At 41.0% G+C, this 72,089-nt stretch overlaps 1 long non-coding RNA gene across 1 annotated transcript; it reads left to right on the top strand.

Annotated features, from left to right (window-relative positions):
* Positions 1 to 23,457: 23,457 nt before the first annotated feature.
* On the top strand, positions 23,458 to 37,388 carry LOC142081778 (uncharacterized). Its single transcript, XR_012673477.1, has 4 exons — positions 23,458 to 23,584; positions 31,916 to 32,031; positions 33,896 to 34,063; positions 36,645 to 37,388. It is a non-coding gene; the product is annotated as an uncharacterized LOC142081778 (long non-coding RNA).
* Positions 37,389 to 72,089: the final 34,701 nt, after the last annotated feature.

A 72,089-nucleotide genomic window follows, 5' to 3' on the forward strand; every position in this document is an offset into this window, starting at 1 on the left:
GTCAAGGGAGGTGATCCTTCTCCTCTTACTCAGCATTAGTAAGGACGCAGCTGGAGTTCTGTGTCCAGTTCTGGGCTCCCCAGTACAAGAGAGACATGGTCATACTGGAGACAGTCGAGCACATGGCCACAAATATAATGAAGGGAAGGGCATCTCTCCTCTGAGGAAAGGCTGAGGTGGGACTGTTCAGCCTAGAGAAAAGATGGCTTGTGGAGGATCTTAAAAATGTGTACAAATCCCTGATGGGAGCGTGCACAGAAGACAGATCAGGCTCTTTTCTGTGGTGCCCGTGACAAGACAAGAGGTAATTGGCACAAACTGAAACACAGGAGGTTCTGTCTGAACATCAGGAAACACTTTTTTACTGTGAGGGTGACTAAGCACTGGCACAGGTTGCCCAGATTGTTTGTGGAGTCTCCCTTCTTGGAGATATTCAAAAGACACCTGGACATGGTCCTGAGCCATTGATTCCTCTAGGTGACCCTGCTTGAGCATGGGGGTTGGACCAGATGACCTCCAGAGGTCCCTTCCAACCTCAACCATTCTGTGATTCTGTGAAATGTAAATGCTTCCTCAGACTGACGCTTACTGGCCTCAGACAACATGTTTGCATGTTAATATCCTGCCTTAAACTCCAAAGTACAGTGGCTACACACAACTTAACTATTGAAATTGTCCCTGGACTGTTTTGTCTGGTACCCCACGCTGAAGAACTGAGCAGGACGAGTGCAAATTGAAATTGGCCAAAATCATGCTACAGAAGTTTCTAAAGAGTGATCAAGAGTGTTCCTTGACATGATGATATTGCTTGATGATATAGTAATATCATCATGCCAAGAAACACTCTTGGTCACTCTTTGATTTATTCATATGGATGCAGCCTACTTGTTCTGGGATTCTCTCCCCGCCTAAGCTCTTAAGGTTCTAGAGCACAGTAGCAATTACCATTTTTTTGTGGCATATATACATATTTAGGGTCCTAGGCAGCCTGCTCTAGGTGACCCAGCGTGAACAAGGGGAAGACAAGATGTCCTCAAGAGGTCCTTTCTACCTCAGCCATTCTGTGTTTCTTAGATATTGAGATTCGGTTAATACCAAGATATACTAGTGAACATAAGAAAAAAATACTTATTCAGATGGCTTCAGAAGCAGAAGTATTGTTATCATAATAATAAAATAATGAAAATAGAGAAAAAAAAGAACCAAAATTATTAATCAATCTACATGTGCTTAAATGAAAAAATAACAATAATAATGTATTCAATAAAGGAAGCCAGGAGAAACCATATTGGGTTTTAGAAGCTTTATAGGACCAAGCCATACTATTTTTTTTTTTTAATTCCCTGAATTATCATTATTCCACTAGTCAAGATGAAAGTTCTTCTGGAAAAGAATTAGAATTTAAAAAATTAAAAATAAAAAAAAATTAAAACCAAAAATCCCCTCAAAATACATGAGAATGGAATTAGAAATAACATGGAAAGGAAAATTTATAGCTATTATCACACATGCATAGAAAACACTTTCTTGGGAGACTGTGTTACTGTTATGGGTGGTGGTGCTTTCTATTGTATGTGCCTGCCTATTTCTACTCACTTCTACAACCTCCAAGTTATTTCTTTGAAAACAGACTCTGTAAAACAACACTACTTTGCTTTCTCTGCAGATTCTTTAAGAATCTGAGGTTTAGCTAATCCAAATTTTAAGATAAAAAAATTGATGACTCACAGATGAAAGCATTAGAATATTAGAATATTAAAATGTACTATCTGGTTAACATAAAAAATATAGTGACAAAAATATCTGAGGATGATTATAAATGTTTCAGGTCATATTTATCTTTTTTTTTCCTCCTAGTTGTGACACTAGAGATAAATATTGTAACTGAAGATGAACCAGAAATCTCTGTAGGTAGGGTCCATCCATTTACAATTAGTAGTTGTACACACTGTTACAGCTTGAGGGTTGTCATTCATCATGTTATTTTATAGTTAATTATTTCTTCTGTCCTTTTGTATTTGTGTGTTGGATCCATTCATTATTATTGAATGGCTTTTGTGTAAAACTAATTTAATTTTAAGGCTTCTTTTTTATTCCTTCCTTCTAGTGTCAAATATTTGGACTTACATGCTTCAAAGGTCTTGATTTATTTTCCTTATGAATTTTTTTGAATAAAATATAAGCTTTAAAATTTAATTGAATGGCAGTTCTTCATGTTTTCACACCTCACTTTCAAAAAACAAAGGAGGAAAGCTTTCTTCAGGAACTGATGTGATTCACTGCCAAAGCAGCACCTGAATACTCAGAAGTCAAGCAGAACACATTTTTAAGTTTGGTATGGGTTCATTGCATGCCAGACAGATTAAAGGATTAGGAAAAGAGGACTTCTCCAGGAATTTTTTCAATGTAGGTAGGAATATTGCTCAGTGTGATTCTACCTAATGTATTATGCCCCTGTTTCTCTTCCCATAGGCTGCTGTAATAGCCCGTGAAATGTTACCTGCTCTGCTTCTCAACTCTTGCTCCTTTATGGTCAAGATCTTGCTCATAGACTGAAACACACTTCATTGAGGAGTGTAGTCGATTAGTTTCTCATTTAGTATTTATCTGCACAACATTTACAGTAATGTGGTGCTATGTAGACCAACCCAGACTAGATCTAAACAACCTCTGTTAGCTGCAAGTAGAATCTAATCTCAGATACACAGCTCTTAGTGCAGGCTCATTTACTTTTATTCTTGCTGACATCTAATGCCAGTATTAGTTAGGTATCCGTGCCTGAGATAACTCACGTACTTCTTCATTGTCAGGCAGTACTGTTGTGACATGTACATTCTTTCTAAAGTGGTACATATCCAGATTAGCATTAGCAAAACAATCAAGGCACTTCTGGGGATTTAGTGTGTACTACATATTCTTTAATACTTTACGGAACTCATAAGAATATGATCATTATACGTTGTAAATTGTAGTCACTCCTAAAAGAGCTGTTTGTAATTCTTTCATTGATGAAATTCTATTACCTCTAAAACAATGGTCAGAGCTACCAGTTCGCTCATAGCCTGGGGGCTTTTTTGCCTGTTCACCACTAAATAACCATAGTATTTCAAAAAAATTTCAAATAATTGAGAACAATATATAATTTTCCGAATTATAGCTGCAATCTCTACGAGAATGATTTATAACTGGAATACTTACAGAATGTCTAGTCCTTCCTTTTCTGTCCTTCAATTCTCCTGCTGCATTCTGCACTAACAAAATAGTCCTTGGCTGGTGTTTTAGATGTGATCAAACACAATTACTAAAGAAATACCTTGTGCACAGTTTCAAGCTCTGACAATGAAGAAATTTTTACAAGGTCACTCTTTCTTACTGGAGAAAAAAATGCTGCCAGTGTTGCCAAAATAGTACATATGTGGAAATTTTTTACCCTAGTATGAAAATGAATTTATTCTGCTGTCTCTTTACTATCCTTAATATGGTTAGATTGGCTGCCTTAAACAAGAAGCTACTGCTAGTGATAGGAAAAAAAATACGATATGACCTTTTCATTCTGTTAGGCAGTATTTTTTCTCTTTCTCCTACTTTCTAAGAAAGAATTGTACAATGAGAAGTCATGCTTCTTTCAAAAATAAGGCTTGGTTTTGTAAATCTTTGTTTTCATCTTGTTTCTTTTGGCTATGCATAAGCCAAGAGATGTATACCTTGATGTTTCATTGTGCTTATCTTCACAACATTTCTGTAAAACAATACTCTCTCTGCTACACAAATGCACAGAAAGACAAAGGGCAACCTGCGTAGGAGACCTGGGGAGCCTAAAAAATCATAGAATCATAGAATGATTTGGGTTGGATGTGACCTTCAAAGATCATCTAGTCCAGCCCCCCCCCGCCAAGGGCAGGGACATCTTTCACTAGATCAGGTTGCTCAAAGCCCCGTCCAACTTGACCTTGAACACTTCCAGGGATGGAGCATCCACAACTTCTCTGGGCAACCTGTTCCAGTGTCTCACCAACCCTATCATAAAAAATTTCTTCCTTATATCCAATCTAAACCTACCCTTTTTCAGTTTAAAACTGTTGCCCCTTATCCTGTCACTACAGGCCATGATTAAGAGCCTTTCTCAGTCTTTCTTACAAGCCCCCTTTAAGTATTAAAAGGCCACAACAAGGTCTCCCTGGAGCTTTCTCTCCTCCAGGCTGAACAATCCCAACTCTTTCAGCCATTCTTCATAGCATAGGTGTTCCTGCCCTCCTCTGGACCCACTCCAACAGATCCATGTCTTTCTTGTGCTGGGTGTCCCAGAGCTGGATGCAGTACTCTAGGTGGGGTTTCACGAGAGTGAAGTAGAGGGGGAGAGTCACCTCCCTTGACCTGCTGGACACATGGTTTTTTATGCCATTTTTGCTCAATATTTTTCAATAATCTGGATGAGGGGATCAAGTGCACCCTCACTAAGTTTGCAGATGACACCAGGTGGGTGGGAGTGTTGATCTGCTCGAGGATGGAAAGGCTCTACAGAGGGATCTGGATAAGCTGGATTGATGGGCTGAGGTCAACTCTATGAGATTCAACAAGGCCAAGTGCTGGGTCCTGCACTTCGGCCACAACAACCTCATGCAACACAACAGGCTTGGGGAAGAGTGACTGGAAAGCAGCCTGGCAGAAAAGGACCTGGTGGTGCTGATTGACAGCCGGCTGAACATGAGCCGGCAGTGTGCTCAGGTGGCCAAGAAGGCCAATGGCATCCTGGCCTGTATCAGAAATACTGTGGCCAGCAGGAGCAGGGAGGTGATCGTGCCCCTGTACTCGGCACTGGTGGAGCCGCACCTCGAATACTGTGTTCAGTTTTGGGCCCCTCACTACAAGAAGGACATTGAGGTGCTGGAGTGTCCAGAGAACGGCAATGAAGCTGGTGAAGGGCCTGGAGCAGAAGTCTTACGAGGAGCAGCTGAGGGAACTGGGGTTGTTTAGTCTGGAGAAGAGGAGGCTGAGGGGACACCTGAAAGGAGATTGTAACGAGGTGGGTGTCAGTCTCTTTTCCCAAGTAACAAGTGATAGGACGAGAGGAAACAGCCTGAAATTGCACCAGGGAAGGTTTAGATTGGATATTAGGAAAAAATTCTTCACTGAAAGGCTTATCAAGCATTGGAACAGGCTGCCCAGGGAAGTGGTTGAGTCACCAATCCTGGAGACATTCAAAAGATGTGTAGATGTGGTGTTTAGGGACATGGTTTAGTGGTGGACTTGGCAGCGTTAGGTTAATGGTTAAACTCGATGACCTCAAGGGTCTTTTCCAACCTAAATGATTCTATGATTTTGTGCAGCCCAGGGTACGATTAGCTTTCTGGGCTGCAAGTGTATATTGCCGGCTCATCTCCAAACTCCCTGCAGTTTTAAATAATTTTCAAACAATGTCTAAGGATCTAAAACCTAAGAATCGATAGGTTCCTAACAAATATCCTTAAATGTCTAATTTTTTTTTAGATGTGTGTGTCCATAGGTAGCACCAACAAAATCAAAGTGATATTATTTTTTCTGTCAGTTTAATATTTGATGTGTTTTGAATTCCTGTAACTGTTTCCTATAATTCTGCAATATACAAAAGTATATTGATAATAAATGCTTAGTTAGTTGTTTGCAGTTGTTGTTACATTTTCATTTTCTATTAAGATATTTGACCTCTGATAGCAAATCAAATTTTTTGTGGTTTTTTTTTTGTTGGGTTTGGTTTGATTTGATGTTTTGGGGTTTTGTTGTTTTTTTTTTCTTTATGGTTATATACCTGGATGGATGTAGAAAGAGAGAAACTTTCCTAAGACCTGTTACTGGCAAATTAAAATCAATAGCCCTCTGCCTATTGCTGGCAAACCCTTAGGTAATTCATGTCAAGGAATCAGAGAGTCTTATCAGTGTATTGTTGGGCCTGAACTACTAAGTCCTGTAAGACATATTGTTTACTTGCTTGTTTCATGTGCTATATTAGCATGTTTTCTAAGCTTCCATATGTCTGAGCAGCTTGATGAATGAAATGGAAAAGATGAGATTTGTCTACAACGACCTCAGCTGAATGTCTCTGCAGACAGATACTAATTGACCTTTTTTAAAAGATAACTAGAAAAGAACACAACTTTGAATAATTAATTCAGCCCCTCATAGTCTTCTAACATTACTTCATTTTCGTGAAAATTTCTGCTGAGATGTGTACGTGCCTCTAATTAAACATATAAGTTAACAGTTTAAATCTTTGTGCCTACAGTAAGGTTACACATCTATGCACAAAAATTGTAGTGATTCAGTTTTCAGTTTTTTCAACATCTACACACCTACTGAACTCAAAGAAACTTTCAGGAGTTTAGCAATATTGTAAATAAATATCGTTGTACTTTTGTCTTTGTGTAGGGATTTAGGATCATATATTTTGGTATAAAGAACTCTAGTGTAGTTCAACTGTATCTTTGGATACCATTGTAAATTATTTTATCCCTTTTAGGGGAATAATATTTACATTCACTAGTTTAAAAGAACCTGAAGAGTTAATTTTCTGCCTTTGGAATGTATCAGTGTTTAAAAATGCTGAAGAAGAATGCGTTTCCTGAGAGAATATTCCTGTGGTCACTTTAACCATCCAGTTATCTCAGGTATTTATTACTTTATATTTCAGAGCAGACAAATGATATCTGTATGAGTAATCTCTATGACAGAAACTGTAACCCAGGTGACTGTTTCCTTCCTTTTTTATCTCTAAATAATGTAATTGTGTTAGAGCTTTTTGTTGCAAAGCTTAGTTTTTTTAGTTGAAACAGTAAAGATCTTTTACTTTAGCACATGTGATCCTGGCACTATCTCTGAAATTAAATTACATAACAAAGGATTGTAACTGTTCAATTAACATTAACTAGACTGTATAACAGCAAGCAAATATTAACAGTAGTTTTTTAATACTTTGGAAAATCAATTTTCATGAGTCAGTTCTGCTAAACATTAATAAAAACCTGCTTTATATTTGATAAATAATTTTATACAATGTATCTATTATCACTTCAGGTAGAGTACTTTTCATTTTCGAGGTTTTTACCTGATATGGTAACCAATTCTTAGATACATAGAAAAAACTATTTTTATATTGCAGTCCTTATACAAGTATCAGTGGATGCCTTATACAAAGAGAGAAGCACAGACATTTGCAGGCATGGAGTAATTTCAGATAAGTTAAATCCATACAGCAGTCAGAAGCAGTTTAACCTGTTATCAACTTTGAACTTAACAAGTAAAAGAAAATAATTACCTGTATATTTCTGAAAAAAAATATATAACCAGGCAGAAGCTATGATGTCCAGAAGCAATTAGAATCTAGCTTATGTTAACCATCGTGTCCGTCCCCTCAACTTTCTGACATAGAAATCAAAGACAAAAAAATACATCTAAGGGCAAAGGACTAAAAGAAATCATTGTTCCCAGAAAAAAAAAAGTCAGAATTGCATGTTTTAGGATCAATTTTTAAAATAAATGTAAAATTAAAATAATATTTTAAAATATATTCTATCTTCATTCTGTTCAGACCCTGATTGTGAACCAAGTTACTTGTGCATATATATTTTACACCACACACAGTGTGAATTATTGTTGTGGATATTTGCTTTGCATTATTCATTGTTCATACTGTCCATACAGGGCAGGATGTCCTAAACTTACCACTAAGAAGAAAGGTAATCAGCCTTAAAACCTAGTTCTATTTTAGTTCTAATATTAGAATCGTAGAATCGTAGAATAGCTTGAATTGAAAAGGACCTTCAAGATCTTCAAGTTCCAATCCCCCTACCGTGGGCAGGGATACCTTCCACTAGATCAGGTTGTTCAAAGCCCCATCCAACCTGGCCTTGAACACTTCCAGGGAGGGGGTATCTCTGGGCAACCTGTCCCAGTGTCTCACCACCCTCTCTCACAGTAAAGAATTTCTTCCTAATATCTCATCTAAATCTACCCTTTTTCAGTTTAAAACCATTCCTCCTGGTCCTATCACTACACTTCGTGATAAAGGGTCCCTCCCCATCAACCACACCACTCAGCTTGATGTCATCTGCAAACTTGCTGAAGGTGCACTCAATCCCATTGTCCGTGTCCCTGACAAAGGTGTTAAATAATACTGGTCCCAATATGGACGCCTGAGGGACCACTCATCACTGGTCTCCACCCAGACATCGAGCCGTTGACCGCAACTCCTTGAGTGTGACCAATTCCTTATCCACCGAATTGTCCATCCATCAAATCCATGTCTCTCCAATATAGAGACAAGGATGTTGTACAGGACAGTATCAAATGCTTTGCACAAGTCCAGGTAAATGACGTCAGTCGCTCTTCCCTTATCCACCAACGTTATAACCCCGTCGTAGAAGGCCACGAAATTTGTCAGGCAAGATTTGCCCTTAGTGAAGCCATGGTGGCTGTCACCAATTAGCTCTCTGTTTTCCATGTGTCTTAGCATAGTTTCCAGGAGGATCTATGTCTTGCTGGGCACAGAGATGAGACTGACTGGCCTGTGGTTCCCTGGGTCTTCCTTTTTTCCCTTTTTAAAAATGGGAGTTATGTTTCCAACATGGCTATTTGCTTGAAGAGTTCCTCTAGCTGGGCATACTTGCACCCATGACATCCACCTCTGCCTTCGGACCCTAAGGGGACTTCCAGGTTCTGGAGTTCCGTGCAACTTTGTGTCTGAGCAGCTCTTTCAGTTCTTGGGAGGTCAGTCAGGATGTAGATGTCCAGATGGGGAGATTTTATCACTTCTGCATGGGTTTCAGCCACAGCTATGCAGTTGTCGCAGGTGGACAACATTTTGTTTCAGCAGGCACCTGCCTCCGTTTGGCTCCTAGAAGAAAACAGCCCACTTTCCAAAGGCCTCTCTGCATGCCCTGCCGCACAAACTGCTGTGCCACATCCTGGCTGCTGTGCCATGGCCTGCTCGCTAGCACTCCCAAGGGTGCAAGTGTTAGCCATGGCTGGTCCTGGCTGTGCCCAAGCCTCATCAGCTGCTCTCCTGACAGCTACTGGCTCCTGGCGGCTCTCTCCGTGACCCTTGCAGAGGTTTCCCCGGTTCAGGAAACCTCCCCGTACACTGCCATCCTCCTCTCCGCTACGGAGTGTGCCAGCACTGAGCTGATGGCCTCCGCAAGTGACTGCTAATGGCAGTTACGCTGTGTTTAAATCTCCTGTTTAAATCTCTAAAATTCTTTAAGTTGTCTTGATACTGCTTATTTAAATTAACTCTCATAGATTTTGGTAGTATTGTAGTTATAGCTGTAGCAATTGTGAAAGAGATTGGCTAGAACTGGTCAATACAGCAATTTAAGAAAGGCTAACATTGCTTGGGCAGGACACTGTGTTAAAGACCATACAAGAGTTTGAAAGATAGCTTAAAATAATCAGAGTCCTCTTAGTGTTCCTTGTTAGATAATCAAAATTCTACACAGAAAAATACTTGCTGGGTAGGAGATTATGTACAAAGATTTGAAATAGTTTGACTTATGTCTTCTGAAAAAAATAATTAAGCAAATTTTGAAAATGCTTCCAAAAGTAATTTCTGAAATAAATTATATTTCCAAAATAATTTATGAAATAAATTTCTTCTCATGAATATTTATCTTACACATGATTCTATTTGAATTTGTCCTTTATTTTAGTTATGGATAAACAGGCAAAGTTTCAAAAGCAAACCTCAAAGTTAACCAATGTTATTCACATAAACTTTAAATTTTTTTTCTTGCATTATCTCAGCTCTGTTCTTGAGCACTCATTTATGAAGAACTGTACTTTCTGAAGTGATGGTCTTCTGGTTGTATTTGTTGCTGTTCCTAATGTTTCTTTTGAAGTAATGCATGAATCTCCTCCCTTCACTCTCTGTGTAAAATTAGGATATTAATAATAATATTTCCACATAGACATGAATTCTTCGAGGCTGCATTCACTTTTGTTGGTGAAGTGGTTTAAGATACTTGGAAAAACTAATTTGCTTATTCCAAATAACGTGAAAATTAGTAAGTATGGTGTATGTAATACTTTGTTATTTCAGCATTGGAATTATAGAAAAGTTTTGAAAAAAAAAATTAGTTGCATGCCCTTCATCTTTAGGTGGGGAAGAGAAATAACTGTTGTCTATTTAAACCTTGCTATATAGTAGTTAATCTCTCACACAACCTGACGACATGAATGTGATGGGTTTATGATGATCAAATCTAAATATTTCAAAATATTTATCTTCTAGAACAATATTATAATGTTGGTTGTGTTAAGCTGTTTAATTTTTCAAATGAAGTTATTCAAGCAAGATAATCAAGGGGAGATAATCAAAAGAGCAAAACCAAGAAAAACTCACAGGTCAAGGTAAAGACAGTTTAATAAGTGAAGGGAAAAAGAAGAGTAATAAATCAAGTAGTGGCCAGCCAGTCTCCAAACAATAGCTACCTTTGAAAGACTACCTCCGCAGTTTTGTTGCTGAGCATGATGTTATGTGGCATGGAATGGCATGGAACGGTCAATTTGGTCAATTTGCGTCAGCTGTCCTGGCTGTATCCCTGCCCAAATTCTTGCCCATCCCCAGCCTACTCACTGTGGGGGCAGAGTGAGAAACAGAAAAGTTCTTGATGCTGTGCAAGCACTGCTCAGCAACAGATAAAACATTGGTGTGTTATCAATACAGTTTTAGTCATAAATCGAAAACATAGTACCATATGAGATTCTGTGAAGAAAATTAACTCCATCCCAGCAAGACCCAGTACACTTTTAAAAAGTGTTAAATCTTCATAAGTTCTGTCAACAGTGAAAATTGCTTTAAAGCTACCCCATGGTTTCACATATATGAAATTCAGATTTCATTTCCAAAATACTGATTTCAACATCTCAATCCAAAAGGAATATCAATGTTTAACAAGAATGTTGCAGGGGAGGGAGCAGGGGGAATAAAATAAGAATGATTTTAAGAAAACCATGACGGAGGTAGGATATGGAAGGTTTCAGCCTTAATGACAAATTGCATGGACAGACGTGCATGTGGAAGGTAGGAACAAGAAATGGAAGAATTATTTATTGTCTTCCTTGGCATCTTGTTAAGAGCCAAAAAGGCCACACTTCAGCCTTCCTAATTCTGTCAGCTGCTTCTACTTGCAGTACATTGCCGATTTCAATGGTTGGGTAAAGGAGGGAGAAGAAGTTATTGATACTATTATACCAGGTGCTGTAGTGTGTTGCTGTATAAATGTGAATTACACTTAGAAAATCCCAGCTTCATTGCATAATCGAGGTTAAATATTTCTTGGTTCCAAAGCCAAAATTACATTATCAGTGTGAATGTTCATCAAAAAGATCCTCTTTAAATTTCAAGGACCCAATATTTACAAGTAGAAAATTGATGGTTGGCTGATCAGTTATTCTTTGATCACTGCTGACTTCTTCCAGCCACAGATGCTGCTGTGGTCTGGTAATCCTCACCACAAATAGCCAGAGTGAGGCCAGGGCAGAAGCAGTAGCAGTCACGTACTCAAACATATTTACAATTGTTTGGTCTGTACACATAAACCAAGATTCCCCTCTCATTACATCCATCTGCAGTTCTCTCAGTTCTGCTATGCCATTTCTAGATTTTCTGTCTTAGTCAGAGAAGAGTGTGAGCACAACTACTAAGCTTTAAGATTACCGCTCTCCACTGCATGAAAAGCAGTAACTCGCTTTGAATATTAATATATAGAGGAAGAAAAATGAAAGGCAGTAATATAATACTCTAGCTTCCATCTTTTAAGCCTCCCTGATTAAAATTTCACTAAGTGGGAAAGAATTATGTTCCACAAAGAGAAGGCTTTGAGGAAGATTGTACAATGTATGAATTCTACAATTTTTAAATCTGCCTTTCTAAAAAGCCGGATACAACCCTTGATCCCCTGACTAGTATTTTGAACTCCCTGCTGTGACTGTATCTACTAATTCCAGTGCATGTAACAGTTCTGCATGATGCTGGCTGAAGACTATGATCATACTACTGATGTGGCAAGAGATATGAAATTTAAGTTATAATTTATAATTTAGGATGACGGTTTGCCCTGTAGTTACAGTTTTGATGTAGCTGGGTACCAGTGCAGTGCATGTGAGCACCCAGCACACCTAGTCATTAATTCCCTCATGGTCCAGGAATTCCCCAAAAGATTTCTGCATAGATGAAACAATGGACTCGTTTGAGATAATAGATTAACTTGAGAGGTGACAGAGTGAACTTATAGCCAGCTTCACCACAAAGCATTTGACTAACTGTTGCAGGAGCATTTAAGACAGTCCAGGAGATTTCCCACAGGCAGCCCCGACTGTACCAATTCATTGCTACCATTTGTATGCTTAAGTGTGTGGATTAATAAACTGCTTGGAGAATCTGTCCATCCCAGTGATTGTCCCAGGCAATTCTCACTGCAGAACTGACTAAACAGTACATCAGTAACATGCCCATAAATAGTCAGAAAATGTTCCTGCAGATGCAGAACTGGTCACCTAGGACAGTCTTTTTGTACATAGTTAGGAGGTGTTTTTTTTTATGTAGTTAAAGACAATCAATGCTAATGGATCACGCATGTGCTGGGGTGGCCACGTAGGAGCATTGGTCAGGTGACTAAGAATTCAGCAGAACAACAGCTCAAGGAGTTTCATCCAATCCAGTTAATGATGTAGTTGTAAGGACCTTTGCAACACAGACTCATGTCACCACCCAGACAGCCACTAACACTCCTGTTTGATTCCTCATGTGAGCATCAACTTATGAAAAAGATCCAAATAAATCAGTTGCTTTAACAAATATCTTGTGAATATCTGTGTAACACTTGACATGAGGTGCTGATCAGCCAGTAATGCAATTATTTTTAGCTTATTCTCTGATCTGAAAACTTTTGTATGCATCTTTCATTTTAGAGGATGAGAGATTCTGTTCAAAATATATGAACTTGGTGAATATTTGTGATCATGAAAGAGATTCCGAGAGGGATAATGTGTTATTGGAAAGCAAATAACAACATTCTTACAAAAAGTAAATATATAGAACCACACTGTCAGCAGGTAGATATTAACATCAAATGAAGTTACGTGATACTTTACACTAGCTTAAGGTATAATATGTTGAACATAAGAACAAAGTTTTTAGCATTTAAAATAATTACTTTTCATTAATTTAATTTTTAATTTAATTATTACTTTTAAAATAATTTCCCAGCAGATATGAAGTAATTCTGGAAGCATATTGTTTTAAAAGGAATGTAAATTTGATGTAAACAGGATACGGGTGTTGTCAATTAATAATGCTACTTTTATATATAAAAATATTTATATTTTCTATGACTGTAGGGAGCCAGTCTCACTGGTTTTGTATTCAAAGATGATTATTTTTGAGGTTTGTAACACTGTTTTTGGATTTTCCCTATTGGCTTGTATAGGTGTAATTTTACATTCCTCAACTTAAAATTTGAGTGTATGAAATTTTGGATTTAAAAAAAAAAGGAAGACAGAAAATATTCCAATTCAAATGTAAGGCTAAAGTAGAATATCTTGTTCAAAAAGGTCATACACTTCTAACATTAATGCAAAATGCCAAGTCAAAGTAGAATCAGTAATGGAATCATTCTGTAATACACAGAATGATGCTTTGATGTGAAATACATAAAAATAGTGTATAGTAATATAAGTATATATTCTTGCCTTTTTTCCTTCTTCTACAAGGGTAGAACAACTGCAACTAAGGAAACTTTGAAAAACTCTGTTCTTAATAACACTTGAAGTTTGAGCTTGAGGTTCCTATAAATTCTCCTTTTGAAAAACAGTAACCCTGCCTTTCTGAGAAGATGCACTATTCCACACCATATCTTAAACTTATTAATTTATTAAAAAGAATTAAATAGAATGGCATGAGGGATGCTGATATACTGTATAAGTCAAAGGTCTAACATTCAGAATATCAGCATTCTAACCTAGACTTTTACAGGACTTAATCCTGTTGTAGGTTTCTCAGTTTCTACAGACGTAAAATGAAAGTAACTCACAGGAATCTCATAAATTCATGTTTGGGAGATATTCAAATACCATGCTATCTGGGGGCATTGATGCTTACTTATATGGAAATGAAGGAAGTATTTCTTAAAGTGAACGGTCATAAGAAAGAAAAGAAGAAAAAAAAGGCTTTAACTCATCAAATGGCCTTGATGCTATCATTCTTGGCTCTTTAATATCTGAAAGTAAGTCCTCTGCCTCTAAGATTTGAATTCCTCATTTCGTAAAATTTGTCAAAAGACAAACCCATACAATCTGTGACCTGTCTAGACTAATATAAAAAAGTAAGAAAATTTAGTGTGATAAAGTGTATCTTAAATTTTTGCTCTCTTCTAGAGATTGAGTCTAAGAGCTAAAATATTGTTTGAATTTCAGTATCTAACTAATTCTTTCTGAATCATAATGTTTCTCTTTCACTGCAGGACAATGTTCTGATAATAATGAAGGAAAGGAAGGAAACAAGGAAAGGAAAAATATAAATAAAAAGAAGCTAAAAGAGAGAATGGCTGAGTTTAGCAGGGATTTTATTGGATACATATTTGCAGCACCTAACTACTTCCTATTACAGTTTATAAATGTAGAGTTTAATTCTCAACTCTCCTCACTAAATGGTAGAGGACTGAAAATTCCCAGAGAAATATATATCTCAGTTTTGCTTATAAAATACCTATTACTTTATCTCTCCTTTTAAATAACCTACAGTTAATAGGAATATGTGTTTCCTTAGAGCACTGGAAAGTAAATTCATGGTTGGTTTTTGTCAGTTGCTTTAAAGGAAGAATACAGATGAACACAGAAATAATGTACTTCAAAATGCAGGTTAAATGAGATATTCAAATTTTTTCCTTGTTGACCTCTTTCTGCCTCTTTAATTGAAATCAACTGCAGTAGCTCTGATCAATGACAAAGGTATTTTCAAAATACTGTTTTCAAAGTTATATGTGAAATATTCTTGTTTGTACAGGAAAGAATATAGTGCAACTTTACACTACGGTTGGGAATCTTAGGTGTCATTGGAAAAGCAAGGTGCTTTTATTGTATTATATTATTGAAACATAATCCCAGAACTAATCGTACTCCTACTGTTAAAACTGAGTAACATGGAATTCACTTTTCTGATTCTTCCCTGAATTAAATCACGCAATTTGTAACCAGTGCAGTTCCACTTTGCAATCACTACTAGAATCTATGAAATGTGGCACCGCAATCCCAAATTGAAGACAATGCAGAAGGAAAGGCAAAAGTAAAAAAAAAAAAGAAGAAAAAGTGTAGTACCAGAAAAAAAACCACAGTAAATCAGTAGCTACTCGTGTCCCAGAATCAGCAGGAAAAAAGAGTTGCCTTGAGATTCCAGAGGATGCCAAGATGCCTGCCTCTGAGCTGTGGGGCTGCAGCCTGTTTCCTTCCACTCTGAATATGGGTTTCCTTCTTGGGTAACATGTCCGCCTTCACTTCCATTTACATGTATGTCCCAATCTTTCTCCTATGGTGAAAGTTTTCAGGAATTTTTGGGCAGGGAGTGAGAGAAAGGAATTTCTTTTCATTTTAATGAGGACATCTTGTAACAGTGTAAGAATGCAAGATTTGCCATGAGGGGTTAGATTTCTTGCTGCCAACCCCAGAATCCTTTCTCTTCCACTAGACAGAATCAGACGCTTCAGAGGAGTCATCCATAGCAGAAAATAATGTATTCAAGAAGACTGAGTATAAAGGCAAAAAAAATACAGCTAGAAATATACTAGTAAGATAACACAGCACAGGGCCTCAAAATTTATTTCTACTTTATAATTAAATAAATCTTTCTACTTTATCTGTTAAATTTCATAGGGAGGAACAAAGAAGGAAGGAGCAAAAAGACTAACTTCCAGAAGAGTAAGGGAGAGCATGGTATTAGTAAATTTCTTTTTTACTAGATATTAACTTACTGTTACACCATTACTAACTTACTGTAATACTGTTTTTTTTTCACGAGTTGTGCTCAATGACAAACTTTTAAGCCAAAGTTTTAGCAGTAACTTTATATTCTCTTACTATTTATTAAATGCTTCAGTGATGTACTCTGATAACTTTGTGAGTCAAAACATTTTTTCTTTAGAAAGGTTTTATTTTGTTACCATAACATAAAGTGGATATTCTGATCTGGATATAATATCAAGAAAGTTTTTTTTTTCTTTTTTCCTTTTTTTCCCCCCAAAACCACAAAATCCCAAAAAGAAACTACTACTTCTCTCCTTCTTTCTTCACAAATAATTAAAAAAAAAACCAAAAACAAAAAAACAACAACCAAAATGCAATAAAACAAAACAAAACAAAACAAAAAGTATGCTGGAGAACTTCTAAAGAAGAAAGAAAAAATAAATCTGCTTTAGAAGTCTATTATGTCTAGGAATTGCTTGGTATTTGCATATGTTGGGCACATGCTCCTCCTGGGCTGAGTTAGCCGAGAAGTATAAAAGATAGAGGAAAAAATAACAAAAAAAAAGATAGAGAGTATAGGAAAATCTCCAGTGTTGCCTTAAGTATATGCTAAAAGGCAACTGATATCATCAGATATAGTGGCAGTGAAAGCTGTGTAATCTTGTTTTATTTTTAAACTAAGGACATATTGCTGCCACAGTTGTCCTATGCTGAGAACTGAAACCCAGCTATATCATTCTGGCAGTAAAATTCACTTTGACACAGATTAAAAAGGCAGATGTGTAGGGATTGATTCTATTTTAATTTAACTTACTGGATTTTTGCAAGACAGGTATCTACTGAAACGAACAGGACATTCTGAGTTTAAGAAACATTTGAAAAGAAATACAATTTTGTGAAGGCTAATTATAATGAAATATGGTTATGAAAATTGTATCCAAAGCAATGGTCACTGAGGAAGAAAATAATATCATTCAAAATAATATATCTTGTGAAGTAGAATTTTCAGGCCCTTGTAAGAACTTAATTCACACAAAGAAAGCAAAGTGAAAAAGTTATAGAAGAAAATGAAAAGTAAAAAAAAAATAAAAAGGAGTGTTTTAACATCTTTGAACGTGCCCCAAATAGGCAGTAGAATTGACCCTAGAAGTTGTACGAATGGTTTGACAGCAAATATTCTCATGGGAGTCAGAGATGGAAAAAATGTCTTTCAGTGACAAAGAATAGGAAAAGCGTCTGCAACAAAACAAACAGAAATATGCCCTACCCTGCAGGGTTGTGGTTGCCTCTCAGTGAACAGGTTAAGCTAAGTTCACTAAAGTAAGTTTTCTTTGGTATCCCAGAAGGAAAACACCCAGCTTCATGACTCAGTTTCAATAGAAGGGATGGCAGGTATTTGTGCTTAAGGTATATGTCAAGACTGCGGGTTTGTTTTTCATGGTGATTATGACCCAGAGGTATATGGTGGAACTACAGGAATAGGTTAGGTCTGATGTCCTTAGTTCTGTTGCATTAGGCTCCCATTCTTGGGAACGGGTAAATATTCTGATCTCAAGTAAAGGAAGCATCAAGAATATACAATTGTTTTTTTTATATTTTAAATGAAAGAAGAAGAAAGTTACTAGAGGATACTATTAATAAGGGGTTTTTTTTGAAAATATAGAGAGGAAAGAACATAAATTATACAAACTGATTCTCTCTCTATTCCCTTGAGAGAAAATTAAGGGAAGTATTTTTAGCTGAGTAAATACCACTATTTTTCTTTTCTAAGGTCAAGCATTTAAAATGGAGGTTCATCTAAATTAGAATGACTGGATTCTAGCCATGCATAAAAATGACTTTACCCTTCCAGCACAGTTTGTAAGAATAATAAAGATGTATTTGATCTTCAGTTGTTTACAGATTCCTTGCATTATTCCTTATTAAAGTGTGTAAGTGACAATTAGGTATGATTACTCCTAAAATTAAACTAGAAAACATGCTTTATTTGTTACATTGAGTAAAACCTGTTATTTTTTGTGGGTCTGTATCAGCACTGAAAGATTTGTGGGTTTATCAGATCTGTAAGAGAACCTCATGGCTGCGAAACCTGTCACTTCTGCCTTTTCTAACATGTCTCTCAACAGTGTCCTTTCTACTTGCAATTTTAATTATGTCTTATTTTAATTCTCTATTTTTTGTTTTATTCCTCTTTTGCTCTAATTCTACGTTAATCCTTTTACTTTTTGCAAAGAGAAAACAAGAAAAAACAAGAAAGATAATGTACAAAGCTCATAGAATTTATGTCTGATTTTGTATGCTGTCCACTGTTTATGAAGTGTAAAGTGTAATAAAGTGAAAGTGATGCAGGTATACAATATGTGGTTTCTTTTGGCCCTGTTCTGCTAGATGAAATCCAATATCAGACTTAGACTGTGCAGTTTTTTTCTTTATTAAACGTAAATTTTGAAGTTCACCTCAGTTTACAAAAATGCATACATTACATTTTATGAAAAAGCAAATCCATAATTTTGTTACATGTGTTTCTGAACATTAAGAAAGACAATCTGAAGTAACATGTTTATAGTCTTGTAACTGTCTGTGGATTTCTGTTTTTGAAGTACAATAGCAGGCTTTTCCTTGTAAGAAGAGCCTATCACTTTTATCAGAGTAATAAAAAAATCCAAAGTTAAAATACATAGTACGTTATTTTTCAAAGTCTTATTAAACTTGAGGTTTTATGGGAAACATACTGACAGTGTATTTTTCAAAAGCAAGAATGTCCGCATATTCAAGAATATCTTAAGTTACAAAAGTTTCCATGACAAGAAAGTAGTTGACTAATTAATACACAGTGTTAGCAATTGTAAAAAAAGCTAACTTTTTCTAAATTTACATGGGGTTTTGGAACCTATGTCTCAAAATAAGTAAAATAAAAGATTTCTATCTTGCCTCTAACTTATTTTTAATTTGCAATGGGACTGGAAGAGTCAAGAACTCATTTCTGGGTTTGAGTTCGTCAACAAGCTGCTTAGTTACCCAAACTTTTTTTCCAATGTCATTTTTAATATTAAAAGCCACATTCTTCAAAGATGATTTGATTACAAAGCTATTTTTATAGTCCAAGGTGTCAAGTGTTGCAGCAATCTAGATATTTCACTCATTGCATTTTTTATTTTCCATTGTTTCTATTTGTTTCATATTTATATATACATTCAACTATTTCCATATTTATGCCATGGGGGTTTTTATCCTTTCTACTTTAGTCCTTCAACCAAAACCAAAAAAACACACAGAAATCATTGTCCATCCAGGTGTGGGCCTTGGAATGAGTATCTGAAGAGAGGCTAACAGTCAAGGAGAGTTATTTTATATCTGTTTTTCCCTTTGAAAAGCTTACTCCGTTTTAGTAGAACAAGAGAAAAACATGTACTACTAGTTTGAATACTTATTTTTTATAAGGATTATCTACAATTTAGTCTCTAAGCTGACAGTTGTGACCTTTTTATGAAGTACAATATTTCACAGCAATTCTGGCTGCCATGTTACACATAAAGGGTCAAGTTGATGGCAAGCACTGGGGATGGAAAGGAATTGCATAATTAGACACCATTGGTTTTCGGGAGGTTTTGCTGTTCTTGTTTAATTAGTTGTGTTTTTTTCTTTTTTCTAAAAAGTTATGATCCACTTGTGAGGTCACCTGGACATACGTCACCTTAATTCAAGTGTTGAAAATTTTCTAATGGCAAAGTTTTTTTTCTTTCCTGCCAAAATGCTGATTTGTCAAACTCTGCTCTAAACTCCAAAGGAGGTAACTTTGAGACTAATGATTTTTTAATGAAAACTAAACATTCAGGGATGTGTTCAAAATAAGAAGTGGTATCTAAGTAAAAAACACCTCTATTTAGTTTCTTTTATGAAGAAAGGAATATCTCAGAAAGACAAACAACTTAGAATTAAACCCGAACTTGAAGGATAGTCCCAGTCTTTGATCCACAGTAGAATAGACTGCTGTCACTTCATTGCATATTTATTAGAACTGTTAAAATTCATGAATTTAAGATGTCCTGATATCATCCACGAATGTGTTGAACCAATGAAGAGATGATAACAACTAATTAAATCCATGCAGCAAAAATCCATCCAGAGCACCCAAAAAGGACATCCTACATGTCTAGTGATGCTATGGAAAAATAATATTTTAAATTGTTCTTAGTGAAGCAAGCAGCAACATTCTGTTCTCACCTCTTAATTTCAATGGATGTCCCTTCAAATACTTTCATCTTGTTTCATCTATTTTCTTTTGAGCAAGTAAAGAAGATAACGAACAAAGAATTCACTACAGAGTTCTCAAAAGATACAACCCTTTTGTACAAAACTGCTTCTGTAGCCTCAAATCATCATCAAGGCATAGTGACAGGAAGTTTACCAAAGTTTACCACTTGGTAAGAATTATATATTTTGGTTGTTCGTATTCCTCAATTATTTGAAAGGGAAATATTGTTGTGCTTTAAAGTAGCGGAAGCTTTTCTGTCACACAGTAGAAAGAGTGCTCAGGAAAGAAACAAATTAAACAGAAAGATCTAGAGAGGCCTTTAATAATCTAACATTTATATATAAATATAGATTAAAATCTCCTTTTTAATACAGCTCTTTAAAATCTATTTTCTTTGTTTTATAGGACTCAGTGGAAATTTCTCACATTGTCTACTTAGAAAACCTTTAATTCCTTCTCAATTAATATTGAATAAGCTAGTGAATTACTTTTTTCATTTACAATCTACTTGATTATAAATTATACATGAAAAGATGATTAATTTAAAATTTTAGCCCTGGTCTTGACTTATCTAGAAAAGCCTCACATAAAAGGTGTTTCATAATCAGTAGTGTTTCATAACCTGAGGTCTGTTAAAAGACTTCCCCAAAAATACACACTGATAAAAAAGATAACAACAGAAATAATTCTTGCATACTATTTTTGGGAATGGCATTTTTTTGATAGACCATAACTGTAATTGTTTTACTTGTCTTGATTATTTTACTTGTAATTACATCCTCTGAGAGATTATGAAAAGGTCCAAATTACTAACCTTGCAGGACTCATAATTATAAACTGTCACTAAAACCCAAAACAATTAAGAGCTGGGCTCTCAATTGTCTGAATTAGGATCACCTTTTTTTAGGGACATTTATTTGTTCTTACCACTCTCTACTTTCCATAATCTTTGATGTATAGAACATTTTCCTGTAGCAGGTTTTTATCTGAAACATTAGACATATGTATACCTGGTGTATTACATATTTTGTAATGCTGTTAAATATAATAACATAATAAACAGACCTCTGAAAATTTCATATAATTACAATATTTCAGCATCTTGATACCATTAATAGATTTAACAGTTCTTTTCCTACCAAAAGACAGAGAAGTTTTTAATTATTATTTTGCTTTGTTTTGTTTTGTGTATTTGTTTTCTGAGAGCTTTCTTATTGCAGAAAGATCCCTCTTTCTTTATCATGCAGAGCATGTCTTTCTGCAGAAAGGAGAAGATCCATGCTCTGAACAACTGTACTCTCATTTGTGTGCCCAGCCTGACCCTGTGGTTGAGTCTCAGCATGAAAGACTGTAGCAATCCCAGCTCAGAGGGGGTGAGCCATGTGCTGAGTGTTTCCTTCTGGGTAGGATTTGGACTTCACACCTAGCAAGATGTAGGAGACTGAGACCAATATCTGCCCAGGACAGGCAAGAAATATTGGTCTTTGTACAGGTCAGTAGTTTCTAAGCATAATATACTGTGTCTCATCCTCAGCTCAGAAAGAGCCATTTAAAAATATGTGCAGATGGTAAAAAAATACACATTATGATGTGACACTGAATACTGTGAAAGTCTCCTTTCTACTACAAGACCAATCTTCCAAGCTATGAAATTAGAAGTCCTGACTTCAGCTCAGGAGCAGGTCCCTACTTAGTGACAGGGATTCTAAATTTTGTGTATGGCATAAAAGATTAGTTGAAGGACAACCTAGAAATCATGAAAACTGCAGCTTGAGAAACAGAGACTGGGCTCTATGCTTCGGAGATAGAAGCCTAGCTCTTCTGGTCATCCACAGACTCATCTGACACCAGCTTTCAGCTCCCTTCTAAGGACTCTAAAAGCCCTTAGACTCTAAGTAGTGCTCTTAGTCTCCAGGCTCCTCTCTTTGAGGATGTAAACTCTGGCTAACAAGGTCTCAGCTTTCAAAACTGTCTCGTGAAAAACATTGTTCCAGCAGCAATACTAAATATGCTCCAAAAACTGTCGGAACCAAAGTTGAATGGTCAGAACTCAGAAACTCAGTTTTTAATTACATTTTGAAAGTTTTAAGATGAAATATCTTGGTTATTCTTAAACTTTTAATTATCTTCTGTAATTTCCTTTCAAAGTTGGGGAGAGGAGTAATCTTTTCATTCTGGAATGGAATTAATATTCCCTGTCACCATTTCTAATTCCTATCAAATGGAAATTTTCATTTTTAATCTTTTTCGCTTCCATTTTTTTGACAGTGGCACACAGTTTAGACTTCTACAAATTGAAATGTTTTATTCTTTAAGTTTCATGCAGGACTGAAGCACAATGGTGCTATTCTGCACTATGCAAAATGTGAGGATAGATAAGATGATGATCAATTTTGGCCTTCAATATGGGAAACCAGAGAGGCTAGCATGAGTTGAGGAATCCTCTATAAACTGCTGAAGTCAGCAAATTGGGAATAACCCCTTGTAGGTATTTCCTTTCAATTTTTTTTTTCTGGTCAAAGATTAGCTCATGCCCTGGAGCATGACGGTCCTGTCCTTTCTTAGGTACTAATTTACTTGAGCTATATTCAATTCAAACCCCAAAATACAAAGGAACCAGTTAATGTCTGTCACAATCCAAACATACTTTTATTGGAGCTCTTTAATAGAAAAAGGCAAATTCAGAAACTTAAATTGTACAATGAATATTGAAAAGGTAAATTAGAGGTTAGTTTTAAGTCGTCTATTATGGTGTCATCCTTGTTGTTGTTCTCCCTGGTGAGTCACTGGACCTTGCCTCCATGCTGTAGATAGAGTAAACTCTAGATCTAGTCTTGCTCTTTTCATCAGTTTTAATCGTGCTGCTAAATATTTAAATACTTGTCTTCAAAAATATTTTAATTACCTTACACTTTACAATAGGAAATTAAACCATTTACAAAAGACAAACTATTAATTTTCATAGTTTATTCTTAAAGGGAACATTGTTCCCTATTCAGAATAGCTTTGTAATTTTCCTTCTTACCCTCCACATACCCCTATCAGGTTAAGTCTTCTTTCTCTCTTCTTCTTCTTCTCCTCAGGTCCCCTTTAGTCCTACTCTTTAAGAAGAACAAAGACAACTTCTTAAAATTCTGCTTATGTTCTTGGGAAATGTCACTTGTTTGGCAGGGATCCTAAACAGTAGCACAGCTTGATCCCCCTGCACAGCCCTACACACAGCCAGATCTGACATCAGGAAGTCCATGACAGGCATAAATTAAGCTGAAACTCAGTTGCAGAATAATGGATAATGTTTTACAGAATGGACAGTCTGAAAAGCAGATTCTGATGTCTCTTTAGCAGGTCAGTTTCCTCTTCTAAACTCTTCTTAAAAGAGATTGGATAAAAATAGACTTTTAAAGGGCTTTTTTGGGGGGAGGGTAAGGGTTGTTTTTTGTTTCGGTTTGCGTTTGAGTGTTTGGGGTATATTTTTTTTGGGGGGGGTGAGAGGAACATTGTTGTTTTTTGTTTTCCTCTCGAGGATTTACTATGAAATTATTTATTCAAAGCTGTGAATTGCCTTGCTGCAAGTGACCAAACTAATTTTGGCCGTACCATGCGCACAGAAATTTTTAGAAACGTTACTGAAAAGTTTTTGAAAGTTCACAGTAAAAAGGTGAAGATCCCATCTGCTCAGGAATAACTGAGCAAGGTTATATTCAAAGGAGACCTTTTTCCCCTTCTTCCCCTCCTGTGTTGATATCAAACCTGTTAATTAACTTGTTCCTCAAATAGAAAACTGTATGTGTCAAGAAGTAGTATTTAGGAAGGTATTCAAGTAATAGAAATACTGGCTGGCCAATAGCAATATTTCCTATGAGATAATTAAAAATCGCTCAGTTGTAAAAAAAATCCTCAGCACTGTAGTAAATGGCCATGAGAACAAAGCATATAACAGTGTGTCCTGGTTCCAGCTGGGACAGGGTTAACTTTCTTCCCAGTAGCTTGGGGGATGTGCTGTGTTTTGGGTGTGGTGTGAAAGGAGCGTTGATGGCCCATTGATGCTTTGGCTGTTGCTCGGTGATGCTTGCACCGGGAGGGGGGAGCACAGCCGGGGTGGTGGACCCAGCTGGCCAATGGGGTATTCTATACCATGTGACATCATGCTCAGTATAAAAACCAGGTGTGTGGGGGGGCTCGCCCCCCGGTTTGTGACACGCGGTCGGCGGTCGGTGAGCGGTTGTGTTGTGCATTGCCTGCTTTGTGTATTCTGTTATTGTTGTTGTTCTCATTGTTATTATTACTGTTCTACTTAGTTTTATTTCAATTATTAAACTGTTTTTATCTCAACCCGGGAGCTTTCCTACTTGTGCCTTCCCGATTCTCTCCCCCATCCCACCGGGGGAGGGGGGTGATCGAGCGGCGGCGTGGCGTTTATTTTTGCTGGCTGGGGTTAAACCACGACAGTCCTTTTTGGCGCCCAATGTGGGGCACAAAGGTTTGAGATAATGACAGATTATTTAGAGCATATTAAGGAATTTATATCTGGTAACATATTAATTTGTTCTGCACCATGCTCTTGTTTTTACTGTACCTGTTAAAAATTGGAATTGGGTTTTGTAGTCTGTTGTGCTCTGCCGTGACTAATAATGTTTTGCCTGGGAGATTTGTTACTAAAACGCTGGCATTGGGGGTTATTTGGTATTTGGGATTCGTAATGAAGCCGTTTCTGCATTTCGGGTACCACCTCATGGAGACCATTAGCAATTATACCTTTTCCTCCGAGAGATTTTTTATGGAGGAAATAGAGAATGGCACCCTCACTACCTTCATCTCCTTTGTTAAAATAACTTGCCAGTACCTTGAACATCCCTGGGTAGTTAAGATACATCTATTGGTACTCCTTGGGAATATTGTTGCGGTTTTATCCAAGGTTAGTAAGCAATTTAAGAATGTCATCCAGAGATCTGCCCCAAGGCTGGATAGTTATGAGTGGCAGGGCGAGTGGGATAGCATGGGCAAATGCCTAGGGCGATGGGCACCCCCAGTGTTCTGGAACTTTACCCCAGAACAAGTGCAGAACCCTGAAAAATTAGTAGAATATTTGGAAGAAGTATGCTGTCACCCTGGTCATTCTAGGGAGACGCAAATCACTACAATGTGCTGGGGCCTGGCCCACGCCTACCGAGCCCTGTTTAACACCACTCAGAACCCCCAAGGGGAAGGAAACGTCTCTGCAGCTGATGACAAAGCAACAGACCCTGTGGCTACCCCACCCCCCACTGCAAGCACAGCGGCTCCCTCACCCCCCACGGCAGGCACGGCAGCTACTCCGCCCCCTGCAACAGAGAACCAACCCATGACGGTATCAGTCGCCCCTATACAAAAAAGAAAATGCACAAGAAAATCAGCTCGTCTAGTAAGGGATGAAGATGAACCAGGGCCATCATGAGAACAGGAGGAGGAGGAGGCAGAACCCGTAAATGAGATGGTGACCACCCGATCCCTATCTCTGGGTGAGCTGCGAGATATGCGAAAAGACTTCAGCCGTCGTCCAGGCGAGCACATTGTCACCTGGCTGCTCTGATGCTGGGATAATGGGGCCAGTAGCCTGGAATTAGAGGGTAGGGAAGCCAAGCAGCTGGGATCCCTGTCTAGAGAAGGGGGCATTGACAAAGCAATTGGACAAGGGGCACAAGTCCTCAGCCTCTGGAGGCGACTCCTGTCAGGCGTGAAGGAAAGGTATCCCTTCAAGGGCAAGTGGACCAACATGGAGAGAGGTATCCAGTACCTGAGAGAATTAGCCGTGCTGGAAGTGATTTATGATGACCTGAACAACGAGCAGTTATCCAAAGACCCAAATGAAGTCAAATGCACCCGACCCATGTGGCGGAAGTTTGTACGGAGCGCACCAGCGTCACATGCAAACTCATTGGCAATAATGACCTGGAGAGATGGAGAGGAACAAACAGTGGATGAACTGGCTGGCCAACTCCAGCAATATGAAGAAAGTCTCTCTTCCTCCCTACGGGCCTGTGTCTCTGCTGTGGAGAAACTGTCTCAGGAGGTCCAGCAACTCAAAGAGGATATGTCCTGCTCCCCCCCTGCACGGGCCAGTGTCTCAGCCATTAGGAGCAAGCGTCCCTCTGCTCAAGAGAGGAGACATCGTGGGTACACACCCCGGGGCACCCTGTGGTTTTACCTGCGTGACCACGGAGAGGACATGAGGAAGTGGGATGGAAAACCTACCTCAGTCCTACAGGCACGGGTACATGAGTTGCAAGGGAAAACAACCACAAAAGGGGGTTCTTCCAGGAAAACTGCTGCTCCAGTCTCCAGTGAGTTCCCCAGACAGAGTAGAAGGGCTGATTCCACTTCCGACCTTAACAAAGGGACTTCTGACTCATACTTACAAGAAGTGGATAGCGAATATGATGACCAGGACTAGAGGGGCCCTGCCTCCAGCCAGGTGGAGGAAAGGGATAACTGGGTTTACTGGACTGTGTGGATTCGATGGCCTGGCACATCAGATCCACAAGAATATAAGGCTCTCGTAGACACCGGTGCGCAGTGTACCCTGATGCCATCAGGCTATAAAGGGGCAGAACCCATTTGTATTTCTGGAGTGACAGGGGGATCCCAAGAGTTAACTGTGTTGGAGGCGGAAGTAAGTCTAACCGGGAATGAGTGGCAGAAGCACCCCATTGTGACTGGCCCAGAGGCTCCGTGCATCCTTGGCACAGACTGCCTCAGGAGAGGGTATTTCAAGGACCCAAAAGGGTACCGGTGGGCTTTTGGTATAGCTGCCCTGGAGACGGAGGAAATTAAACAGCTGTCCACCTTGCCCGGTCTCTCAGAGGATCCTTCTGTTGTGGGGTTGTTGAAGGTCCAAGAACAACAGGTACCAATTGCTACCACAACAGTGCACCGGCAGCAATACCGCACCAACCGAGACTCCCTGATCCCCATCCATGAGCTGATTCGTCGACTGGAGAGCCAAGGAGTGATCAGTAAGACTCGGTCACCCTTCAACAGTCCCATATGGCCAGTGTGAAAGTCCAATGGAGAGTGGATACTAGTGGAGGCTAACAGTAGACTACCGTGGCCTGAACGAAGTCACGCCGCCACTGAGTGCTGCAATGCCAGACTTGCTGGAACTTCAATACGAACTGGAGTTAAAGGCAGCCAAGTGGTACGCCACAATTGATATCGCTAATGCATTCTTCTCAATCCCTTTGGTGGCACAGTGCAGGCCACAGTTTGCTTTCACTTGGAGGGGTGTCCAGTACACCTGGAATCTACTGCCCCAGGGGTGGAAACACAGCCCTACCATTTGCAATGGACTGATCCACACCACACTGGAACAGCGTGAGGCTCCAGAACACCTGCAATACATTGATGATATCATCGTGTGGGGCAACACAGCAGAGGAAGTTTTCGAGAAAGGGGAGAGAATAGTCCAAATCCTTCTGAAGGCCGGCTTTACAATAAAACGAAGTAAGGTCAAGGGACCTGCACAGGAGATCCAGTTTTTAGGAATAAAATGGCAAGATGGACATCGTCAGATCCCAACGGATGTGATCAATAAAATAACAGCCATGTCTCCACCAACTAACAAGAAGGAAACGCCAGCTTTCTTAGGCGTTGTGGGCTTTTGGAGAATGCATATTCCAAATTACAGTCAGATCATAAGTCCTCTCTATCACGTGACCAGGAAGAAGAACGACTTCAGATGGGGCCCTGAGCAGCGACAAGCCTTTGAACAAATTAAACAGGAGATAGTTCATGCAGTAGCGCTTGGGCCAGTCTGGGCAGGACAAGATGTGAAGAATGTGCTCTACACCGCAGCCGGGGAGAATGGCCCTACCTGGAGCATCTGGCAGAAAGCACCAGGGGAGACTCGAGGTCGACCCTTAGGGTTCTGGAGTCGGGGATACAGAGGATCGGAGGCCTGCTACACTCCAACTGAGAAGGACATATTGGCAGCATATGAAGGGGTTCAAGCTGCTTCGGAAGTGGTTGGCACTGAAGCACAGCTCCTCCTGGCACCCCGACTGCCGGTGCTGGGCTGGATGTTCAAAGGGAGCGTCCCCTCTACACATCATGCAACTGATGCTACGTGGAGTAAGTGGGTCGCGCTGATCACACAACGGGCCCGAATAGGAAACCCCAGTCACCCAGGAATCTTGGAGGTGATCACGAACTGGCCAGAAGGCAAAGATTTTGGAATATCCCCAGAGGAGGAGGTGACACGTGCTGAAGAGACCCCACTGTATAATAAACTACCAGAAAACGAGAAGCAATATGCCCTGTTCACTGATGGGTCCTGTCGCCTTGTGGGAAAACATCGGAGATGGAAGGCTGCAGTATGGAGTCCTATACGCCAAGTTGCAGAAACTGCTGAAGGAGAAGGTGAATCGAGTCAGTTTCCAGAGGTGAAAGACATCCAGCTGGCCTTGGACATTGCCGAACGAGAAAAATGGCCAGTGCTTTATCTCTATACTGACTCATGGATGGTGGCAAATGCCCTGTGGGGGTGGTTGCAGCAGTGGAAGCAGAACAACCGGCAGCGCAGAGGTAAACCCATCTGGGCTGCCGCATTGTGGCAAGATATTGCTGCCCAGGTAGAGAATCTGACTGTAAAAGTACGTCACGTAGATGCTCACGTACCCAAGAGTCGGGCCAGTGAAGAGCACCAAAACAACCAGCAGTTGGATCAGGCTGCCAAGATCGAAGTAGCTCAGGTAGATCTGGACTGGCAACATAAGGGTGAATTATTTATAGCTCTGTGGGCCCATGACACTTCTGGCCACCAAGGGAGAGATGCAACATATAGATGGGCTCGTGATCGAGGGGTGGACTTAACCATGGACACTATTGCACAGGTTATCCACGAATGTGAAACATGCGCTGCAATCAAACAAGCCAAGCGAGTAAAGCGTCTTTGGTATGGAGGACGATGGTTGAAGTATAAATATGGGGAGGCTTGGCAGATTGATTATATCACGCTCCCACAAACCCGACAGGGCAAGCGCTATGTGCTCACCATGGTGGAAGTAACCACAGGATGGCTGGAAACATATCCTGTGCCCCATGCCACCGCCCGGAACACCATCCTGGGCCTTGAAAAGCAAGTCCTGTGGCGACATGGCACCCCAGAAAGAATTGAGTCAGACAACGGGACTCACTTCCGAAACACTCTCATAGGCACCTGGGCCAAAGAGCATGGTATTGAGTGGGTCTATCACATCCCCTACCATGCACCAGCCTCCGGAAACATTGAACGATACAACGAGCTGCTAAAGACAACACTGAGGGCAATGGGCGGTGGGACATTCAAGCATTGGGACACACATTTAGCAAAGGCCACCTGGTTAGTGAACACTAGGGGATCTGTCACTCGAGCTGGCCCTGCCCAATCCAAACCCTTACGTGCTGTAGAGGGGGATAAAGTCCCTGTCATGCATATGAGAAATATGCTGGGGAAGACAGTCTGGGTTGCTCCTGCCTCTGGCAAGGGAAAACCCATCCGTGGGATTGCTTTTGCTCAGGGACCTGGGTGCACTTGGTGGGTGATGCGAAAGGATGGGGAAGTCCGCTGTGTACCTCAAGGGGATTTAATTTTGGGTGAAAATAGCCAATGAACTGAATTGTACGATATTAGTTATTACATAGTACTGTATGTCATCACTTCTATGGTTACCATATGCCATATTAACAGTATTACAGTAAGAATCACCCAGATTAATGTAGGATGAACTCCGATGAAACCGAGCAAGGTGCAACAATGATAGAACCGGACGAGCGCCCAGAACTGGCCTCCGCATGCAACAGTCCAACACCACACACCATCTCTCCTGCCCTGCAAGACTGTTATGACAGGTGGAACCCGAAGTCATGGACTAAATGAACTCAACGGACGTTTTAAAGGGATGGCCCATGGACTAAGGGAATGATATCTCTGTGTGTGTATATATCAAAAGGCAGAGAAAAGGAGCGGTGACTAATTGGAATGTATGGGAAAATGTGAGACCTGGACATGATGTAGATGGTATAGAATAAGGGGTGGATATTGTCCTGGTTCCAGCTGGGACAGGGTTAACTTTCTTCCCAGTAGCTTGGGGGGTGTGCTGTGTTTTGGGTGTGGTGTGAAAGGAGCATTGATGGCCCATTGATGCTTTGGCTGTTGCTGGGTGATGCTTGCACCGGGAGGGGGGAGCACAGCCGGGGTGGTGGACCCAGCTGGCCAATGGGGTATTCTATACCATGTGACATCATGCTCAGTATAAAAACCAGGTGTGTGGGGGGGCTCGCCCCCCGGTTTGTGACACGCGGTCGGCGGTCGGTGAGCGGTTGTGTTGTGCATTGCCTGCTTTGTGTATTCTGTTATTGTTGTTGTTCTCATTGTTATTATTACTGTTCTACTTAGTTTTATTTCAATTATTAAACTGTTTTTATCTCAACCCGGGAGCTTTCCTACTTGTGCCTTCCCGATTCTCTCCCCCATCCCACCGGGGGGGGGGGTGATCGAGCGGCTGCGTGGCGTTTATTTTTGCTGGCTGGGGTTAAACCACGACAGAGTGTTGTCCATTGTTCACTCAGCCTTGTTGCCGATAGCAAGAGGGCTGCTGTTATAAAAGGGGGGGTGCGGAGGGGCTAAGGTAGGAACAACCCAAACCCAAATGCACCCACTTTGGTGTAGATTATTTTTAGCAGAAGTTTGATGCTATACATATGGGCAGTGTTATATCTAGATCTATATTGGTAAGACTACTCAGTATTGTGTTGTCAGTTCAGCAGAGACTCTGAGGTATCTCTGTACCATACTCTACTGTATGCAATCAAAATACCCAGAATAAACCAAAATCATTTTCTTCATGGACAGAAACAATGGAGGAACAATTTTGCTTCCTCCAGGGAAATATGCCTTGTCTTGTAATGCCTGTCACTCTCCTTACCATACCTTACTATATATAACACCACACATGAATATTTTTGAGTTGCCACTCATTTAGTTAAACAAATTAGTGATTCTGTAGTTACGTTTTTTCTTCACGCTATCTGATTATCATGATGAATAAAAAGCATAAGCTTTAACTTCTTTTTTTTTTTTTAATTATGCACACATGCTAATTTTAGCATGAATGTGAAAAAAATATTTAGGAGAAAAAATTGCCTCAGAGTTTTTTTTTCGTTTCTCTGATGCTTTTTGAAAAAGAGTCAATAACTTATGGAAAATCTGAGTTTACGTTCTGTCTTATTTCTTATTACTATTTTGTTTCCCAGCCTTGGGAAACGTGCTTAGAACTAAAAAGAACATTTCCCATGCTTAGAACTAAAAAGTCCTTGACTTTTGCTTCTTTTTAAAAAAATGAAAACATGATCTCAAGTGTTTTGAACATAGTAGAGAGTTGTTATTTCTAGAACATTGATCTCTCTACTTTTACAAACTATTGAAGATTCAAGTATATTAGGGAATAAGATGCTCAGTTGATGCTAATGAATAATATAGGTCTTACTGAAGGACGATATTAACTGAGAGTGCATGTGATTAGACTTTTTTATGCTTGCTGTTCTATCAGTAAATTAATTCAAAATGATGACCCTGTAAATTTCTTTACGAGAAGACATTACATAGATAAATATGATGTAGATCACAAATCTAAAGGAAATTTGTATATTGGTTACATATAGGTAGCCCATAAACTTTTATGAGATGGAGCCAATGGAAGAAGTGATTTAGGAACATCACACTGGATGCCTGCCGCTCACAAACAGACAATATTAAAAAGTTATGATGAGTAATTCTGGTAAGTAGATAATTTTCTATTTTGTTTAATTAACATACTTACAGTATAAGCCTCTTTGCAGCTTTTCTATGTTTAGGTTTTCAACAAATTAGTAGGTTGCTTTAAACTCTTTTTTAAGTTATTATTTTAACTGGGGATTTGAGTGGACAGCTTTTAATGTTTGGTGATAAGTATGTCATTCCACAGAAACTAATTTAGTATTTGAAAGACTTCTTCAAACCAAATGAATCATTTAAAAAAAAAAAAAAAGGTAGGGGGAGAAGACAAAGAAGTAAAGAGAAAAGGTAGGGAACTTAGGGCCAACAGCTTCAATTTTAATTTTTGTGCCTGAAAGACTGAAGTTTCTCTCATGATCAAATGCCTTATCATTGCACTTTCAAATTAGGCCATTGAAGTTAAATGCTGTATTCATACCTACAACTCGGTGTTCAATATTAGACAGTCTGGTTTTGAAGTAAATGTATTCTTTTTGAAAATGAGCCTTTAGAGTTCACAGTTTACTATAAGTAACGTATTCAAAAGAAATATAAATTTGAACTTGATCTAGCTAGTCTACCTGGATTAAATATATTTAGCTTAGGAGAAAACTTATAGTTGCTAAGTTTTGGCTTCTAAGCCCTGTGAAGTGTTGTGTTTCATTTCTGTATTCATGTATGTTCACATACATGTATAAACAGGGGTAGGATGGACGGGTTTTCTACTTTGTAGAAACACTAGCAATATCATAATCTGATGTCTACACAGGAAAAAAAGAAAATTAAAAAATCCAAATACTCTCTCTACCAAAACCCTTCCAGAAGAGTGAGGAATAGGTGGTCACTAATGAATTTCTCACTTTTTGAGTGAAATAAGACTATTACCTATGAAAGGACTAAGCCATCACAGCTGTACTCTGTGCACTCTCCAGTGAAGCTGGGCATAGAACTGTAGTTATGGCCAACATTTGGTCACTGGTATCTAGGACAGTAGTTACAAATAAGGAAACCCAAAATGAAAACCCACCAGGGGTGTGCTGAAGATATCCAAAGTGAATAGGCTAGAAGTAGACTTAGACAGGTTTTAAAGCCAGTGCACTTCATAAAGAGAGTGAATTGGATGGGTATAGTAGAAAGTGAAGTGAGCAGTCATGATTTTTGCACTTCCAGAAATCCCAAGAGAGTATTTGAAAGTGCTTTCTCTCTAAAGTGGATTCCAGTACTCTTTACACTTAATAGGAAGGATGACAACTTACACTGAAATGTGGAAGAGACCCCTGGGAAGCAGAAGTCATGATAGTATCGACAAGAATGATATCATTTAGGATCAGCTGGAGAAAAGGGGAAATGTTATTGCAAGGAATTTTTTATTAATTTGTTTTATTTGATTAAAGCTAAAGTCTTTACCAAAATTGGGAAAATAATATATCCTTGCCACTCATATATATTATAGATCATACATCTTTAAAAGAACAAATCAGAAATGTATCCATGCAACATTAGACAGAAAATGTTGATTTGTTAAAAACAAAAAGTTTCCTGGAAAATAAGTAGTTCTGGGAAAAACAACACAAAAACAAAACAAAACAAAATGAAAATACCCTCATGTCCTTACATAACAGTTCATCTAGAGTGAAGAAATTAAGAAAGAGAGAGTTCAAAGATGGACAATAGATGCACGTTTAGAGATTTGTATGGGATCCAAGTCTCTTCTTTGCCTAGTTCAGACAAGTTGATTGACTTGCCACACTTCTGATGGAAGTCACCAAGATAAACTGTACTGAAGGTTACTTTTTTTCTGTCTTTCTCTCTCACCTTTACTTTGTAGTTGTTATTAATATACACAATGAAACATAGCAATTAAAATATTCATTTTTGTTCTTTTCCAGACTACATCCAGATTTCAAAATCTGAAAGTTTATGAAATGCACTTCTTTGTTTTCAGCATGCTCTACGCAAAAAAAGAATCTAACTTTTCAGCCAAATACTTTGTAAAGAGAAAGCATTTATTTCGCTTTTGGGTCTTAAATATTGAGGAAACCAAAAGAAGAACACAGGTAAACCTTTTTTCTTGGGGGAATCTCCTGTTATCTTGAAGTCACGCTTTCTCATACCTTCTGTTTGTCTACTTTTCTTGCTATGAATTTGGTTTCCTTTCTGGGAACAGTTCTAGCAGAAGAGATAAAGAATACTTCAAATTTAGTCTACTGTAAAACCTAGTGATTAATTAAATTGCAGATAGAACCAAAATCTTTTTTTTATTATTTTTAAATGCTCTCAGGACTAAATAATTATGTAAAAGAAGGTGGATGAGATATAATTGGGTTTCCCCCTTCGACACAATTTTTTGAATAAAATCAATGAGGCTTCTTCTTTTAAATATCTAATGTCTTTGACGGTTAGGGTCTTCACAGGCAATCTAAAAATATGGTACATGGGGGCAAAAGAAGCAAACAAACAATGTGTGAATAGAGGTGGAGCACCCCATTCAAACCCATGTAGAATAAAATTGCAGAGCCTGTTATTAAACTTGTATCTTGCAAGTAAAGATGTCAGTATTCCTCTTTACCCTCACACATATTGCTTGTGTTTATTAATAACCTGTGCTGTTATATTTATTCTATATAAAGTATTACCTATATATTCTGCATAGAAATTATATTCATAGTCTGTTTTCATGACACACACATCAGTACACACACCACCCTGGTGCTATGTGGGCAAATTGTGCCAGGGTTACATGATGACTTCTCTGACAGAAGTAGCACATGATTCAGAGTCTGCAAACGCTCATGGCTCTAGTTCAAACAACTGTGTTACAGAGTTGTCACAGTTTAATCCCAATTGGCAACTAAGCACCGCACAGCCGCTCGCTCACCCTCCCTCCTCCCAGTGGGATGGGGGAGAGAATCGGAAGGGCAGAAGTAAGAAAACTCATGGGTTGAGATAAGAACAGTTTAATAATTGAAATATAACAATAATAATAATAATAATAATAATAATAATAATGATGTTGATGATGATGATGATGATGATGATGATGATGATGATGATGATGACAACCATAACAACAACAATAATAATAAATTGTAATGAAGGGGAAAACAACAAGAAAAAGAGAGAGAGGAACAAAACCCAGGAAAAACAAGTGACGCAACCGTTCACCACCTGCCAACCAATGCCCAGCCAGTCCCCAAGCAGCAATCGCTGCCCCCCAGCCAACTCTCCCCAGTTTATATACTGAGCATGACGTCATACAGTATGGAATATCCCTTTGGTCAGTTTGCGTCAGTTGTCTTGGCTGTGCTCCCTCCCAGCTTCTTGTACACCTGACAGAGCATGGGAAGCTGAAAAGTCCTTGACTTTCTATAAGCACTACTTCGCAACAACTAAAACATCAGTGTGTTATCAACATTCTTCTCATACTAAAACCAAAACACAGCACTATACCAGCTACTAGGAAGAAAATTAACTCTATCCCAGCCAAAACCAGGACAAGAATTCAACTAAGAAGATTTGCAATATATCTTTTCTAATGTGCGTTTTCTACAGGCAGTAAGAAGAAAGAAATCCGTTACCTAACTTCAAAGATGCATAACTGAAAACAAATATAGATTTATTTATAGAAAACAAAGCTCTCCTCAGTGATGGTCAGTTCCGTGTTAGAATTTAAGCTTACTATATTAGCTATCAATCATTTCTCTTTCGGTACGTTTAAAGTGATGTTCTAGAAACAATTTAAATGGCAAAGTATTTTTCCTAATAGAAAATTTATCAAAAGATATCTAACTTGAAGTAGCATCAAGCTGAGAAAAGTTATCCAAGGATATCAAGATGGGAAGAGTTTACAAATCACTGAAAACCAGGATTAGCATGGAAGCAGTTATTAAAGGCTTACTAATAGCAGGAATACTGATGTATCTGAAATGAATTAGTATGAACACAAGCATAATTTGCAAGCATCAGGTAGATGCTTTCTTTGCTGGAATAATATGCCCCAAGTCAAGAAACTACAGAACTATACCACATATAGCGTACACAGCGTATAGAAAGAGACACAACATAAATGGGAGGGCAAATAGTAATAAAAAGGAAAGCAGTATTTTTCTATTTTAGAAACGAAATAGCTTATTTCTTATGTATAGTTTTTGTGTACTACCCGGGCAGTTTCTTAGCAACTCAGCCTTCTGAAACCTTGACCTTGAAAAGGGGCAGCATGTGGAAAGGGATGCAATTTCCTATGAACTCAAATTATGGAGTTGGGAAACTGGTCAGTAAGTGACTGCCAAATAGAGGTATAGCAAAATGTTCTTTTTCAGCAAACAACTGAGTCAAAATACCCAAGGCCAATAACAGTTGTCTGCTAGCTTGCTTTTATCGAAAAGCTGAATATACTACTAGGCTCACAATGAAGAACAAGACAAGGGAAACCAGACAAAAATTGCACAACTGAGCCTGTAGAGAATTTCAACAAAGATTCAAAATATAAAGTAATATTTTGAAAAGAGTGCTATGTCATGATCTCATTCTAGGTGAAAGCTATACCCAGTACAATACAAAAAGGAAATTGGCAAACGGCTTTTTTGTTCATTCTTGAAATGTCATCTCCTAAAAAGCGCTTTGCATGGTTTTTTTCAGAGACAAGCATACCTCAGGACAATCAGACCCTTCACTGGAGGTTGAATGAGGACCTTATAACTTGTCTAGATAGCAGTCACCTGTTCAAATCTCATTTTCCTCTGACTACGCTACTCTCGTTCTTCTATTTATCACATTCTATTTATGTGTTTTTACAGGGAAAACTCCATCAACAAACTGTTTCTTCTGCCTTAAGACTATAAAATCAATGAAAAAGGGGATAAATAAAAAAATGTATTTAAAAATATGTTTACCTTTTTGTGGGTGGAGTAAAAATAAAGAAAATAAGATACTCTCACAAAATCATAGAAACTCAATCTCTGTTTAAACGGTCCAGTAAATATCGCTTTATTGTTATTCTTTTCTAAAATTCAGATGCTGAATCTTAATATCTTAAGTCTCTTGAACAGATCCAGGTCAACATATTTCTGTAAATCCAAATAATCTCAGAAGAAGAAAAAATTAACAGTATTTATAGTCATCTCTATAGATACCTATCAGAGATCAAGATTCAAAGCACAATTTTTGAGACTACTAATCTGCACATCTGGCTTGAGCTCATATTGTTATTAGGAGTGGTTTTGGTTGTTACATTTTGTATAACAATAAAAATATGCGTTATCCAAATTTCTGCATTAAACATCTGAGTTGTAAGTAAAACTTTCATTAGTTACAATGGTAGCAGATACAGCACAGAGCTATTCAATGTTATGATTTTTTTGTATTCATAAAGAGAATATATATAAATGAAAAAAAAAAAAAAAAGATACCTAATTCTAAACATTCTTATTTTGGGACAAAGGATTAGAGCTGTGTAATAGAAAGTAAATATGGAGGAATTCTGTATAGGAAGACAGTAATATTGAACTTTTAGAAAGATCAGCTGAAAAACTTAAGCCAGACAAGAAGCTGAGCTAGAAAAGAGTAATGAAAACATTTGAATGAAAGTTTTCTTAGCTTTTATTCAGTTATTTTGCATAGAAATCTTCAATTTCGTATAACCAGGGTCATAACTTGCATAAGCTGGGATAGAGAATTTATGTGAGAAGATTTTGTGACTAATGCACAACTGATACTTGTAAGCATGGTTCATTTTTTTAGATTATTCTGTTAAAAGATAATTCTGCTAAAAGACTGTAGATGAGGTAGGAAGTCTAACCTCACTCGCAGACGCGATCAGCTCCGGTGCAGGCGTGTTCTGCAGCTGAACAGGGGATTGCAGCGTACAGGGGGGTTTCCTGAGCCAAGGAAACCCCAGGGGAGTGCAGAGACCTGCTGGGAGATGCAGCGGCTGATAAGAAGTGGGCGGGGCCAGGAGTCACGGCGGCCACCCCCTACTCCCACTAAAGGCAGTCCCAGGGAGTGCTAGCGACTAGAAGCACTGTGAACAGGATGGGCAAACAGGGCGTGGCACACCAGCTAGGGCGTGGCGCGGCAGCTTGCATGGAAGGGCATGCAGAAGGGCGTACAGGGAAGGCGCCTCTTCGAAGGAGGTGCATTCCACCAGCCGAGTGGGAGACTTGGTGTACTTATAAATCAGCAACCGTGCACTGTTCTGTGACATCTGCGCAGGTCAAGGGCACTCACCCTACCTGGCCATCAAGGCAGAATGGTGGGTACTTGTCTGCCAGCAAAGGCTCCAGCTCCGGTTGGGGGGACTGTACCATCTATCACAGAGGTGGCCAATAACTCAACCCAGATGGAGCTGCTGAAGGGAGAGGCTGCAGTGCAGACCTCAGACTGCAGGAAGTGCCTAGACCTTTCTTCTGGAGCAGGGACAGGCAGCAGACCTGCCTGCAAAAGGTGTGCCCAGGGAGAGGACCTCCTGCAGCAGGTGGCTGAGCTGCAGGTGGTGAGAAGGCTGCGTAACATCAGGGAGGCTGAGAAGGAGTTAGATAGCTTGTTCCAAGTGCAGTCCGCAGTGGACCTACAGCCCACGGCCAAACAGCCAAAAACTCCCCCACCAGCACACACAAAATGGAGGGGGGGCAATAATGCAGAAGAAAGGACAGTTGCAAAGGCAAGGACCAGCAGGAGGAAGAGACTTCCCCTGAAGCCTGAGGTGGCCGTGCAGAACCGCTTCACTGCTCTGCAGGCTGAAGAGGAAAGACCCATCACATCAGGAGAGGTGCTGGAGCTGAGTAAGGGAGCCCCATCTGCCTCTATATAACAACCAGTGCAACTAAGAAACGGCGACAGATGATAGTACTAGGTGACTCCCTTCTGAGCGGCATGGAGGCACCCATTTGCCGACCTGACGCACTCTCTAGGGAGGTGTGCTGCTTACCGGGGGCTCATATCAGGGATGTCACTGAGAGACTACCAAGTCTCATACAGTCCACTGACTGTTATCCACTGCTGCTGTGGGCACTAGTGATACAGCCAGGAGCAGTCTGAGGACTATCAAGAAGGATTACAGAGCCCTGGGAGAGGCAGTAAGGGACTCTGGAGTGCAGGTAGTTTTTTCATCAATCCTCCCGGTCAAAGGGAAGGGGTTTGAAAGGGCCAGTTGAATCTGGTGAATCAACAAATGGTTACAGGACTGGTGCCACAGCCAGGGGTTCGGCTACTTGGACCATGGGACTTGCTTTGAGAAACCTGGTCTACTGGGGGCTGATGGGGTCCATCTGTCAGAGAAGGGGAAGAGCATCTTCACTCATAGGCTTGCCAAGCTGGTGAAGAGGACTTTAAACTAAAGTGGCCGGGGGAGGGGAACCTCAATCCATCCCATTCTGACCACTTCGATGCCAGGGCCAGCAATAGATGCCCAGAGCCTGGAGAAGGATCACAGGTCAGCAGGAGAGCACCTGAAGAGCAGCACAAAGGAACTCCAGCCAGTAAGACAGCTTCATCGGGGATCCAACTTAAATGCCTATATGCAAATGCACGTAGCATGGGGAATAAACAAGAGGAGTTAGAGACGTGCACACGTCTGCAGGTCTACGATCTTATTGGCATCATGGAGACATGGTGGGATGGCTCGCATGACTGGAGTGTTGGGATGGAGGGATATAGGCTCTTTAGGAAAGATAGGCAGGGGAGATGAGGAGGAGGAGTCACCCTCTATGTCAATGACCAGGTGGAGTGCATGGAGCTTTGCCTGGGGATGGATGAAGAGCTGACTGGGAGCTTATGGGTCAGGGTTAAAGGGAGGGCAGCGAAAGGTGACATTATGGTGGGGGTCTGCTACAGGTCACCCAACCAGGAAGACTGAGTGGATGAGGCCTTCTATAGACAGATAGGAGCAGCCTAACATTCACAAGCCCTGGTCCTCATGGGGGACTTCAACCACCCCGATATCTGTTGGAGGGACAACATGGCAGGGCATAAGAAATCCGAGAAGTTCCTGGAATGCGTCGATGATAACTTCCTTCTCCAAGTGGTAGAGGAGTCAACGAGGAGAGGTGCTATGCTGGACCTTGTTCTCATCGATAAGGAGGGGCTGGTGGGGAATGTGAAGCTCAAGGACATCCTTGGCTGCAGTGACCGTGAAATGGTGGAGTTCAAGAGCCTTAGGGCACCGAGGAGGGCACACAGCAAGCTCACTACCCTGGACTTCAGGAGAGCAGACTTTGGCTTCTTCAGGGATCTGCTTGGTAGAGGGTCATGGGACAAAGCCCTGGAGGGAAGAGGGTCCCAAGAAAGCTGGTTAATATTCAAGGATCACCTCCTCCAAGCTCAGGAGAGATGCATCCCAACAAAGAGGAAGTCAGGCAAAAACACCAGGAGGCCTGCATGGATGAACAAGGATCTCCTGGACAAACTCAAACACAAAAAGGAAGCCTGCAGAGGGTGGAAGCAAGGACAGGTAGCCTGGGAGGGAAACAGAGAAATTGTCCGAGCAGCCAGGGATCAGGTTAGGAAAGCTAAAGCCCCGATAGAATTAAATCTGGCCAGGGACATCAAGGGCAACAAGAAAACCTTCTATAGGTACGTCAGTGACAAAAGGAAGACTAGGGAAAATGTAGACCCTCTTCAGAATGAAATGGGAGACCTGGTTACCCAGGATATGGAGAAGGCAGAGGTACTCCAAGACTTTTTTGCCTCAGTCTTCACTGGCAAGTGCTCGAGCCTCACCACCCAAGCCGCAGAAGACAAAGGAAGGGACTGGGAGAATGAAGAACTGCCCACTGTAGGAAAAATCAGGTTCGAGACTATCTAAGGAACCTGAAGGTGCACAAGTCCATGGGACGCAATGAGATGCATCCGCAGGTCCTGAAGAAATGGGTGAATTAAGTTGCTAAGCCACTGTCCATCATATCTGAGAAGTTGTGGCAGTCCGGTGAAGTTCCCACTGATTGGAAATGGGAAACATAACCCCCATTTTAAAAAAGGGAAAAAAGGAAGACCCAGGGAACTACAGGCCAGTCAGTCTCATCTCTGTGCCCAGCAAGACATGGAGTAGATCCTCCTGGAAACTATGCTAAGACACATGGAAAACAGAGAGCTAATTGGTGACAACCACCATGGCTTCACTAAGGGCAAATGTTGCCTGACAAATTTCATGGCCTTCTACAACGGGGTTAAGGTGGATAAGGGAAGAGCAACTGACATCATCTACCTGGACTTGTGCAAAGCATTTGATATTGTCCTGCACAACATCCTTGTCTCTAAATTGGAGAGGTATGGATTTGACGGATGGATCGCTCGGTGGATAAGGAATTGGCTGGATGGTTGCACTCAAAGAGTTGCAGTCAACAGCTCGATGTCCAAGTGGAGACCAGTGACGAGTGGCGTTCCTCAAGGGTCGGTATTGGGACCAGCGCTGTTTAACGTCTTTGTCAGTGATATGGACAGTGGGACTGAGTGCATGCTCAGCGAGTTTGCCAATGACACCAACCTGTGTGGTGCAGTTGACATGCCTGAGGGATGGGATGCCATCCAGAGGGACCTTGATGGGCTAGAGAGGTGGGCCTATGCGACCCTCATGAAGTTCAACAAGGCCAAGTGCAAGGTCCTGCACATGGGTTGGGGCAATCCCAGCCAATACAGGCTGGGCGGAGAATGGATTGAGAGCAGCCCTGAGGAGAAGGACTTGGGGGTGTTGGTTGATGAGAAGCTCAACATGATCCAGCAATGTTGAGCTTGCAGCCCAGAAAGTCAACAGTATCCTGGGCTGCATCAAAAGAAGCGTGACCAGCAGGTCAAGGGAGGTGATTCTTCCCCTCTACTCTGCTCTGGTGAGACCCCACCTGGAGTACTGTATTCAACTCTGGGGCCTCCAACATAAGAAGGACATGGACCTGTGGAGCGAGTCCAGAGGAAGGCCATGAAGATGATCAGGGGGCTGGAACACCTGTCCTATGAAGACAGGCTGAGAGAGTTGGTGGTGTTCAGCCTGGAGAAGAGAAAGCTCCAGGGAGACCTTATAGCAGCCTTCCAGTACCTAAAGGGGGCCTACAGGAAAGCTGGAGAGGGACTTTTTACAAGGGCATGTAGTGATAGGACAAGGGGTAATGGCTTTAAACTGAAAGAGGGTAGATTTAGATGAGATATAAGGAAAAAATTCTTCACTATGAGGGTGGTGAGGCACTGGAACATGTTGCCCAGAGAAGTTGTGACTGCCCCATCCCTGGAAGTATTCAAGACCAGGTTGGATGGGGCTTTGAGCAACCTGGTCTAGTGCAAGGTGTCCCTGCCTATGGCAGGAGGGTTGGAACTAGATGATCTTCAAGGTCCCTTCCAACCCAAACCATTCCACGATTTTATGATTTTCTGCTACGTCAACCAGAAAATAGTCTGTATTTAGAAAACAGCACATCACTCAGAGGTTTGGTGAGATTGACAGGATTAATCCTTATAAGATTTCTCAGGACTGCAAATAAGTGAGTTTATATTGTATTACACCTAGGCCATGAAAACAATCATCTGGTTTTAAATTATTTTCTCTATCCATACAAGCTTGTACTGGACCATTTCCTTTGGCTGTAGCTTTTTGTGTTATTTTCTGCTGATATCTCTGATTGTCTAAACTCTATGCAAGTATTTTTCCTGTACAGATTAGTGCCCATGAACCTCAATTACCATCATGTTCGAAAGACATTAATATGTTGTTCACTCTTCAATTAAGGTCATTAAGAAGGTGGTAAATAAGGTATATCTACTAATGTGGTTCTTCTCAAGACAACTACTTCCCGTTCAAATTTGGAGTTTACCATTATCACATCTACTCCAGTTTTCAATCTTTGAAACAGCACTACCATCTAAAACAATAATTTCTCTTATATATAATTTACCCTTTCTTACCTTCTAAAAAGTTTAGTAGGAACTGTTTGCAGTGGAAGGAATTTAAATTCTTAAACTAATATTAGAGTTATGAGGAAATAAATTCTTTATTTGTGGGGAAAAAAATATTTTGGGGTTAGTTTTTTACATCTGATCTTGATAAATAAATAGGATTGGAATATAGAATTGTAACAATGAAGACTAATATTAATTTTTTTCATCCCCTTTAATATCCCTTATACACTGTTTTCGAGTTCTGGCTTTTCACAGTCATTTCTGTTTAAAAATCCAAGCCATTAAGATAAGTAGATTACATTTCTAAAGAACATCTTAAGATAATGTTAGGAATGTCTTTCATGGTAGCAACATAATTGCTTTGGGAATGTACAATCACAGATTTCAACATCAATATCTAATAGGAAAAGGAAGGATATTTGGTAATCAAGGTGATGAATTGTTTGCATTCTTGCTATTATTTTAAATTTTTCTCTCAAGGATAAAATAGACAATTAAATCAATTTTTAGCCACCATGACAAGTATGATCTAAGATATATTTTTCTTTAGAATCATTTGCTATATGAATGGAAACATAATTGGAATTTGAAACAAAAATGGCTTTCAGTGAAAGGAATACTTTCTTGGAGCTACCTTTTAGCATGTAATTCTCAATAAGTCAACCCCACCCCCGCCTTTTTTCAACAATTAGTAGGTCATTTACTCTGCCTAATATTTAGAGATTATTTTCTCCTGGCCTGTTCCTGTGTTCTAGCGTAAAATTTCTACTCTGCCTAAGGTTGCCACTTCTGTGAGAAATAGAAGCTAGAATCCATTCACCCACACAATAACCTGGTTGTCCAGTCTCTTCATTGCTATTAAATGCCATGGTATTCTTCATAATCCTCATTAAAATCCATTGAAGTCTATGAGGATAATTGCCTAGATCAATAGAGTAGTGGTAAAATGGGAGAAGTAAAACGTAATTGTATAAATATTCTGTGTATATAGAACAATTACTAATGTACAAGAAACAGAACATATAATAAAATCAACATGACATTAAGGTCTTTATTGCTTTTTCAATCACTTGTAATATTTTATTTTTAATATTTTAAAGCTTGAACCTTTAAGGATCATATTTTCTATCTTTTTCTAATAACTATTCTGCCCAGAAATGTATCTTTAAATAGCAAATTGGTTAGTTTGTTTTAGTAGAAACAGATGGCAAGTATGAATTATGAACAGCTCAAGAAAGATCAGCCTTTGAGCTCATGTGCAAAAGAAGGTTTGCCTGCTTTTGTTTAGAATATGAGGCCATGTTGTATTTCCAGGATTTGCAGTAACATGGAACAAGTAACCAGAAGCTAGGTTACTAAACTAAGGAGTTCTGCCTGCTTAAAATCAATGTTTCAAGCAGTAGACTACCAAAGTGTTGTTTTTTTTTTTTTTTCCAGGATCAGTAGAGCTTAACATAATGTATAAACCTGTTCATAAATAGGTTAGAAATTCTGTTACCAAATGAAGCAGACATTTTCCTACATAACTCTGGCTTCTCTGGAGGCTCAGAAAAATCTCTGCTTCCTTTTAGCAAACTACCAAGACAGAGAATATGTTTAGGACAATCAAGAAGGTCTCCACTACAAGCAAGTCAATATGATTTTTGCCATTATTAATAAAAGGCCTTAGGCTTTTTATGGACCAGAAAGAGCAAGGTCTCAGGTATAGCCTGGGCTTGCCTTGCTCTGAGTTGGGTTTAACTCTTTTGAGCAATTGTCTGGTTGTTCTAAGCCAGGGTTTGGCAAAGTGAATCTGAGTTGAATGGCAAGATAAAAATTAAGGAATCAATCCTCTTAAGATACGTAATGTAAAATAGTGTGAAAAAAAGAAATTCAAAATTCTTAAAAGTTACAGTTTAAACACCAAGCCAGAAAGATTTTTGGAACAAATTTAAGACTTATTCTTGATAAAATGTAACCTGTCCTTTCAAGACAGTAAACTGTTATAAGATTAGAACTAGTTCAGAATGTCTTGATACAGACATCCAGATAACAGGGTGGTCAATAACATATGTGAAGAGATTAGCATTTACACACTAAATAACATATTTTCGTTAGAGGACATAATCAGGGATATCTGTCTGTCTATACACACACTCCCTGCCAATGAAATATGCCCTATTATAGAATCATAGAATCATAGAATCATTAAGGTTGGAAAAGACCTCTAAGATCATCGAGTCCAACCATCAACCCAACATCACCATACCCACTAAACCATGTCCCTAAGGGCCTCATCTACACGTCTTTTAAATACTTCCAGGGATGGTGACTCAACCACTTCCCTGGGCAGCCTGTTCCAAGGCCTGACCACTCTTTCAGTGAGGAAATTTCTCCTAATGTCCAGTCTAAACCTCCCTTGGCGCAACTTGAGGCCATTTCCTCTCGTCCTATTGCTAGTTACTTGGGAGAAGAGACCAACACCCACCTCGCTACAACCTCCTTTCAGGTAGTTGTAGAGCGCGATGAGGTCTCCCCTCAGCCTCCTCTTCTCCAGACTAAACAACCCCAGTTCCCTCAGTACATCTATACATAACCTTATGGGCCATAAAAGAAACTGAAATTGAGTAGTACCATTAAACCAGTGAAAACTTACTGCAACAACTCTCTGAAGATGATATTTGTCTATTTCCTTGGGAAGTTAGAATTCGAAAGTTATCAGGGGTAAGCTAAACACCAAAGAAGGTGAAAGTGTTCTTACATGTAATAATTTCCCTTGACTTTGACCCTCATGCAGGACAACATGAATAGATCCTAAAAATGTCCTGGAGGCCAGTTATGGATCAATAGGAATTTAACAGGAGCCTGTGGATATGTAGATTGAGGATGACCTGATTCTTCTGAGTCTTGGCTTATGTTTACAAGGTATGTCCATAACTGAAAAACAATGAAACAACTTTTTTCATTTTGTCATTCTTTACAAGTATCCATGTACCTGCTTTGAAAGTTACCCAAAACCCTACTTTTCAAAGCAAGAAGGAGATTATTGCATGATCATAGAATTCAAAGAGTAGGACATTAAAGAACAAAAAGCAAGCAAATTAGATGACATTCATAACAGAACTGCAGATTGTTAACAAAAATATATTTGTTGATGTTTGCATAAGTCTCAGGAATCTCTAGGAAAGTTTGAATTAATTATTATGTACGTGTTTATTTATGGACTAGATTGACTTCTTGCATTGTGGCTGGGCTTGCTCTCTCATCACTTAAATTAATCTGCTCTAGGAATAAGATATTTTTGTCTTCATGTTGAATACTCAGAGAAGATTTCTCCTTAAGACATAGTCATTGACAACATTAACCTTTAAACTGACTGCAAAAATTTGTTGTTAACCAGAGTCTAATACATTCTAATTATTCAAGAGTCTTCTTTTTGTTTGTTATACTGCTAGTCACCTTATTTGATTTATTAGTTCCCAGGAAGTAAGAGCTAGGTAAATTTATCAAATTTATCCAGCTATGTAAATGGTAGACAAATGTAGTAATGAGAACAATACACGTTTTATAAAAAAAGAAAAAAAATAGGGGATTTTATTACAAAAAGAAAAGTTAAAAAATATAAGCACAATGCAAGAAAAATACAGACCAGTGCTATGGGTCTTCATGCATTTTTTGAATAGCAGTGCCAAATCAAACTCCTTCTGCCTTTTCCTTCCTCACAACTCATTTTTCCCCTCTCCTGTATCACTGCCTAAACCTTGCTGTAATATCTATTTGTGAGGCTACACTGTGAGTTTGATTATGGATCTGATCTTGTTAATTTATAAATTTTTTTTGTTTGGGAGGTGTATGTTTATGGGTTCTCCACCCCTAGTAAATCAGTTTCATAAACTAATTCATTGCATGAATGAATAAATATTATTGTACTGTTGAGGTTGGTATATATAAATGTAGGTATGAATGTATATATATGAATATATGGCACTATTTATGTGTCTATGAATATACAATATATATATTATACCTGCACTATTTAGGGAGTGGGGGACTAAAGAGAAAGTGTAGGAGCGAGCAGTGGAGACAATTTGGGATACGTGTATTGGTATGGCTGCCATATACAGAAACTTATTTTTTAAGGTGTACTGAACAGAAAATTACTGTCACCATCACTTAAGAATTTTAGCTTATAAAATCTGACATGAAAACACAGTCTTATTGAATCTACCAGTGTTAATCTTACTACAAAAAAACTTCAGAAAAGAAATCAGCATGTCTTCATTTTGCCTGGTGAGCTTTCTCTTAGACTGCATTTACTTCATTAACAATTCTCATATTCTCATTTTCTCAGTCTTCAAAATGTGTATTGAGGTTTTTATTTTGTTATTGCTACAAGTGAAGATTCAATGACAGATCACTTTCATCAAAGAAATCTGAGATGACTACAGTCCCTTCCAGTTTTGCTCTGTGGGGTTTGGTTTCCCTTTGACGTGACTCCTCTGGAGTTTATACTGCTGATGCTTCAGTACATTCATTTCCATTCAAATAGATTTACTTGATAACTAAATATTAAAGAGTTTTACAACACTTTAAAAATTGTATGTTATCAAGCACACAATCTTAATATGTTTTTTGGTCTTCACAGAAACCATATATATCAACAGTACAAATGGTAGAGGTCACAGGCATTTTGTCCAAACTATTTTATCCTGAACTGTCAGTGTCACAACAGTGTATAAAAGACTTTAGATTTAGACTAAAGTATCAGAGTTTAAATACCTGCTGATATGTGGCTGCTTTGAAAACTGGAGAAAAATATTGCCATATATAGGAGCCACCTTCTATGATGAGGTATATTGCCCAATCAACTGCACTATTTTTTTCCCTAAAAGGAAAATGAGGACAAAAAGAGCCCAGGTGTTCATGCGACGCAGCGTGCTTGTGAGATGAAATACAAAATTGAACTGACTTGAAATGTTTCATATTTGTTCTACACACAGAGGTGTTGGGTTTTTGTTTTTTGTTTTTTTTTTCCTTTTTTTTTAATACTTCAATCTGAGACCAAGCACGATCAATACATTTCCATTTTAGTTTTTCTTACTTGAAATTTTAAGGTGTTGGACAAAATTAGATCTCTCTGACTTTGATTTTGATAAAATCTAATGTCAGTTCAAAATTCCCAGTCAGTTTAAATGTATTGCCTCAAATCCAGGCATGAGACTGAATACAGATAATAAAACTATAATTCCTATATTTTGTTATTAACATATATATACTACTACAATTTCTTTTCCTTTTATGATTCTTCTTACAACATCATGATTTAAGAGAACACAGTTTAGTCTCCTTATGATTCAACACATTGAGAAACAAAATTAATATTTTAAAATGTTGCTTTTTTAATCTCTTCACTTTTTACTATACATCAAAAGTAATTCATAATTATTCTGCCTGCTCTTTTCCAGTTATTATAACATGTTTTATTATAAATCACTGTGATCATGTTCTGCAATGCAGTATGCTCATAACTGAGTTAGAACATCATGACCATATGCCCAGCACTGCAGGGAAAGTCTGTCTGAGGGTTGAGGTAGGATGGAACAGAAAGTAAATTATTGTCAGAATTACTAAAGACTCTGTTGTGGTTTAACCCAGCAGGCAGCCAAACACCATGCAGCTGCTCGCTCACTCCCCTCTTCCCACAGTGAGACAGAGAGAGAATCCGAAGGGTAAGAGTGAGAAAAAACTCATGGATTGAGATAAAGGCAGTTTAATAGAACAGAAAAGGGAAAATAATAATAATAATGATGATGATTATAATGATAGAATATACAAAATGAGTGATGCACAATGCAATTGCTCACCACACGTGCTGACCGATAACCATCGCTACTTCCTGGAACACGCCTACCATTCATATACTAAGCATGATGTCACATGGTATGGAATAGCCCGTTGGCCAGCTGGGCCAGTTGTCCCGGCTATGCTCCCTCCCAGCCTCTTGTGCGCTTGGTAGAGCATGGAAGCTGTCCTTGACTATCAGGGTACTTAGCACCAACTGAAAACATCAGTGTGTTATCAACATTCTTCTCATCTAAATCCAAAACACAGCACTAGGAAGAATTTTAACTCTATCCCAGCCAAAACCAGGACAGTATCCACCCCTTATTCTTTACCATCTACATCATGCTTAGGTCTCACATTTTCTAATACATTCCAATTAATCACCACCACCTTTCTTGTCTTTTTATATATATATATATGTACACACACAGATATAATTTCCTTACTCTATGGACTATCCCTCTAAAATGTCCATTGAGTTCATTTAGTCCATGACTTTGGGCTCCATCTGTCATACCAGTCTTTCAGGGCAGGAGAGATGGTGTGTGGTGTCGGACTGTTGCATCCTGAAGCAGTTCCAGTATTGCTGTGCTCATCCGGTTCTATCATCGTCGCACTTGGCTCGGTTTCATCGGAGTTAGTTCATTCTTCACTAATCTGATTTTTACTGCTATACCATTGATAGCAACCATAGAAATAATGGTATACAATATCATATAACAACTGATATCATACAATTCAGTTCATTGGCTATTTTCACCCAAAATCAAATTCCCTTGAGGTACACACTGCACTTCCCCATCCTTTTGCATCACCCACCAAGTGCACCCAGGAGCGTGAGCAAAAGTAATCCCACGGATGGGTTTTCCCCTGCCAGAGGCAGGAGTAACCCAGACTGTCTTCCCCAGCATATTTCTTATGTGCACGACAGAGACTTTATCTCCATCTACAGTACGTAGGAGTTTTGATTGGGCAGGGCCAGCTCAATTAACAGACTCCCTAGTGTTGACTAACCAGGTGGCTTTTGCTAAATGTGTATCCCAATGTTTGAATGTCCCACCACCCATTGCTCTCAGCATAGTCTTTAGCAGTCTGTTGCATCTTTTGATTTTCCCAGAGACTGGTGCATGGTAGGGGATGTGATAGACCCACTCAATGCCATGCTCTTTGGCCCAGGTGTCTATGAGGGTGTTTCGGAAATGAGTTCCATTGTCTGACTCAATTCTTTCTGGGGTGCCATGTCACCATAAGACTTGTTTTTCAAGGCCCAGGATAGTGTTCTGGGCAGTGGCATGGGGCACAGGGTATATTTCCAGCCATCCTGTGGTTGCTTCCACCATGGTGAGTGTGGGTAGTTAGGATCAGGCGGCCGGAAGATATCGCGCTGTACGGAAAGATAGGACCCCCTCCCCTAATAGCCAGTAGCATTTAGGTGTGAAGTAAGCAGGCGGAAATGACGTCGTAAACCCAAGGTATATAACACCGTGTTATCTACCAATAAACGCCATTTGCCGTCCACCACATTGGTGTCTGCGAGTCGATGGCCCGAGCGCCCCGGGGAGGGGGGTCGCCGTGCCGTTCCTGAACCAGGTCGCCACGCCGCACGAAGGCGACAAGTGGTGCCAAAACCCGGGAAAGCCCACCTGGAATCGGGTGAACGGTGGCCGGAGCGGCAGGACCAGCCCGGCGGGGAGGACGCTCCCGGACCAACAAGGAGGATGGAAGCTCTTGTGAAGGTCGTATCGCAATTACATAAGCAGTGGGGTATTGATTGTAGGCCCAAAGATTTTACCCTCGCCGTTGCGAGGCTTTTACACATTGGGACCATTGACCAGCCGTTCGATATCCTTCACCCTGAAGTGTGGGATAAATGTACTAAAGCGTTAGCCGAGGAGACGATGTCCTCGGGTTGTGGGAAAACCCTTAAGTCGTGGGGGAAAGTCGTACAGGCTCTGCAGAAGGCAATACAAGAACAGGAGACTTGGAGGGCGGCAAAGAACTGTTTGCTGGCCATCCCGAAATTGGGAGTCGGGGCAGCCACGCAGACTTTGCACCCCTTAGATGGTGATGATTCTGCCGAGCCTAAAGATCTGAAAGAGGGCGCCATGTCCCCTCAATCCCCGAACCCTGACCCGCTTACGGAGGCGCAAGAGAGAGCTAAATCCTTCTGAGGAGGGCTGGCTGAGGAAGCCAGGGGCGTTATGAAAAGGATGGAGTCTGAGGAAGCCCGGGCTAAACCACCGCCCTATACGCCCCAAGATGGCGCCGAGCACAAAGGGGATGGGCGGGCCGAAGGTGCCCGCGGCGGGAACTGGGAGGAGGCGCTAGCATTAACAAGCGCACGTGAACAAAAAGGGGAGGAGAACGAGAAGAAGAAAGGCGGCGGGAGTGGCCAGGAGGAGGAGGGGAACGTGAGCGAAGGGCGGAAAGCCAATCAGAGCGACCATCTGAAAAAATGCCCTCAGAGGGCAGACACCCCCCCGAGCAAAGGGCGGGGCGAACCAGAAAGGAGGGGCGGGCCAAGAGGGAGGGAATGGCTCGCCCGCAGGAGAAGCGGGCGGGGCTGGAGCCCGACAAAAAGGTATCAGAAACCGGAAGCAGCCGGTCAGTCGAGTTCCGGCTCCGGATCAGACACTAGCTGGGACGAGTGGCTCGTGACTGATCCAAGCTCAGGAGGAAATGGGAGTACACACAGTCAAAAGCCAAAACACTTTCATCCAAAATAAAAACAAAAACCTCCCCCTCACCGACTGGAGGAAAATAAAGACTGTGTGTGCCGAGTGGGTTCCATCAGCCAGGCTAGCGTTCCCGGTCCGAGTGACGGACGGGGGACAGAGGGTTTACTCGCCAGTAAACCCTAAAGATATACAAGCGATCGTTAAGTCGATTGTAGATAAAGGCCTTAATTCTGCCATGGTCTCCACCCTCATAGATGGTGTCTTTGGGGGAGACGATATGCTCCCGTTCGATATAAAACAAACTTGTAGATTGATTTTTGATGGGGCAGGGATGATCGTTTTTAAACAAGAATGGGAGGACAACTGTGCGAGACAATTAGCCCAAGTGGCCGGGGCGGATCACCCGCTACACGGTTCCAGCCTGCAGTGGCTGATGGGTACAGACCCCACCATGATTACCCCCCAGGCGCAGGCCCAGGGCCTGCGGGCCCATGAAATTATGACAACTACCCGCACGGCTAGAGAAGCTATTCGCACCGCTTCTAGAGTTATTGCCAAGCCGTCGCCATGGTCCACAATTAAGCAAAATGAAAGCGAGAGCTTTACACAGTTTGTGGATCGCCTTCAGGCAGCGGTCGACTCCTCGACCCTGCCCGCGGAGGCGAAAGGCCCGGTTGTTGCAGATTGCTTACGTCAGCAGTGTAATTCGGCAACCAAAGAGATCCTACGATCACTGCCAGTGGGGTCAAGTATCGCAGACATGATCAAGCATGTCGCAAAGGAAGAGCATCTAGCCCCAATTCAGGTAGCTGTTCGCACTGCGATAGCTAATGTGATGGCATGTTTTAATTGTGGTCAGGTGGGCCACGTGGCGGCAAACTGCCCTCGGTTGGGGAACCCGCCCACAGCGCTCCCCCCGCGCCAAAATCGACCGAGAGGACCGTGTTGGGCCTGTGGAAAGAAAGGGCATTTCGCCAAAGACTGCAGATCTAAACACCAGGGAAATGGGAAGGGGAGAGGGCACTCGGGCCGCGCACAGCCCTCTCCCACTTGGGACATAATGCGGCCCAGTTATGCCAACCCCGGATGGGGCACAACACCCCCGAACCCGCTGCCCCCTCGAGAAACGACCAACTTTATGGCTCAACCGACGATCCATCCGAACCAGTCCCTACCTCAAGGGCAGCAACAACCATCTCCTGGGGGCGAGACCCCAGGGTGGCCCTGGCAGTAAAATGCGATAGCCCGCCAGTAGTGTGGGGCATCTGTTCCCTCTATAATACCCTAGATGACACCACCATTAGTGTCCCCTTTTTGATTGACACTGGAGCAGATGTTACAGTTATTCCCGAGACAAACTGGCCCCCGCATTGGAAATTAGAAAATGCCCCCATGGTGGGTGGAGTTGGGGGGTTAACCCGGGCTCAGAAAAGTGCTCAACTAACAGCAATCACGCTTCACACTGAAAAAGGGCCGGAGAAAACCATTACCCTCTTCCCATATGTTATGTCAGGAGTCCCACCCCTGCTGGGAAGGGACGCTCTAGCCCTTTTGAAAGCCAGGGTGACAAATTTATTGTGAGGGCCACTGCCGCACACCCACTTCCACCTATTAAACTGACGTGGAAATCGTCCGACCCAGTGTGGGTCGAGCAGTGGCCCCTGTCAAAGCCTCGAATGGACGCTCTTCTTAAGCTAGTCGACCGCGAGTTACAACGAGGTCATATAGAGCCTTCCACTAGCCCATGGAACACCCCAGTTTTTGTAATACCCAAACGAACCGGCGAGGGGTTTCGTCTCCTCCATGACCTGCGCGAAGTAAACAAGAAAATTCAACCAATGGGTCCCGTCCAAACGCTGCTGCCCATGAACTCTATGATACCAGAAGGACAACCGTGTGCCGTCCTTGATATTAAAGACTGTTTCTTTTCAATACCACTGCATGACGAGGACAAAGAGCGGTTTGCTTTTTCTGTAGTGTTCCCAAACAGCTCACGCCCCAACCTACGTTTCCAGTGGAAAGTGCTGCCTCAAGGAATGATCAACTCGCCTACTATCTGCCAAATTATAGTGGACCGCGCAGTAGCACCGGTTCGGCACAATGATCCAACTGCGACTATCATTCAATACATGGATGATATTCTAATCGCCGCGCCGACAGAAAATCAGGTGAACCAGCTAGTAACAGCGGTTTCGGAAACTTTAAAAACGAACGGCTTCGAAATCGCAGGCACGAAAGCTAAAAGGGGACCATGTGTAACTTTCCTGGGGGTGGGGATCACCAGTTCTTACGTAACCCCCCCCCAAATAAAAATCCGTCGGAACATCAAAACACTCCATGATATGCAGCAATTGGTGGGATCCTTGCAGTGGCTCCGTAACATTGTCCTGATCCCTCCTGAAATCATGGCCCCCCTATACGATCTTCTGAAAGGAAAAAACCCCTGGGAACAAAAAACTCTGACGACGGACGCAATGAACTCTCTCGACTTTATCGACCAACAGGTATCGTCGAGCACGCTCGCCAGGTGGAACCCAGGTGTACCGCTTGATCTGTATGTACATTTCACGGAGGGCGGGGGAGTAGGGGCACTAGCCCAGGGGCCCCCTGAAAAGGCTCGACCAATACAATGGATAGTCCTGGGAAAACCATCACGTGCATTCTCTCCAGGAGTCGAGTGCCTTGGTAATCTCATCATGAAAGGCAGAAAATTCACCCTAAGACACCTAGGCATCGAACCCGCCAAGATATACCTACCCTTCCGCAAACAGCTCCCAAAGCAATATCAGTAGCGATGTCAGAGTATCTAGCTATAGCTCTTGTTGGGTTTGGCGGAGAAGTCCGGTATGCTACAAAGCCCCCCTGGACTCAAATGCTAGCCATTGTCGACATCGACCTCCCACAGAAGATCATGGACCGACCCCAACAGGGACCAACGGTCTTTACAGACGCATCCTCAACAACCTCAACCGCGGCGGCAGTATGGCAATCTGGAGAAAAATGGCACTGCGTTAAAATGACCGACTGTGCGCTTTCAGCCCAGCAGCTAGAAGCGATGGCCGTAGTGCTGGTGTGTGGACTATTCCCAGAGGAACATCTCAATATCGTGACCGATTCGATGTTCGTGGCCAAACTTTGCTTGGCCATGGCGGGGCCCGGCGTGTCAACATCCACAACAGCCCTGATGCTGGAAGAAGCACTTTTTTCTCGAAAGGGCACCATATCGGTCATCCACGTTAACAGCCACGACCCAATCAAAGGGTTTTTCCAAACCGGTAACGACAAAGCAGACGCCGCAGCGAAAGGGTTGTGGACGCTAAGGAACGCCCGACAGCTACACGAGTCCCTCCACATCGGAGCTAAAGCGCTAGCGAAGAGATGCGGAATCTCGGTCACTGACGCAAAACATGTAGTAGCCACATGTCCCCACTGTCAGAAAACACCACTGTGGTCCAGTGGAGTCAACCCCAGAGGTCTCAAAGCCTCCGAATTGTGGCAAACAGATTTCACGCTCTGTCAGTTGCTAAAACCCCGAGCGTGGCTAGCAGTAACTGTAGATACATATAGCGGAATGATCGTAGCCACACAACACCTTAGAACCAACTCCAAAGCAACCATCCAACATTGGTTAACAGTTATGGCGTGACTTGGCATTCCTAATCAGATCAAAACAGACAACGGTCCGAATTTTGTCTCCAAATCAGTTCAGGCATTTGCTTTGAAATGGGGTATTACCCTGACACACGGCATTCCGTATAATAGCACAGGACAAGCCATAGTCGAACGAGCGAATCACACTCTAAAGTCTAAATTAGAGGTGCTGGCAAAAACAGAAGGTTTCACCAGCGCCATTCCCCCGGGAGACCAAGCACGCCTGTTAGCAACTGCTCTTTTAGCACTAAATCAATTTCCTAGGGGGGAAGAGAAAAATAGCCCCACCCAAAAACATTGGGCCACTCGGGCGCTAGAAGAAGGCCCGTTGGTCATAGTCAGAAATGAGCTAGGAGAATGGGAACAAGGGTGGAGGCTAGTCCTTACAGGGCGAGGGTATGCCGCGGTCAAAAGAGATGGAACAGTTAAGTGGTGTCCGCTTAAGTCCATCAAACCAGACCTCCAGAATAAAACTAATAAAAATTGTGAGTTTTTCTCCACAGAACCGGATTATCGGACGCCCTCGTAATCCTTATGCTCCGGTAGCAGGAGAAGACGACAAATCAGCAAACGTCCTGCTCACACCTGAGAGTTCCGCACCAGCAGAATCCGGACAACGGCGACACAACCCCCATAAGCAGAGGCTACAATGTTTACACCCACAATGTATAATCTTCATTGTAGGGCTCGTCACTATAGGACAAGCAGCATCAGAACACCATCCTCATCGTCCATTTAAATGGTCCCTCATTCGAGTTGAAGATCAGCACGTTATCGCTACTCAGATTACATCAAGTGCACCGAGCTTCACTACCATTCTGTGTCAGCTTGTCCCGATAAACCCATGCTGGGAATACTCAGAATTTTATATGTGCCCCAGCTCTAATCCTGGGAAAGGTTATTGTAACTACCCTGATCAATATTTTTGCGGTCATTGGGGATGTGAGACCATAGCCCCTACTTGGATACCGGGTGACGGTAAGGATAAATACCTAAAAGTCCAGTGGGGTCCGCATAAGTGTTCTCCACCGCGAGCAGCGTCAGGACGTGCAAAATGGGGGCGTGCCCCATCACAAGGGCCAGGACGAGCGACATCACAAAAAAAGGGAGCTTGCTCATTCCTCTTGCTAAATGTTACCAACCCCCGAGAAGACGCTTGGCTTCTTGGGAAAATGTGGGGAGTAAGGTATCTAGAATCAGGGTCAGACAGAGGTGGTTTTATCCTCATAAAAAAGGAGATTGTTCCGAAAGATCCACTGCCAGCAGGCCCCAACCGAGTAATTAAGCCTAACCCGGTTCCTCACCCAAAAATACCTGACCCGACAATACCTGCACCATTGCCACATAGTACTGTAAGTAGTACCGAACTTATTGTACACACCACCAGACTTACTGCACAGACCGCCATAATTTCTGACCGACATTCTCTCTGGAAAATGATGCAAGCTAGCTATCAGCTGCTGAACAAAACTAACCCCAATCTTACGGAGCATTGTTGGTTGTGTTACGGAATACGGCCACCCTTTTACGAGGCTGTAGGAGTAAATAACAAGCCCATGCGAGTAAATGGTTCAAATCCAGCCCAGTGCACATGGGACATAGAAAAACAAGGGATTACATTAGCAGAAGTAGTAGGAAGCGGCGTGTGCGTGGGTAAAGTCCCAAACCATAAAAAACAACTATGTGTTAATGAGACACAGGATAAAACTCCTGCAAGGTGGTTAATACCGGCCGACAATACCAAGTGGGTTTGTTCTATTATGGGAGTTACACCCTGTTTGTCGTTGGACAAATTTGATGAATCCTCGGAATATTGTGTCCAGGTAGCTATAATCCCTAAAATCTTTTACCATTCCGAAGACTTTGTCTATGACTCACAGATTACCCCAGCACACCATCTGTCAAAACGGGAACTCTTTACAGCACTAACAGTAGCCACTCTAATGATCATAGCAGGCACGGGAGTGGGTACAGGAGTAGCATCCTTAGTGCAACAAAATAAAGAATTCAGTGCCTTGAGAATGGCAGTAGATGAGGACTTAGCTAGAATCGAACAATCAATAAGTGCGTTAGAAAGTTCAATTAGATCACTATCTGAAGTAGTGCTACAAAATCGGAGAGGGTTAGACCTAGTGTTCTTACAACAAGGAGGAGTATGCGCTGCGCTGAGAGAAGAATGCTGTGTATATGCCGACCACACTGGAATAGTGAGAGACACCATGGCCAAATTGCGAGAAGGACTGGAAAAATGAAAAAGGGAACGAGAGGCGCAGCAAAATTGGTTCGCATCATGGTTTAACCATTCACCGTGGCTTGCCACCCTGATATCTACCCTGGTAGGGCCAGTAGTAACAATCATAATAGCATTGATCTTTGGACCCTGTATATTGAATAAGCTCGTGTCGTTTGCCAAGAGCCGGCTAGAACAAGTTAACATCATGATGATAGAACGCCGGCAATTGCTCTAAGAATATTCTTGCTTAGAATTTTTTACCTACCTCTAGTTCTACCTCTAATTGCCCTGTTATTCCCTGTTACACCCTAGTTATCCCTTGCATTAGCGTGCCTTATATTTTCTATTCAAGTTTATAGTATATATTTCAACGTTTTTTACCCAAGATTATGATATATATATTTTTAAGATTTTTACATTTAGCTAGTTTCATTATGCATAGGGAGGGGGGAAATGTGGGTAGTTAGGATCAGGCGGCCGGAAGATATCGCGCTGTACGGAAAGATAGGATCCCCTCCCCTAATAGCCAGTAGCATTTAGGTGTGAAGTAAGCAGGCGGAAATGACGTCGTAAACCCAAGGTATATAACACCGTGTTATCTACCAATAAACGCCATTTGCCGTCCACCACATTGGTGTCTGCGAGTCGATGGCCCGAGCGCCCCGGGGAGGGGGGTCGCCGTGCCGTTCCTGAACCAGGTCGCCACGCCGCACGAAGGCGACAGGTGAGCACATAGCGCTTACCGTGGCGGGTTTGTGGGAGTGTGATATAATCAATCTGCCAGGCCTCCCCATATTTATATTTCAACCATCGTCCTCCATATCAGAGAGGCTTTACTTGCTTGGTTTGCTTGATTGCAGTGCATGTTTCACATTCTTATATAACCTGTGCAATAGCGTCCACGGTTAAGTCCACCCCTCGATCACGAGCCCATCTATATGTTGTATCTCTTCCTTGATGGCCTGAGGTGTCATGGGCCCACCGAGCTATGAACAGTTCACCCTTATGTTGCCAGTCCAGATTCACCTGAGCCACTTCAATCTTAGCAGCCTGATCCAACTGCTGGTTGTTTTGGTGTTCTTCAGTGGCCAGACTCTTGGGTACGTGACGTACTTTTACAACCAGGTTCTCTACTCGGGCAGCAATCTTGCCACAATGCAGCGGCCCAGGTGGGTTTACCTCTGCGCTGCCAGTTGTTCTGCTTCCATTGCTGCAACCACCCCCACAGGGCATTTGCCACCATCCATGAGTCAGTATAAAGATAAAGTACTGACCAGTTTTCTCATTCAGCAATGTCCAAGGCCAGCTGGATGTCTTTCACCTCTGGAAACTGACTCGATTCACCTTCTCCTTCAGCAGTTTCTGCAACTTGGCGTATAGGACTCCATACAGCAGCTTTCCACCTGTAATGCTTTCCCACAAGATGACAGAACCCATCAGTGAACAGGGCACATTGCTTCTCATTTTCTGGTAGTTTATTATATAGTGAGGCCTCTTCAGCACATGTCACCTCCTTCTCTGGGGATATTCCAAAATCTTTGCCTTCTGGCCAGTTCGTGATCACCTCCAAGATTCCTGGGTGACTGGGGTTTCCTATTCGGGCCCGTTGTGTGATCAGTGAGACCCACTTACTCCACGTAGCAGCAGTTGCATCTTGTGTAGAGGGGACCTTCCCTTTGAACATCCAGCCCAGCACCGGCAGTCGGGGTGCCAGGAGGAGCTGTGCTTCAGTACCAACCACTTCCGAAGCAGCTCAAATCCCTTCATATGCTGCCAATATCTCCTTCTCGGTTGGAGTGTAGTGGGCCTCGGATCCTCTGTATCCCCGACTCCAGAACCCTAAGGGTCGACCTCGAGTCTCCCCTGGTGCTTTCGGCCAGAGGCTTCGGGTAGGGCCATTCTCCCCGGCTGTGGTGGAGAGCACATTCTTTACATCTTGTCCTGCCGGGATGGGGCCAAGAGCTACTGCCTGAACTATCTCCTGTTTAATTTGTTCAAAGGTTTGTTGCTGCTCAGGGCCCCATTTGAAGTCATTCTTCTTCCTAGTCACTTGATAGAGGGGGCTTACAATCAGGCTGTAATCTGGAATATGCATTCTCCAAAAGCCCGCAACGCCTAAGAAAGCTGGCGTTTCCTTCTTGTTAGTTGGTGGAGACATGGCTGTTATTTTGTTGATCACATCTGTTGGGATCTGACGATGTCCATCTTGCCATTTTATTCCTAAAAAATTGGATCTCCTGTGCGGGTCCCTTGACCTTACTTCGTTTTATGGCAAAACCAGCCTTCAGAAAGATTTGGACTATTTTCTTCCCTTTCTCAAAAACTTCTTCTGCTGTGTTGCCCCACACGATGATGTCATCAATGTATTGCAGGTGTTCTGGAGCCTCACCCTGTTCCAGTGTGGTGTGGATCAGTCCATTGCAAATGGTAGGGCTGTGTTTCCACCCCTGGGGCAGTAGATTCCAGGTGTACTGGATGCCCCTCCAAGTGAAAGCAAACTGTGGCCTGCATTCTGCCACCAAAGGGATTGAGAAGAACGCATTAGCAATATCAATTGTGGCGTACCACTTGGTTGCCTTTGACTCCAGTTCGTATTGGAGTTCTAGCATGTCCGGCACGGCAGCACTCAGTGGCGCCGTGACTTCATTCAGGTCACGGTAGTCTACTGTTAGTCTCCACTCTCCATTTGACTTTGGCACTGGCCATATGGGACTGTTAAAGGATGAGCGAGTCTTGCTGATCACTCCTTGGCTCTTCAGTCAACGAATTAGCTTATGGATGGGAATCAGAGAGTCTTGGTTGGTGCGATATTGCCGCCGATACACTGTTGTGGTAGCAGTCGATACCTGTTGTTCTTCAACCCTCAGCAACCCCAAAAGAGAAGGCTCTTCTGAGAGACGAGGCAGGGTGGACAGCTGTTTAATTTCCTCCATCTCCAGGGCAGCTATACCAAAAGCCCACCGGTACCCTTTTGGGTCCTTGAAATACCCTCTCCTGAGGTAATCTATGCCAAGGATGCTCGGAGCCTCTGGGCCAGTCACAATGGGGTGCTTCTGCAACTCATTCCCTGTTAGGCTCACTTCAGCCCCAATACAGTTAACTCTTGGGATCCCCCAACTCACTCCAGAAATACAGATGGGTTCTGTCCCTCTATAGCTTGATGGCATCAGGGTACACTGTGCACTGGTGTCTACTAGAGCCTTATATTCCTGTGGGTCTGGTGTGCCAGGCCATCAAATCCACACAGTCCAGTAAACCCGGTTGTCCCTTTCCTCCACCTGGCTGGAGGCAGGGCCCCTCTAGTTCTGGTCATAATATCTGTTTCTCACTTCTTGCAAAAATGAGTCAAGAATTTCTTCATTACAATCCAAAGTAAGATCAGCCTTTCTACTCTGTCTGGGGAACTGGAAACTGGACTGTCGTGAGACAGGTTTTTCCTGACAACTGGAGCAGCATTTTTCCTGGGAGAACCCCCTTGTGTGATTGTCGTTCCTTGCAACTCATGTACCCATGCCTTCAGGGTGAAGGTAGGTTTTCCATCCCACTGCCTCATGTCCTCTCCGTGGTCACGCAGGTAAAACCACAGGGTGCCCTGTGGTGTGTACCTTCTATATCCTCTCTCTTGAGCAGAAGAACGCTGACTCCTAATGGCTGGAGATACTGGTTGTGGAGGTGGAGAGTAGGACATATCCTCTTTGAATTGCTGGAACTCCCAGGAGAGTTTCTTCACAGCTGAGACAGGGGAGGAGGAGACAGTTTCTTTGAAATCCCGGAGTCTGCCAACCATGTCATCCACCGTTGGTGCTTCTTCCTCTTTCCAGCACAGTACTGCCAACGAACTGGCATACGATGCTGGTGCGCTCCAACGACATGGGTTGCGTGCACTGGACTTCATCTGGATCTTTGGGTGTTTGGTCATTGTCCAGGTCACTATAAGCCACCTCCAGCACGCCTAATTCTCTCAGGTACTGGGTACCTCTCTCCATAGCGGTCCATTTGCTTGGGCGACATATAACATCTTCCTTGAAGGGACACCTTTCCTTCACGCCTGACAGGAGTCGCCTCCAGAGGCTGAGCACCTGTGTCCCTTTGCCAATTGCTTTGTCAATGCCCCCTTCCCTAGCAAGGGATCTCAGCTGTTTGGCCTCCTTCCCCTCTAATTCCAGGCTACTGGCCCCATTATCCCAGCATCGGAGCAGCCAGGTAACAATATGCTCGCCTGGATGATGGCTGAAATCTTTCCGCATATCTCGCAGCACACCCAGGGATAGGGATCGGGTGGTTTCCATCTTGTTTATGAGTTCTTCCTCTTCCTCCTCCCCTCCTCGTGATGGCCCTGCTTTTCCATCATCCCTTTCTAAACGACCTGACTTCCATTTCAAAGATTTCTTCTTCTGTACAGGGGCGATGGATACCAGCAAGGGTTGGTCCTCTGGTTCAGCTGTAGTACCTGTTGCTGGGGTTTGAGTAGCCACAGTGCCTGTCGCAGGGGTTGGAGTAGCCACAGGGGTTGTCATGGAGGTTGAAGTAGTCGCAGTGCCTGTCGTGGGGGTTTGTGTAACCACCGTGTCTGTTGCTGGGGTTGATCTCTGGATGGTATTCCTAAATAGTTGTTTAACCTTAAACAAGGCCTGAACCACATTCAGGAGACACAGCAATATGAACACACTTGTTTGAACATCCCAAGGATATTCAAAATTCTCAGGGAAAATTGTGGACATCTTCATGAAGAGGATAGAAGAAAAAGGAGTTTCTGAAGATATGGAAGGGAAGATGAACAAGTGGGAGAAAGTGTCCCATCCTGTCTTGCCCCTGAATTCATTCTCCGAAGAGAAAAAAGTGTAATTACTAATAGTTTCTAAGAGGTGGTTCCTGAGGTGCAGAGATGATGACAGTGTTGAGTACAGATACCAGATTGGACTTACGACGAATTATTTTATCACATAATAAAACAGCAGCAAAATGATAACCTTGACCCAGTTCCAAATAGTGATAAACAGCACAAGATATACTACAAGCAAGGCATTACATAACCCAACACTGACAGCCAGCCCCACAACTTTGAGAGCCAATAAATCAACATTGTGACCAATCAATATAATGAATGCTTATAACCAACTTTGCCTTAACACGCTTTGGTCAGATCTATCGCTATCTCAACCCTTTGAGCCCTGGATTAGGTGCCAAAAAGGACTGTCGTGGTTTAACGCACCAGGCAGCCAAACAACATGCAGCTGCTCGCTCACTCCCCTCTTCCCACAGTGAGACAGAGAGAGAATCCGAAGGGTAAGAGTGAGAAAAAACTCATGGATTGAGATAAAGGCAGTTTAATAAAACCGAAAAGGGAAAATAATAATAATAATGATGATGATTATAATGATAGAATATACAAAATGAGTGATGCACAATGCAATTGCTCACCACACGTGCTGACCGATAACCATCGCTACTTCCTGGAACACGCCTACCATTCATATACTAAGCATGATGTCACATGGTATGGAATAGCCCGTTGGCCAGCTGGGCCAGTTGTCCCGGCTATGCTCCCTCCCAGCCTCTTGTGCGCTTGGTAGAGCATGGAAGCTGTCCTTGACTATCAGGGTACTTAGCACCAACTGAAAACATCAGTGTGTTATCAACATTCTTCTCATACTAAATCCAAAACACAGCACTAGGAAGAAATTAAATCTATCCCAGCCAAAACCAGGACAGACTGAAAGTTCTATTTTATGCCAAAGAACAACCAAGATTTTATGTTAATTGGTTAAAAGATTTAATATGTGAGCCATACTCTCAGAACAATCAAAACTGCATATAGCATATATATATTAAAATAACATCAAGGAATGCTGTTGCGTTTGTTTTGTTTGTTTTTTTTCCTGAACACTTTTGTCTAACAAATGAGAATTATAATTAATTCTAAGCACGAGCAATGTAAATCATAAACACGGATGGGAGGATTGCACCTTTTTAAAGCTGCAAATAGAATTTAACAGCTCAAAATCACTCAAGTTTGTTATTCTATTCGCAAAGATATAAATTTTTCATCAAATTTTATTACCAGACTGACAATACAATTTAACTGTAGCACTTAAATGGTAATTAAACTATCAAATGTTCATGCTTGGTAGTTAGGTGCTATTATTTGTTGTGGTTGTGTTATCTGTTATGGTGGCATAAGGTACACAGGGAGATTTCCGGCTTTGGATGGTAATATAGCACCCTAAAGTGAAAACTAAGTCTCTCTGTTCTGAACTTTACTTGCCAACTTGCTGGACAACCAGCATGACAATTTATTTTATTTGAATTTTTTTTCTATATTCTTTGAAATAATCCTAATTTTTGAGGGCCTAAAATCTATTCTTCATCTGACATTTTTTACACCTTCCTGTCTATAGCCTGCTAGCTGGTATTACAATTAATCTACACTAATAATTCAGTACCATTATACCTCCTGAGTTGCCCTTTTGATAACCTTTGACTAAGGAAAAACATTTGCAGTTTATTTTCTATCTGCCACACAATTTCAAACTCAAGGAAGCCCTTTGAATCTCACAGGTACCTGATGCCCTTAATAGCTTATATAAGGAACTTCATTTAAAGGCTCTGGGTGTTTCTGAGTGTAGTTGCATGTGTTACACAAAAAATTTTATGAAAGAATTATTATGCGAAAAAAATTATTCATAAAAAAATGGAGCAAAACATGCTACAAAAACTCACAAATGTAAACATTAAAAGATCAGAAGATGGTGATGATTTCCAGTAAAAAAAGATAAATTCTCCATTTATGGAAAGATATCTATTGCAAGAAAGGTTTCTAAAATACATTTCGATTCCAAGCTTATTTTTTGATGGGTCTTGTGAGCTGTCTATGTCATGCATATTGGTTCTGATGTTGTGGCATACATATTTTCAACACTGAACTTTTATCTGCCCAACCACAGTATTTGTTTTTATTCAATTGGAAAGAGTTTGAAATTAACGATGGGTAATCTCAGTGACAGGAGTCCAGTCAACTGCCCTTTTATTGTAAACAAACAGTATAACAGTGGTTGAAGATCCTTGACCTGTGAGTCCTATCAGATTTAATTTTAATCACTGTGGTCAGCATTATAACAACACCTCAAAAAGCACGATATATTCTGTATCGATTAATAATGTAACAATTTTTTATCTATACTTAACAAAAACTTACCTAATATTACTTCATGAGAGCATAGGAATAAAATATATAAATTATTTTTGGGGTATTTATGTCATATTTTATGTCTTATGTTTATGACATATTTTTATTACTTTCCAGGGACCTGATGAGAATCAGTTCATACAATCATACAATCATTGAATCATTAAGGTTGGAAAAGACCTCTAAGATCATTGGGTCCAACCGTTAACACCACCATGCCCACTAAACCATATCCCTAGTCCTGCTGGCCACACTATTTCTGATACAAGCTTGGATGCTGTTGGCCTTCTTGGCCTGCTGGGCACACTGCTGGCTCATGTTCAGCCGGCTGTCAATCAGCACCCCAGGTCCTTTTCCTCTGGGCAGCTTTCTAGCCACTTTTCCCCAAGCCTGCAGCGTTACATGGGGTAATGCAGTTCGTGATACATCCCTAAGAGAAAACTATTCACTACTTCTAAGGCTAGAAAAAAGATTGAAAACACAATATTCCAACATTAGCTGTAAATTAGCTTATTAATAAAAAGTAAATACAGATTCTAAATATCCATTGTCTTCAAAGTTCTTATTAAAGTATTAGATGTTCAATGGTTGCTCTGTCTGCTTCGTGCTTTTAGAAAAATGGCTGAGAGTATTCAACAATATGGAGTAATACGGTATTTTACTTTACCTGTTCCTTTCCTCCAGAAGATACAAGGAAACTCCGTCAAAATTCTTAATGTTAAACTAAACTCCCCATTATTTTTCTGCAAGTCAGAGAGTCCTTCTTATTACCACAAGTCTTTGGAAAACACTTATTTCTTTATCTTTGCATGCAATTCTGCAAGCTTACTCTTTGATGGAGGCCTTTTGTTTCCTCTTAGATATTCCATGAAATGTGATATTTACTCTTTTCCTTATGTTGTAGTGTCCTGACTTGCCACAGTCTTTGGAAGTAAAAAATGTCTTACTATGCAGTTTTTGTTGTGAATACTTAAGATGTGTTCAGATAAATTTACAATTAGATAATTATAGTATAGGCAAAATAGTTCACAATATTTATAAAGGTATTGGTGAAGAAGTGAAGACTTCATCTACTTATGCATTGATTAGATGAGAAAAGATATTCCTTTTTATCCAGCCGACTTGCTATAGACTTGTCTAACTTGCCAAAGTCACTTCAGGGTAGAGTTCAATGAGATAAGTTGAGCTGATTTTATAGTTCATTACTACTGAAAGAAGTCACTACTCTTGCATCTCTGCACTCCTGGCTTCATCCCTTGCACTTCTTTGATCCTCAGTGAGCTAATTCCACTCACTAAAACAACAGAAACTAATCCAGCAAAACCTAAAGTAGTAGAAGTTTATTGTTTATGCAATGAGCTGAAACTGCTCACCAAGAGGTCAAACGAATGTCAGAGCCTGCACAAGAAATGAGGCATAACTTTCACTGAAAAAAGGGGAGGAGGAAGTAGGACTGCTGATTTAATGGCAGTGCCTTGATAGATCAGTTCATCTGCCCTGTCTCATTGCATCTGGAGATTGCATCTAGTAAAGAAAACATTTTTTCTGGAGGATCATGCTAATTTATGTGAACTTTTTCTCAGGTTCTCTAGAGAGAACACTCAGTACTCAGTTGTACTTTTACTCATTCATTCTTATTTAAAAGATAATTTTGTTATATGCTTAACTTAGATTCCTTTTCTTAGATTCAAATGCATTTCTTATATTTCCTGTACCTTACTAACTTACTGGAAACTTTCCACTTCAACAAGTAAGTTGTTGAAGTGTTTGTTGTTGAAGTCACTGTGAAGCTAAGTGGTAGTTGTTGAAGTAATTTCTACTTTTTAAGATACAGATCATGCCTTCACTAGATAAGGAGATAATCTAGCAGTTTATCACCATCAGAAAGACACAGTTCTGCCTTTTATCCCTCTCTAACCTACTTTTCAATTTCTAATTTCATATGCCTTGCATTTATCTTGTGTCTTGTTCATTTATTGGACTGCTCCCTGAGATGATTTAACTCACTCCCGCAGCAGAAAATCAACACAGAAAAAAATGCCAAAAAGATGGCTAATTTTTTCTTGGATGAGTACTTTGAATTCATTCAGAAAAGGGATTGGAGAAACCAGGGCCAGAACAAGGTAAGTAAAACATCAAAAAGTAGGATGGTACAAGGGAAGCAGTTCTGAAAGTGACAAGGAGAGGAGGGGAAATTTCATCTTTCACTTTACTTCCGGTGGTGTGAACTATCAGGTTATGTTATTGCAAATAGAATCACAGCATCAGTTTTCATCTCTCAGTTGGAAGTGTTTCCAGTACTAAGCTTTATACTTTATTCAAGTATACATGATACAGATGTATCAGATAAAACCATAAAGCTCATTTTGAGCTACTGTCTGAAAGAAAACACAATGACAATGAGCCATTAGGCGTGACAGTGGATTACAGAGAATGATCCATCCAATACTCAGCATCTTTCTTCTAAGGTAAGGTAAGACTTTGCTCTCCTGAATATACAAAAGGACTGGAAATAAGTAGTGTGATCATCACCTCATTTGATTTGGGGCGACTGTAGGCACTAAGTACAATACAAGCCAATAGTGTACGTGTAGGGCAAATAAGAGGGAATGGCATCTTGGGAAGTTAAGAAAAGCTTTTTCACCAGCAACAGAACAGGTTTTCCAGAGAGGCTGGGGAATTTACATCCTTGGGGGCTTCAGTTAATCAGATTCTACTTAGGCTAGACTCAAGGTTCAGGTAGACAACAGCACAGCTGACCTGAATCAGTGTTGCTATCACCCTGGTTTGAACCAGTTGTACCAGAGACCTCCGGAGATCCTTTCAATCAACATTTATGTGATTCTATAGTTCTGTGACTGTTCTTTTTCTTCTCCATTTTTTTGCACAATCACCGCACTACAAATGGCAACGGTTGGAATGGTTGGCCTGAAGTTCTCCCCTGTGCAGGACATTCCCCAGGAATGTTGTTTCTAAGTGCCTTGAGTATTTTCTTACCACTATTGTTCATGAGGCTTTGGATTCATACAAATAGAATTACAAATTAAATAAACCATTGTCCTTTTAAATTTTCTTTTTTTTAAATTTCATTTTAAGGTTGGTGGTCAAGGACTCCTTTAACAAGTTGACCGAACAAATGAGAAAACAAATTCTATAATCTTTGATTCTTATCAGGCAAATTTATATCATCTGACTGTGATCTTGCAGCCTTTTAGAACTTAACAGAGCAAACTCCTTAGCATTAAACCTTAATTTAAAAGGAGCATTTCAGAGCAGACTCAGCTGCCTTTTTCATGTTTCCTTTAACAATCTCACTCCTTCTCAGCAAGGAATCAAGATGCCTGTGTACATTAAGTTTTGATGGGTTTTAATTTGTACTCAGAGAACTGTCAACATTGTGTTTTTCTGAATAAATGCTGTACTTCAATAACCGTTCTGCACTGATTTGTTTACTTGTTTTCTGATGTAATTTTTTTTTGCTATTTTTATGGTGCTATTGGTAAGATCAAGTTGGAAGACAACACATAAATAAATAAATGCAGATTGTTATCACCTGTTTAAAGCAATAAACTTTTTCCATTATTTCCTTCATTGGCAATTATTAAATCATGCAACCCCACTGACATATTTTAATAATTAGTTGCACAGAACCAACCAAGTTTTGTGAACAAATATTTAGGAATTTTTTCCAGCCAGAGGCTCAAAGTTTTTGATGTTGCATGAACTTGTCTATCCACACCTGAGGTCAGTAGTGGCCAAGTCACTACTAAATGATTGGTGTTGATGTTTGCCAAATTAATTGCTGGGCTAATTCCAGCAGAAGGGTGCAAATGTCTACAAAATAATTGGCAGAGCTAGATAAACTCAGCAAAAATGTGAGTGATCATTTAGTCGGGGTGAGTACACTTTCATCTGTGTCTTTTTCTGTCAGTCTCAAGGATAGCTCTCATTTACAGTGCAGTGCTGTAACCTAGAAATTCTCCACCTAAATTTAGGTATTTAGAGAAGAAAATACAAGAAACTTTAACTCTGGATATCAACAAGACTATTTTAATAATTCATTCTGGCTGGCTGTCTTTGAGAGTTTTTCTGCTTTTCTTCTTACTCATATTAAAATTATACATATGATATATAATATTAGCCAGATAACTTATATGCTACTGTTTGCAAATGAAGATAGAAGAAAAAAATATAAAGCCAAAAAAAGTATTTGAGAACTCAAAACCTGTGGAATTTCAACCTGATGATCAATGCAGTATTTGTTGAGCCCCTTGAGCTGGATGACAGGGACAGCAAGCAGGATAAACGCCCCATAATCCAAGAGGAAGCAGTTAACGACCTGCTATGCCACCTGCATGCTCACAAGTCTATGGGGCCGGATGGGATCCACCCAAGGGTACTGAGGGAGCTAGCAGAGGAGCTTGCCGAGCCATTCCTCATCATTTACCAGCAGTCCTGGTTAACAGGGGAGGTCCCGGATGACTGGAGGCTTGCCAATGTGACACCCATCTACAAGAAGGGCTGGAAGGAGGATCCGGGGAACTACAGGCCAGTCAGCCTGACCTCGGTGCCAGGGAAGATTATGGAGCGGTTTGTTTTGACGGCGCTCACAAACCATGTGCGGGACAACCAGGGGATCAGGCCCAGCCAGCACGGGTTCATGGAAGGCAGGTCCTGCTTGACCAACCTGATCTCCTTCTATGAGCAGGTGACCCACCTAGTGGATGAGGGAAAGACTGTGGATGTGGTCTACCTGGACTTCAGTAAAGCCTTTGACACTGTCTCCCACAGCATTCTCCTAGAGAAGCTGGTGGCTCACGGCCTAGACAGGTACACTCTTCGCTGAGTAAAAAACTGGCTGGACGGCCGAGCCCAGAAAGTTGTGGTCAACGGAGTTAAATCCAGTTGGCGGCCGGTCTCGAGCAGTGTTCCCAGGGCTCAGTTTTGGGGACAGTCTTGTTCAATATCTTTATCAACGATCTGGATGAGGGGATCGAGTGCCCCCTCAGTAAGTTTGCAGATGACACCAAGCTGGGTGGGAGTGTTGATCTGCTGGAGGGTAGGAAGGCTCTGCAGAGGGACCTGGACAGGCTGGATCGATGGGCTGAGGCCAACAGTATGAGGTTCAACAAGGCCAAGTGCCGGGTCCTGCACTTCGGCCACAACAACCCCAGGCAACGCTACAGGCTTGGGGAAGAGTGGCTGGAAAGCTGCCCGGAGGAAAAGGACCTGGGGGTGCTGATTGACAGCCAGCTGAACATGAGCCAGCAGTGTGCCCAGCAGGCCAAGAAGGCCGACGGCATCCTAGCCTGTATCAGAAATAGTGTGGCCAGCAGGAGTAGGGAGGTGATTGTGCCCCTGTACTCGGGCACTGGTGAGGCTGCACCTCGACTACTGTGTTCAGTTTTGGGCCCCTCACTGCAAGAAGACATTGAGGTGCTGGAGCAAGGGCAATGAAGCTGGTGAAGGGTCTGGAGCACAAGTCTTATGAGGAGCAGCTGAGAGAACTGAAGTTGTTTAGTCTGGAGAAAAGGAGGCTGAGGGGAGACATCATCATGCTCTACAACTACCTGAAAGGAGGTTGTAGCAAGGTGGGGGTTGGTCTCTTCTGCTAAGTAACTAGCGATAGGACGAGAGGAAATGGCCTCAAGTCGCACCAAGGGAGGTTTAGATTGGACATTAGGAGAAATTTCTTTACTGAAAGAGTGGTCAAGCATTGGAACAGGCTGCCCAGGGAAATGGTTGAGTCACCATCCCTGGAAGTATTTAAAAGACGTGTAGATGAGGCGCTTAGGTACATGGTTTAGTGGGCATGGTGGTGTTGGGTTGACGGTTGGACTGGATGATCTTAGAGGTCTTTTCCAACCTTAATGATTCTATGATTCGATGATTCTATAGTTACAGAACCAAAGTATTTTTCTGGGCAACAGTCTGAAGAGTTGTCTTCTTTGGGAAAATATACAAATTGCACCCGCACAGCTTAACTAAATGCTGATATTGAACTGTCTGGTTTACCCTTAATTTCTTTTCTTTAGAAGGTATGCTGTATGCTATTCTTCTGTTCAGATGGAAAACAGCATCTGCTCAAATGGAAAAGTCAGAAATAGAAGTGTTAAAGCAGTCTATCAAGAGGATTTGCCTTAGATTATAGAACAACAATACTTTCTAACGGCTTTCAATGTTATATGATGTCTTCTTATTACAATATATAACAAGTGGAATCTTATGGAACTTTCTAAGATGAATTTGCGTCTCCTTTTTTAAGTTTTAAATAAAGATTTCAATATTTACAATATATCTACAATTTACTCTTATCGGTGTTAAATAGTAAGAGACTTGTGCTTTTTTTATAGACTTTTGGAGAACTTTTTAACCAAAATCTACTTCAAAACTGAGTGAATGACAGAATTCTATATAATAAGAAAAGGAGAATGAGTATGGTTTTTTTGTCATTAGCACCTGACATCTATTTGATGAGGGATGAGATTATTGATACGTAAAAACTGCAAAGATAACTACAAAAATAACACATAGGATGGCAGTTCTATATACTTTCATATCCACATTTAGAACAGCAGTAAGAAAAAAAATCAAACCCTTGATTTAAAGTATTGACTTCTACACTTTACAGAGCAAGGTAAAATGCTGGGAATGAAAGTTTATTGAAAAGGTGATAGGGTTAGTACCCTTGTAGGTGTCCTAGTAAGTGAGAAAGAAATATAGCCATTGCAGTAATGTGGGAGAAACAGAGTGCATTTATCAGCTCTCTTCTCTTCTGGATAATAATTTTTAAAACTTCAAGGAGTAACAGCCTCCCTTAAGATTTTCTGAAATACTTGTATTCTATTGACAGTTAGAGAATATAGGACAAAAATGAAACCTTGAGAGGTGGGTTATGCTTTATATTTATCAAAGTCACCTTTTACTACCTCAGAGTCCTCTATAATTATATCCCATGTGTAATGTATGTGCTGTCTTTTCCCAAAGAATTCAGAAAAGGAAACAGTTGCACAATCTTTTTTGATATTTTTTCTCCTCAAGAATCTTATATTGCCAGGGAGTTTTTATTATTATTTCCGTCTGTTCTTATTTGATGTTAACCATTTCCTGGAAAGTTTTGAGATTCTTGAACTGTTCTGCATACAGTAAAACTATGGATACTTTTATGTCTTGGAACTTCAAATCAAACTAGTCATTATTTGTGTGATAAACCCCTACAGGGTTAAAATTCAATATGCCAGGTAAACAATGAACAAGACACAAAACTATTATCTTCATTTTGTAAATGGGTAGCTGTGTATCTAACTCTGGATCTCGTGCAGTAACAAACAATATCAAATCTATATGATTGATGTTAGCTTAAATTTAGCTAAAAACATTTTAAGAGAACTGGAATTGCTCAGTTTTATTGGTTAAGTAACTAACGTTTGTTTATTGAAATCTGAAAAACATTAATTCTATGGAAAGCAAAGGGTCTAAACTTACCCGATTCACCTGCAATATTAATTTGTTTGATCTATATCTATCTTACAAAAACATTATTACATTCAGTTGAACAGTTATTCCGTGATTGAGACCTTTTCCTTATTCCCTATATGCAATAAAATATTATGATCTCTTCTGCAGAATTTTTT

This window comes from Calonectris borealis, chromosome 4 (assembly GCF_964195595.1).
Source record: "Calonectris borealis chromosome 4, bCalBor7.hap1.2, whole genome shotgun sequence".
Lineage (NCBI taxonomy): Eukaryota > Metazoa > Chordata > Aves > Procellariiformes > Procellariidae > Calonectris > Calonectris borealis.